Raw genomic sequence first — 60,948 nt, forward strand, 5'->3', positions numbered from 1 at the left:
TATTTATATCCGCAAATTTCGTGGGCAAACCACCAATACTCTACTATTATACGTGCGAACCTCAGTTCTTACTCCTTAGATTCTCGCTTCATATTGTAGCTGATGTAGTGACATTATATATCATAAATCAAAGCTTATTTGCAGACCAGAGGTTTCAGAACTGGAGACAAAACTCTCAGAACAGACCAAGATTCTCTTTAATCTTCAGCAAAAAGTTGATGACTTGGCAGCAAAGGTGTGTTTTACTTTTGGTTGCTCCCTATTACGTTTTGACTATAAAACTGCATGACTCACTAGATCAATACGCTGTTTCATCAGAATCGAAATTTTCATCTTTGATGTTTCCATTTTCTATTATTGCACCCAACCTATATCACTACCTGAAAATGTTATTAGTTAGCTTCTGATTTCAACATCATCAAGTTTTGACTTGTTAATAGGAGGCAACATGACTCTTTCTCTCTTATTTGGTTTTCCAATTGCGGCACATTGTTTAACTGTCGTCACAACGAATGTAATGTGAAGTATAGGAAAACTTTGTATTACTTTGTGAAGTATAGGAAAACTTTGTATTACTTAATCTCCAAAACTTGGTTACAAAGATTGTTCCTTTACAAGATATATAAGGCTAGGGTTTCTCTAAAGCCCTAGGTGACATCTCTTTATCTTCTTGTACGTGTCACGATTGTATCCTTTGGATTCAAGTAGCCAACGGTTCGAATTGGTTGTGAAGGACCACAACTCCAGCTGGCTCTTTCTGCTTTAGAGCCGTACTCTTACAGCTCTGTATTTGGAGTGTTGCAGCGGCTCTTCCGTTTGGCGCGTTCTTCATTTGACTTGGTTGAGATGGGGTTTGACTTTGTCGTAGGCCCAACATCCTCATCTGACTTTGTCGTAGGCCCAACATCCTCTTCCGTTTGGCGCGTTCTTCATTTGACTTGGTTGAGATGGGGTTTGACTTTGTCGTAGGCCCAACAATCCTCATCTGATTGTTCTTCATTTGACTTGGTTGAGATGGGGTTCTTCATTTGACTTGGTTGAGATGGGGTTTGACTTTGTGAGTCACATTGATCAGACCAAGTGCAACACGTTCTCAAATGTAATGATAGTCCACTTCGAAGTGTTTGGAGCTGCTATGGAACACCGGGTTGGAAGAGAGATGGACAGCTGATAAGTTGTCACATTGGAGAAGGGCGGGATTTGGCTGAGGGACCTTAACATTATGGAGAAGGAAGTTGATCCAAGTCAACTCTGTGGCGGTCTAGGCTAAGGCCATGTACTCCGCCTCCGTGGACGACCTGGAGACTGTAGATTGGCGCTTGGCACACCAGGACACCAGGCTCGATCCTAGTAACGCACAGAAACCGGTGGTGGAGCGGCGTGTGTCGCGACAACCCGCCCAGTCACTATCACTATATGCGATAAGTGAGAGTGGACTACATTTATATAAGTATATGTCATAAGCTTTGGTGCCTCTGATGTAGCAGAGAATCCTTTTGAGATGAGTGAAGTCAGTGACTGTCGGAGCGTGCATTCGTTGACAGACGAAGTTTACCGCGAACTGGATGTCAGGTCGCGTTAGAGTAAGATATTGTAGTCTTCCTGCGATGCTTCTGAAGTATTTTGGTGCAGAGAAGAGTTCAGTATCTTTGAACGCAGCATCCAGACGGCTTGGCAGTTGTGTTGGCATTGGATTAGTTGTATCCATGCCAGCTTCACGGAGTATTTCCTCAGCATATGCACTCTGATTAACGAACAGCCCATGGTCATGATATTGAGCTTGGATCCCAAGGAAGTAGTGGATGTCGCCCATATCTTTCATGGAAAATTGAAGGCTCAAAGCGTTAATGAGATCACCGACCAGTGATTGAGAGTTACCAGTAACGAAAACATCATCAACATATAGTAGTAAGGCCATGGTCTGGTCTCCATGATGATAGGTAAATGCCGGACTACATGTGAAGCCATATTCAAGAAGGAAGTTGGTGAATTTTTTGAACCAAGCCGTGGAGCTTGCTTGAGACCGTAGAGAGCTTTATGGAGTTTACAGACATGGTTAGGGTAGGCTGGATCAACGAAACCAGGAGGTTTTTCAACAAACACCTCTTCTTGTAACTCCCCATGTAGGAAGGCGTTTCTGACATCGAGTTGTCGGACTTTCCAACCCTTGGCTACTAATACTCCCAAAACAACTCTGATAGTGGATGTGCGCACCACTGGACTGTAAGTCTCCACAAAGTCGATTCCTTCCTCTTGTTCATAGCCTTTGGCAACCCACCTCGCTTTGAGTTTAAGAACCGTACCATCTGAATTCAGTTTGATAGTATAGATCCATCGGATTCCCAAGACATTCATTTCAGGTTTGCGTGGAACCAAAGACATGGTTCCATTGTCATGTTGAGCTGTCATCTCGTCAGTCATTGCATTGTTCCAGCCCTCATGCTTCAAAGCCGATGCTGTGGTCTTTGGTATGTCTGGAATAACCTTACTCGAGAGAAGAGCATAATGTGGGTTTGGCTTGCTGATCCCACTTTGTAGTCGTGTGGTCATTGGATGAGTACGCACAACAGTAGGAGCCTCAGGAGAAGGTGACAAGTCAGAGACTTCGTAGGGTTCCTCAGAGTGATTAGGGGAAGGACGTTCCTCAGCTTGTACCTCAGGGGAAGTAGGAGTATGGTCTTTGTGGAGGGAAGGGATCGGTGGTACATAAGCTGAAGGAAGATAGTGAGGAATAGAAGGAGCTGCTTGCCACGCCTTGAGAAGTGGAGTAGAGTGGGGCTCAACAAAGTCCTTGTAGCGATGCTTGAAGGGGAATATATCTTCATCAAATATGACATGGCGTGATCGATATATTCTCCGAGTTGGAGGGTATAAGCATCTGTACCCTTTGTACTGAGCGTGATAGCCAAGAAAGATGCACTGAAGAGACCGAGGATCGAACTTTTTGTGCATGTAAGGTAGGAGACAGGGATAACACGCAGAACCAAATACTCTCAGGAAGGAATAGTCGGGTTTTTGTTTGTGGAGTAACTCAAATGGTGTCTTGAAGCCCACAGCGGAAGAGGGAAGAAGGTTGCTAACGTAGTTAGCTGTATAAAAAGCCTCCACCCAGTACTCTGGAACATCATGGCCAGAGCCAGTTCAGTGATGTGGCGATGTTTTCGCTCAGCAATACCATTTTGCTGAGGCGTTGAGGGGATTGAAATCTGATGGTGAATTCCATGAGCCGCAAAGTGTTTTCGGAGGAGAAGACTGGTGAATTCACCACCACCATCACTCTGAAAGGCTTTGATCTTGTTACTGAACTGGTTTTCAACTTGTTTTTGAAAGGCAACAAAGACTTGGAAGAAATCAGAGACTTAGCTTTAAGAGGATACAACCAAGCAAACCGGGAGTAATCATCAACCAAAATAGCATAATATTTGAAACCTTGATTCGATACAATAGGTGATGGTCCCCAAAGATCACAGTGTATCGATCAAGGGGTGCCACAGTATTAGACAAAGAAGTAAAAGAGGGTAACTTGGAACTCTTTCCCATCTGCCAAGGCTCACAAATGGTTGATGTTCTGCTCTTATTCATAGTAATTTCCTTGCTGTTGTGGAGATGTTGAAGAATCTGCGAGTTTGCATGAGCTAATCGTCGGTGCCACACTGAGTCACTTGTAGTCACCTGCCTGTTTGAATAGAAAGCAACAAACTCGGAGTTCATCAAGACATACAGATTCTCATGTCGTGGTCCTTTGGTCACCACTCGCTGAGTTTGTAAGTCAATTACATACACCCATTTAGAATCAAAAAAACACACCGCAAGGATAGTCATCATAGAGTTTAGATATTGACAATAAAGACTTTTGAATGTCAGGACAAACCAAGACATCAAGTAATGGAATGCTACCTTGAGGAGTGTTGATGACCGTGGAACCAACATGAGTGATAGGAAGCTGATTGTCATTCCCAACTAGAACCGTTTCTGAGACGTGATAGAGTGCAACGTTCTGAAGAGTAGACGGAGTTGAGGTAATATGAGCTGTCGCACCTGAGTCAGGGAGCCATTCCTTGCCACTCTCATCAGACATTTGAAATGCTGCAAGGGCCTTGGGAATGTCATCACTCAGATAGGCATTGTCAAACCGATTCCAGCACTTGAGAGCTGAGTGACCAGTCCTTCCACAAATCTGACAGACTGGCCTATTGTCGGAGTGCGACTGAGACTGATTCCAACCACTGGAGTTGACTTGTTGAGAGAACCCACGACCTCTAGTTGAGTAGCCACACCCTCTTCCTCTGTTTCCAAAGCGAGAGTTGTAACCTCCACGACCTCTTGTGTAGTTGTTGTTGTTACCTACACGCTGAGTTTGAAACGCCGTGAAAGGGGTCACATCAGCTGGAGTTTCATAGGACTGGAGACAAGTGTGAAACCCTGTGACTTCTGAGACTACATCACTGAATGTCGGGGGTGGGAAGCGAGACATGGAGCTTTGGACCACGGTTGAGATAGGGTCATAGTCACGGGTAAGACCATTGAGGAAAGTAAAGATCTTCATGGATTCTTCCACTGGTTTACCGATGGAACTCAACTGGTCGCACAAGGCTCGAAACTCTCTACAGTACACTAAGAAGTCTTTACCACGAGTGTTGAGAAGTTGGAGACGACGTCTGAGATCGAACTCTCTCGCCACAGAGATTTTGTTGAAGTTGTCGGCCAGAGATAACCACACATCTTGAGATGTCTCTAGATTGTGGACATAACCAAAAACTTCTTCGGTAAGAGTCCCAAACAACCATGACTTCACGAGTTGATCCGTACACTTCCAGGCTTCAAGATCTGGATTCGGATTTACGACAGGAACTTCATCAACGACGACAGTAACGGTAGCAGCTGGTGCGGGTGTTTGACCGGTAACGAACCCCAAAAGCTTCTGACTGCTAAGAAGAGCTTCAAACTGGGTCTTCCAGAGGAGATAGTTGCTCTCGTTGAGCTTTAGAGTAACTGAACTTGAGACATGGATTTTCGCCGGAAACGGATAAGGATCTTGAGCTTCCGCCATGACAGCGCCGATGAAGGTTTCAAAGCTTTGATACCATGTGAAGTATAGGAAAACTTTGTATTACTTAATCTCCAAAACTTGGTTACAAAGATTGTTCCTTTACAAGATATATAAGGCTAGAGTTTCTCTAAAGCCCTAGGTGACATCTCTTTATCTTCTTGCACGTGTCACGATTGTATCCTTTGGATTCAAGTAGCCAACGGTTTGAATTGGTTGTGAAGGACCACAACTCCAGCGGGCTCTTTCTCCTTTAGAGCCGTACTCTTACAGCTCTGTATTTGGAGTGTTGCAGTGGCTCTTACGTTTGGTGCGTTCTTCATTGACTTGGTTGAGATGGGCTTTGACTTTGTGGTAGGCCCAACATTCTCATCTGATTGTTGTCCACTCCTGAGCCCATCTTGTTACTGACTTCCTTACGCTTCAACTCTGTTTTCTGAGACAGAGGTATTGTGCTACTTACATGTAACACTGAATTTAGTCGAATGTATTTTGACATAAGATCCAGATTGTTTGAGTTAAACATGTTTTTTTGCTCCTTGGTTTCTTCTTTTAAGCATGCCTACAACCCTGACGAAGAATGTGCAGAAGTGGAATCTGAACTAAGGGCTCGTTTAGAATCGTTTCTTGAAACTGCTAGAGCTTTCAACACCATCTACACAAAGGTACTGTGTTTTCGTGCTCTCTCCCTATCAACCCTAGATTAGCTTACAATAGATATGAAATATATGCTAATAAGTACAACTATTTTCCTCTATCAATCTGTCTTAAAATATATCTTTATGATTTGACTTGGCTTTTCCTTAAATTAGAACATGAACCGCTGTATCATTATCATCTGTATGCATTGATCTTGTAGGAAATCCGTCCGTGGATCACATGATGGAAGTGCCTCAGCTTCATGGGTTTGGTCCTGCTGCAAACCGTCTGCTGGAGGCATATAATATGCTTCTCAAGGTAACCAACCACAAATGTCTCCTTCTATCTTAATATCTTTTGATCATGTTATACAATGCTTCTGGTAAAACAATGTTTGTGTGCTGGTTGGTGACAGTTCCTAGGGAACTTGAAGAACTTAAGAGACTCGCATGCAGCACTATCGATTGGATCATCAGGAACAGTAGCTGGAGAGCCGTCTTCTGTAACTAGAATTGTGTCCGAGTGTGAAGCCGCGTTAACTGTTATACATCGAGACCTTGGAATCCTCTCGGCTTCTATTGCTCGTGAGCAAGGGGAGCGTCTGTAAACTGCCACGAATGATTCCTGTTTAATTCTTAGAGTTCATTCTTTTAGGGCTGTGTTGTGTGATCTCAGTAGTTTGAGCTCTCTTGTTCTTATGCGTCGCTCAGTTTGTTTAACCAAATCTAATCAATCTAAAAGCAAAGTTTCTCATAGTTTTGATTGGTAAGCTACACAACTGTGCTCTAGTTTCTACACAATTAAAGAGAGAGAGAGAGAGAGAGAGAGTTTTGTTTCTACACAATCAAAGAGTCTTGTTTGATTCCATCAAATAGCTGCCTCGAATACCATCTAGGCTTTCCCCTAGCGAAGACCTGCAGAAGAAAACAGATCAATATTTACATATGATTCATGCGGATTGAATGAGAAATAAAGGAACTTAAAACATTTAAAATAATCATGTTTGGTCCTCCGACTAACTGATTCATCAAGTTCCGAAGAACCAAAGAGAGAATATATGCATGAATGCCTCTTGTAAAACTTACTTGTACATACAATATTTGTATTCTTGGCTCCTAACCAAATCTTTTTCGCCTTCCTCAAGCTGCTCAACAACAAAAAGAACACAATGCATCAAAAAGGAAATAAAAGACAGAAGATTCATCATCATCATCATCGTTTTATACTCCTTACTGTTAGAAATTAAAGAACATAGTGAAGAACAAGAGAGAGAGAAAAAGAGAGAGAGTAAAGAAGGATAATCTTATTCACTTGATTGATTTGCTTATGAGAACATCTCATATATATAGTGGTTACAAGTATGGTAAATGGTAGATGAGATATGATAAACTAATAATTCATTGTTTTGAGACCTTAACCCACCATGCATGCTTGTCCCTTGTAGTGGCATCTCCATTGTCTTGAGACCTTAACCAACCATGCATGTTTGTCCCTTGTAGTGGTATCTCCATTGTCTTGAGACCTTAACCCACCATCTTGTTTCTTATTACTTCATTTTTACACTCCCCCTCAAGCTTGACCATAGGAACTGGTCAAGCTTGGAAACCATGAAGCATTCCCTCATTAAAACCTTTAGCTTGGAAAAACCTCATGGGATAAAAACCAAGCCAAGGAAAAAGAGTAGAACACTTCATGACTAAGAGGATCAGTGTGATGAAAAATCTACGAGTCCTAACTTGGAATGTATGAACTCGCAAACCTTGGTGCTTGCAGCCTTGGTGAAGATATCAGCTAGTTGATCCTCACTTCTTGTATAGCAGGGTAAGATGATCCTTTGTTCCACTGCTTGCCTAACTTTATGACAATCCACCTCAATGTGTTTAGTCCTCTCATGGAACACATTGTTGGAGGCTATGTGTATTGCCGCTTGATTATCACAATGCATGGTGATTGGAGTTGATGTCTCTATACCAAAGTCTTGAAGTAGGTTTCTGATCCAAATCAACTCACTAGTGAGCTTCCTCATTGCCCTATATTCAGCTTCAGCACTTGAGCATGACACTATCTTCTGTTTCTTGCTCTTCCAAGTGACAAGATTGCCTCCAATGAATGTACAATAACCGGTAGTGGATCTCCTATCCACTCTGTCTCCTGCCCAATCAGCATCACAATACCCAACTATCTCTGTATTTTTGTTGCATCCCATCCACACTCCTTGCCCTGGCGCCTCTCTTAGGTATCTTAGGATCCTTTCAACCATGTTCCAATGGTGTATCTTGGGAGCTTGCATATTCTGGCTTACTTGGTTAACTGCAAAGCATACATCAGGCCTGGTGATGGTGAGGTATATCAGCTTTCCTACCATTCTTCTATAGTGTTTAACGTCAGCATAAGGCTTATCTTCAATCTCCCCCTCACGCAACACCTTATACCCATCTTCTAGTGGAGTCTTGGCTACTCTCGCTCCAAGCTTTCCTGCCTCATTCAAAAGATCAAGTGTGTACTTCCTTTGAGATAAGAAAAGCCCCTCTTTAGAGCGGCATATTTCTATCCCTAGAAAGTACTTTAGCTCACCCAAATCTTTAATATCAAAAGTAGACTTAAGAAATACTTTGGTTGAGATAATACCTTCCTTGTCACTTCCTGTGATGATAATATCATCTACATAAATAAGAATCACCACAATTCCTTGCTTGCTTGTGAGTGTGAAGAGTGTATGATCAGCTTCTGATTTTACAAACCCTCTTCCATTGAGAGTTGTACTCAGTTTGTGGTACCAAGCCCTTGGTGACTGTTTTAATCCATAGATTGCTTTCTTCAACCTTAGGACATTCCCTGGCTTGACCATGTCTTCCATACCCGGAGGTGGCCTCATGTAAACCTCATCCTCCAGCTCTCCTTGAAGAAAAGCATTCTTGACATCCATCTGCCATAAATCCCATTCCAAGTTCACTGCCAATGAGAGTAGAATCCTTATGGTGTGGAGTTTAGCTACTGGTGCAAATGTATCGAGATAGTCTTCTCCATAGACTTGGGTGTATCCTCTTGCAACTAGCCTTGTTTTCTTTCTTTCTGGTTTCCCATTGGCAAGGTACTTGATGGTGAAGAGTAGACGGCTTGTAACAGCTTTCTTTCCTTTGGGGAGCTCAGTTTCATACCAAGTATCATTCTTGATCATGGCACCAACTTCATCCCCAACTGAATCTCTCCATTCTTCATGCTTCATGGCTTCTTCATAAGTCTTTGGTACATACTCTTGATCCAGGTTGCTGATGAAGACTACATGCTCTTCAGATAGTCTCGCAAAAGAACATGTTGCTTGGATAGGATGAGCTACTGCATTGTTGTTGAAGTATACTTTGGTGTCCATCCACTGAGATGGTTTCTTCACCCTTGTACTCCTCCTTAATGGTTGAACTTCTTGTTGCATTCCATCTTGATCATTAACAACTTCTTCTTGGATAGCTTTCTCGTGGATAGCTTCGTCATGGATAGCTTCTTCATGGATAGCTTCCTGATGGATGATAGCTTCTTCATGGATTTGCAAATTAGGTTGATTTCCCCCCTCATGATCAGGATGGACTGCTTCTTCAACTGATGCAACTTCATCCACAACTGGAGGTATAGGTGAAGTGCTCGGTATGCCACTTGTTTGAGGCTGGCTGATGCCTAGGTTTTCCAGAATGATTCTCAAGTTGTTTGCCCTATCTGAAGATCCTTGTGGGAGATCCTGAAGACTGTCCCAATTCTTCTCATCATAGTATCCCTTTGATTCCACAAACTTAACATCCCTTGAGACCATAACTCTTCTTGATTCAGGTATGTAGCACTTGTACCCCTTCTGCGCATGAGTATATCCTATGAACATGCCTTTGGCACTCTTGGCTTCAAGCTTGTTTCTCTGTTCCCCTGGTATCAAGACATAGCACACACACCCAAAAACACGCAAGTGATCAATTTGAGGTTTTATTTTGTTTAATACCTGAAAAGGAGAGATATCTTGGAGGACTTTGGTGGGGATCCTGTTGATCAAATAACATGCTGAGACCACAGCATCTCCCCAGAACCTCTTTGGAACATTGGTATGGAACATCATGCTCCTTGCAACCTCCATAAGGTGGCGATTCTTCCTTTCAGCAACTCCATTCTGTTGTGGTGTGTATGGGCAACTTGTTTGATGGATTATGCCATGTTTTGCTAAGTGATGTTTGAAAGCAGTGCTTGTGTATTCCCCGCCATTATCAGACCTAAAAATTTTGATCTTGGAATTGAAATGGTTAGATACATAGTTTTGGAAGTTAATAAAAGCTTCTAAAACTCTATCTTTAGTTTGAATCAAGGTGATCCATGTATATTTTGATTTTTCATCTATGAATGTAACAAAATATTTATGGTTCTCCCTAGACACACAAGGTGCTGTCCAAACATCAGAGTGCACAAGATCAAAGCAATTTTCATAAATAGTCTTAGAATTAAGGAAAACAGATCTCTGATGTTTACCAAGAATACAAGCCTCACAACTTCCATTCTTTAAAGATAGATTAGGTAACATCAATCCTAATGCACGAGAATGAGGATGACCTAATCTAGCATGCCATAAAACATCACTAGCTAACACAGAAGCAGAATTGAAAGCACAAGATAAATCTGAAAGCTTGGTGTTTTCAAGCAAGTAAAGCTCTCCCTTGCTCACACCCTTTCCCAGCATCTTCCTGGTCTTAATATCCTGAAAGCACACATCATTAGGACTGAAAATAACATTACAATTTAAATCATTGGTTGCTCTCTTGACAGATAATAAGTTGGATGTGAAAGTAGGCATATAAAAAGCTTGAGACTCCTTATCAAACAGTTTCAAGTTTCCTACTCCTTCAATTGGAATTCTATCACCATTAGCAATCACTACACTCCCTAGAGCAGGTTTAACATCACTAATCAGTCTAGCATCCCTAATCATATGATGAGAAGCTCCAGAATCAATGATCAAAGGTCTAGTAGTATGTGAAGCACTGTGAATAGAATTTAAAGCATTGACACTGATGTTACCAGAGTTTGCATTGATAGCCTTGATAAGCGCTTCAATGTCTGACTTGCGGATGAAGGCATCATCAGGGGATGGCTGAGACATGGCATGGGATGTGGATCCACCAGTGTGGGTGGTTGAGATCATAGCTCTTCCATCTTCTCCTATGTGCATGGAGCCTGATATTGTGGTTTCATGAGCTCTTGCTTCATGTGCTTTGGCCTGGTTGTATCTGTTGGTTGAAGCAGGTCTGAGGTGAGGATGGAGGATCCAACAATTGGTTTTGGAGTGGCCTAGATTCTTGCAGTGCTCACAAGTCACAGACTTGTCTCCTCCTCTTCTTGATTTGAAGTGTGCTTTGTTGCCTGAAGCACTCTCCATCTTCTCAGCTTTGTTTGCCATAGACAGCTCCTCTTTTCCACCAAAGAGACCATCTGAGCCTAGCTCCTTCCAAAGTTGAGCACACACATCATCATAGCTTGGAAGCTCTTTAGCTCTCAATATGTGTTTAAGTACATCATTGAAGCTTGGGTTGAGTGTGAGAAGCAATCCAAAGACCTTGTCTTGCTCACGCCTCTCTTCTAGTATACTAGGATCAGTGGTACTTGGTCTCAATATCTCAAGTTCAGACCACAACTGGCTGTACTTTCCAAGGTGTTTGGTGAAGTCCATCTCCTCTTGGTGCAAGTTGTTGATTGCCCTCTTAACCTCAAATATTCTGGTGAGGTTTGAAGTGTTGCCATATACCTTGTATAAGGTATCCCATAGCTTCTTTGCAGTCTCATAGTGTGAGTAAGACTCCATGATAGGAGTATCAAGTGAGCCTTGCAAGATAGACAGCACCATGAGATCCTCCTGACCCCATTTGCCTTCATCTACCAATACAACCTCCTTGCCATCTTCTCCTTGGGTGATTTGTCTTGGGGCCTCACTTGTGGTGATGTGCTCCCATAGACCTCTTCCTCCAAGAGCTGTCCTGGTCAATCTCGACCAAGTAATGTAGTTAGGACCCTTCAGGGTGACTGGAATCCTCTGGTGTTGCTCCATATTTGCTTGCTACTGGGTAAAAGAAAATGAAAGAGATTCTGAAGAAAGTAAACCAAACAAGTGAAAGAGTAAGGTGAATAGAATAGATTTGCGGAAGCAGTTTGGTGTTCAAGAGCTTTGATGCTCTGATACCATGTTAGAAATTAAAGAACATAGTGAAGAACAAGAGAGAGAGAAAAAGAGAGAGAGTAAAGAAGGATAATCTTATTCACTTGATTGATTTGCTTATGAGAACATCTCATATATATAGTGGTTACAAGTATGGTAAATGGTAGATGAGATATGATAAACTAATAATTCATTGTTTTGAGACCTTAACCCACCATGCATGCTTGTCCCTTGTAGTGGCATCTCCATTGTCTTGAGACCTTAACCAACCATGCATGTTTGTCCCTTGTAGTGGTATCTCCATTGTCTTGAGACCTTAACCCACCATCTTGTTTCTTATTACTTCATTTTTACACTTACCGGATCGGTGGTCTCGTAAATGAGTTGATAGCAAACAGGAGAAAGGCAACGCAGCGCACAATTCTCTTTTGCTATTGGAGAAGATTTGCATTGCCAACCCCATAACCCACTGTTTTGTTTTCCACATACACAACACAAGTGAGCCAAAGAACAGAAAACAAAAAAAAAAAAGAGCTAAGAATCAGCTAACTACTTGTAGAAACTTTGAACTTAATAAAGCAAACAAGTTTAACCAAATATCATCCTACAAATGATCCATTATATCTCAGAACTCACCAAAAGCGACTCACCTCTCTATATCAGCATAGCATTCTCTCTTCTTCTCCCTTATCTCCGCATCCTACAAATTGATTTCTCCCACAGAGTCAAGCTCCCATGTTCCCCAACGGAGCTTTATACTTACTGAGTCCTCTAACACAGAGATTTTAGGCGGGACTTACGGATAAGGGACGAGGAGACTTAGAGAAAGCACAGGGCGCGCGCGAAGCTCAGTGAGAGTAAAAGAAGAACGCAAACGATGCTTGAACGAGCTCGGGAAATCTCCATCTCGAGCTCTTTCTTCTTCTCCTCCGATCGCAGTCGCTAGTGCCAGCCTTTTGATTTGAACGAACCTGGTTTGCCTAATACCAGCTGCGGAACTCTCGAGATAACCGAATTGGTCTGTCTACTCCTGTTTATCAAATGGGCTTACAGTGGAAGAAGCAAGTACAATAGTACATGATAGATGAGTGTATATATATATGGTGATGATTGGTTGCATTATAGATTCAAAAGTTTTCTTGTAAGATTTAGAACTGAGAAACATATCGCGATCCTAAAAGAATAATTGGAAGTTCCTCTTAGTTTTGAACATTAACAAACATATGTGTCGATAAGATTACCCCCTTTGATACTAAACATAAGAATTTAACTAGATCAGTGCACAGGTGCATGTTTTAAAGTATATGTAAACTTTAGAAAAAGGAAAATTTAACGATTCCATCTAATTATTGTTTAAAGTATGTATTTCATCATTGTGCCATGTAACAGAGACGTCCGTAAAATGTTGTGAGCCATAAACATTGTAGTAAGAATTTTAAGGTGAGCGGTAAAATCGATGGCATTTCAAATTATTTGATCAGTTAAATAATCAATATAACAATGACCGGTTTGATAGTCCATAAAAAATTAAGGTTTGTATGTTGGGTAATTATGTTTCTAGTATTGTATATCTGTTTTTTTTGAAACATCAATATATGGTTTATACATAACTCCAGTGAATTTATATGGTTTTGGGTTTGTATGAAATTGTATTCTTATGATCAGTTATGGTTTTGGGTGTGTATGACTTGGTTTGATCTCTAATCTCACGTTTACATTTTATACGTATGTCATATTTCTTGTTTGATTAGCATAGGACCAACACAAAAACATGTCTAAAGATATTACAAAATTACAGGCCCATTCGTGTATGTTTGTTTTTTATATAGACTCATTCGTATAGTATATGTAGATTTAGGAAGTTAATTATAAAATATTAAACAAATACATTGCTATCAATGTTTCCAAACAACTTTTTTTTTTATTACTATCCATATTTCTAAACATATCTAAATGGTACTTTTACTTTGATAAGATGGATTTTATGAAACATATATATGTGGTTTATACATAACTCTAGTGAATTTATATGGTTTTGGGTTTGTATGAAATAGTATTCTTATGATCAGTTATGGTTTTGGGTGTGTATGACTTGGTTTGATCTCTAATCTCACGTTTACATTTTATATGTATATCATATTTCTTGTTTGATTAGCATTGGACCAACACAAAAACATGATATTACAAAATTACAGGCCCATTCGTGTATGTTTGTTTTTTATATAGACTCATTCGTATAGTATATGTAGATTTAGGAAGTTAATTATAAAATATTAAATTAATACATTGCTATCAATGTTTTCAAACAACATTTTATTCTTTTTTTTACTACTATCCATGTTTCCAAACATATCTAAATGGTACTTCTATTTTAATAAGATAGATTTTATATGTATGTCATATTTCTTGTTTGATTAGCATTGGACCAACACAAAAACATGTCTATAAAGATATTACAAAATTACAGGCTCATTCATGTATGCTTGTTTTTTTATATAGACCCATTCGTATAGTATATGTAGATTTAGGAAGTTAATTATAAAATATTAAATTAATACATTGCTATCAATGTTTCCAAACAAATTTTTATTCTTTTTTTTACTACTATTCATGTTTCCAAACATATCTAAATGGTACTTCTACTTTAATAAAATAGATATATTTTTGAAATTTTTTTATTTTTCGCCAGTCCAATCAAGAGTTGTAAGTAAGTAAGTAATTAACATATACATATTCAACATAGAGCACTAAGAGAATCTTTTGGTCAGAAATTTACTGCACAGAGAATGCAATACGATGATTAGGTATTTTAAAATTTCATAAACTATATTAAAAGAACAAATTCTTGTAATTGATTGTTAATGGAGCTAGTAATTCTACTGGAATAATAATGTCTTGATAAAATTTTCCATTGGCCAGAAACAATAAATATGGCAAATCTCTAATAATGTCTTCGTTCATTTGAAAGCTACCAAAACTCTAGCAGATTTTGATTTAGCTGTTGTCCATGAAAACTTTGAAGATGGTGGACAAGCTGAACACACTCCAAAATCCCGACACGTTATTGGAAAACTGAAAAGTGAGACTGAGAAAAACAATTTTCATCGCAGTGCTCCAATCATCATAGTTAGAACCATCGAGCTGAATGCAAATGAGTTGTAAACCTGGATTATCTGAGTTGTTCATGTACAGAGGAGACTGAGTCAATGAATCCTATCTTGTTGTTAGGAAGTGATGTATCGATTGGTGAATCAACAGAAACCGATGGAGATCGCGAAGGAGAGCGAGGCACAACATTCGATCGAGACGAGTTACGAGTCGTACGGCGAGGTATCTTCTTAATAGACACCATCGGAGCTCAAAATCGATAGATTAGAAACGAAATCGAGCGAAGAAGATGAATAACGAAGCGGAATCAAGTGATAAAAGAGCTTTGTGATGGCTTTGATACCATATTACATGTTGAAGTCGAGAGTAATGGAGATCGAGAGCAGTGGAGAAGAAAGAGTTTGTTAGGAAAAATGTATATTCATTTCTTAATCCTACCGTTTACAAGCTAACGTCTTTATATACAATACATATTTACTAAACCGGAATAGATAAACTGAACCAGCGAAAATAAACCAATTCAGCTAACCAAGTAACCTGGTTTATACTTCAATATTATCCATCTCAAGAATTTACTGAAGAGCGATGATAGAGAGCGACGAAGACAAGGCGCTGCCGGAGATAGAGAGCGACGAAGACAAGGCAGCAGATAAAGAGCGACAGCGTCAAGGCGCTGCCGGAGATAGAGAGCGACGAAAACAAGGCGCTGCCGGAGTCGGAACCGAATCCTAAGAAAGGATGGTTTGACTTTACCAACACTAAAGAGTCCAAGATTCAGAATGTAAACAACCCGAAGACGCTGCTGGAGGATGAGAACAGAGTCGCGATTTGAGGCATCATTCCTGCGTTTTGTGATTCTTTTAATTAGTTACCTAATGCAATCATATATCTTTTCGTAATAGGAGCTTAGAAAGTGTAAAAATGTTATTTTTTTATGATTAACATCACCATTTTGTCAATTTCTTGTAAGCAGAAAGAACAATCATTGAATTGCTTGTATATGCATGCTTCTTTGTGATCTTTGTTTAACATATTGAAAAAAATCAAAACTCTATCAGATTTTGATTTAGTTGTTGCCCATGAAAACTTTGAAGATGGTGGACAAGCTGAACACACTCCAAAATCCCTGACACTTTATTGGAAAACTGAAAAGTGAGACTGAAAAAATCAATTTAGACATTTCTAACATACTCACAAGTGTTATTTCAGAGGTGATTGGTTGCATTAGACGTTCAGCCATCTTATTCGAGAAAGTTAAATAAATAGGAATTGTTGATATTCAAATTTGAAAATTAATTTGGATATTTAGCAAAGATAAAAAAAAATTTACAATTGAGAAAGCTATCGTCATCCTAAAATAATAATTGTAAGCCCCTCTAAGTTTTAAAACATTCAAACTAATGTATGCATCAACAAGGTTATATCACTTTGGTACTAAACATAAGAGTATAAAATGAAATTTTGATTTTTTCCCCCATTTATTCAGTAGCTAGTTGTAAGTTAGCAATGTAATTCACATATATCTATTCAAACATAGACCACTAACATTATCTTTGGGTCAGAAATTTACTCCACAACGAAACCAATAAGATGATTATGTATTTAAAACCATCATAACCTATATTTTAATTGATTGTTATTGGAGCTAGTAATTCTAGTGGAGTAATGATCCTACAACTTAACAAATAGGAAATACAAAGAAAAAATCTTCTCTCCTTCGTAACATTCGAACTTTTTCCAGAGAGAAAGACATTGATATTTTTTTTGGGTTGAATTTTTTATTTAATGATCAATTTTACCTTCTGTTTTGTCGGATTTTAGTTCGTTTAGACGAATTTTGTTTTGGATGTGCTTCTTGTAAAGCATCAGAAAGCTTGCACGTGGACGAACACGAACCAACACATAGTTTTTCTCTATTTATGCTTTTATTTTATATTTTTTTTGTTTTTTTATATTTGTTTTGTTGAACTTCACTTTTTATATCTGATACCAATTCTCTTAGTCCGTTGGACTTACTAATAGAACCTTTTTTTTGAAAGACTTATTAATAGAACTTGGTCGACAAAAAAAAAACAACTTCAAAAATAGGTACTGCAAATGAAAGTTAATTATAAAGAATCAATCAAAACTATTATTTTAAGACGAAGATGTATCCAGACTGATCATGATCATAAATCAATGTGAGAGAAACGTAACATTCTCACGATCATAAATCAATATATCAATAGTGTTGCTGCATTCCAGTTATATTAATAACTACGATAAGAAATGCGTCTTTTGCGCAGAGTAAATTTATATAAAAATTATTTAAGAAATTTCATATGGAAAATAAAATTTATATTATTGATCGAGTTAATATTTTTGGTTCTTAAACAATTTTTTAAAAACTTTTTTGTTAATTACATAATTTGTTTACTAACGAACTGGTCCCATTTTTAAAAATATTTTAGGTCAAAAAATTATTTATCGCATAAAAACATGACGATTATGCCGAAAAATCTCATGCCTACTATTTGGTTACAATGAAACTATGTCAGCTCGGTTTTATATCATGATTTATCAATTTAAAAGTTAATTATGGTTATGAGAAGTTTATGTTCACGTGTCAATCCTATCTATCTTCGATATTTTTCTCATTTTTGTGTCATTTTAGTTATTGCTCTATATCAATATTTATTTTTGTGTTTATTCTCATTTCTTTCTCTTATTTTGGCCTGAGATTTAGAAAAAAATTTAAGTTTCAAAATTATTAAAGAGATACATACTTAGGTTAAGATCTGCGCCTTGTGCAGATAAATATTTTATATTTATTATCTATTTTATATTTTTCTGCATATTATGAAAAAATAAAATAATAATTATATATTAAATAACTAAGAAATCAGTTATTATTATGTAATAAATTGGCTTGCACATATAAATCAAATGACCACTCTTGTTTATTCGCAATCATTTTAGGATAAATAAATCAAAACAATTAATCTTATCTGTCGTTTATGATATATAATTAAATTTAAACGATATGAAGTATATATATATTAACATAAACACCTATTAAACTAAAATTATTTATTTATATGATTTTACTATCATTGTATCTTATTATAGAAAAAAAATTAAACATTGATCACAAAAGTTTATGTGAGACTTTTAACAGTTTTAGTAATTTATACTCGTTTTGAAAAATTGAAAATATAACATATACAAAAAAATCGAAATTTTTAATATATGATTAATGTAATTGTGTAATTTATTTCAATAATAAAGAATTAAACAAAAATGATAGAAAGTATACAGATTATTAGCAAATCTTCATTATTTAAAATCATTAATTACCATATATATCATAATTACATTAGGTAATTCCGTAAGTTTTATTTAAAGAAATAATATATAATAAATTTCAATTTGATAAATGAATGGTCCATAATTGACATACTATATAATATAACACTAGGATAAGACATGCGTCTTGCGCAGGGTAAATTTATATGAAAATTATTTAAGAAATATCGTATGAAAAAAAAAATTATATTATTGATCGAATTTATATATATTTAGCCCTTAAACAATTTCTTAAAAACTTTTTTGTTAATTACATAATTTGTTTACTAATGAACTGATCTCATTTTAAAAAATATTTTAGATCAAAAAATTATTTATCGCATAAAAACCTAACGTTTAGGTCGAAGAATCTCATGCCTACTATTTGATTACATGAAACTACGTCAGCTCAGTTTTATATCATGATTTAACAACTCAAAAGTTAATTATGGTTATGAGAAGTTTACGTTCACGTGCCAATGTTATCTATCTTCGATATTTTTCTCCTTTTTGTGCCATTTTGGTTATTGCTCGATATAAATATTGATTTTTGAGTTTATTCTCATTTCTTTCTTTTATTTTGGCCTTAGATTTAGAAAATGTTTAAGATTCAAAATTATTAAAGAGATACATACTTCGGTTAAGATATGCGCCTTGTACAGAATAAATATTTATTTTATATTTTTCTGCATATTATGAAATAATAAAATAATAATTATATATTTAAATAATTAAAAAATAAGTTATTATTATGTAATAAATTGGCTTACACATATAAATCAAATGACGGCTCTTATTTATTCGCAATCATTTTAGAATAAATAAATCAAAACAATCAATCTTATCTATCGTATGATATATAATTAAATTTAAACGATGTGAAGTATATATATTAACATAAACACCTATTAAAATAAAATTATTTATTTATATGATTTTATTATCATTGTATCTTATTATAAAAAAAAATTAAACATTGATCACAAAAGTTTATGTGAGACTTTTAACAGTTTTAGTAATTTATACTCGTTTTGAAAAGTTAAAAATACAACATATACAAAAAAAATCTAAAATTTTAATATACGATTAATGTAATTGTGTAATTTATTTTAATAGTATAGAATTAAACAAAAATGATAGAAAGTATACAAATTATTAGCAAATCTTCATTATTTAAAATCATTAATTATTATATATATCATAATCACATTAGATAATTTCGTAGGTTTTATTTAAGGAAATAATATATAATAAATAGTCACCTTGCTTAAGTTAATATCATATGATATCATATAGTTGGTATTAAATGTTTCTAGTGAGATATAAAAATCGAATTGGACCAACATGTTTTTCAATTTCAATGTGAGACTGACACGTATGACTAATTAACTACCTAATTGATTGACACATAAACAATGAGTCTTTTTTAATTATTACAAAATTGAGGTTACATCTTTTCAAATGTTCCTCAATTAATACATAGGGGATTCCCTAATAATTTAATTTTGGACTAACAAAATTGTCAATTGATTTCAAGCTGCCACGTAAACAAATTAACATTCCAATTACGTGACAACTCATCGTGACACTTTTTAATTAGTACAAACTACATGTTCTAAACTTTTTAAATGCTTCTCTATTAATATATAGGGGATGTTAAACTATTGTTCATTAATTTTTAACATAATAATTTTAACAGTTTTAGTAATTTTGTTGTTTTTTTAAATTCAAAATATAACATATACGAAAAATCTATATTTTAATTTTATAGCTAATTTGATTGTTTAATTTATTTTAATAATATAAAATTAAACAAAAACAATGGATGAAATATAAATTGTTATCAAATATTTATTATTTGAATCATTAATTATCATATATATATTAGTCATATTTGGTAATTCTGTAGCTTTTATTTAAGGAAAGAAAAGAACATAGTAATTGTACACTTTAATTAATTTTATGATTAGTTTAATGAAAAGTATAATATATACTTAATTGGACCAACATATTTTCTAAGGATTCTGAATTTCATTCTGGTGATGACACGTGCCTACACTTAAAAATTGTAATGTTTCTCAATTAATATATAAGGGATATTTATTTGTTTTTTTTTAATTTACGTTCTTTTACATTCTAAGCTTTGTATATCCATTAGCCATTAATCATTAATCAGGGGCGTCCATGTTGGAGGCCATAAACATTTTAGTAAAGCTTTAATAAATAAAAAATTTAAACAAATTTAGGGGATTTTTTAGTGTAATTTTTTAAAGAAAATCGGAGGCCCTAGTCTAATGTTTCACTTCGTTATACGCAGGACCGCCCCTGCCATTAACTAATGATAGTTCTAAAAAATATTAAAACACATGTTTTTGGACTCATTTTCAAGGGAGAGGAACCATTGTGACTAACTGGCTCTAGTCAACAGATGTTAAAAAAATTGTCAGGGTTACACATTAGTTTCTTTTATTAGATATATTTTTATAGAAAAGTGGAGATCATGTATTAGACATCGTGAACTTACGTCGCATCTTGGTTGGTAGCACGATAACCATATGTATATACCATGTAGTCTTATTATATAAGATAATATAATACTTTCTTACGTGGAATATGACATATTTCCACAATCCCTCGTACTCCCTCCGTTCTTTAATTAGATTTTATTTCAGAAAAATATATTTTTTGTGTTTTCTATGAATAAATTGTAAATTTCAAAAAAATTAATTGATTTTATTGAATTACTATTGGTTAAAATTTATTGAAAATTAATAATTACAGAAAACGATATATTTATTATGGTAGTTTAATGTGTGTTTTTTAATATGTGTGAAAATAATAAAAAGTCTATCTTTGTGGAACTGAAGAAGTATTAAAAAACTGGAAAAAACTATATTCCCCGAATTAATCCGTCTGTATATCACCTTTAATATAAGCCAATGTCTCTTAACAACTTCACAATGACACTACCATATTTAAATGTTATATTTGTCCCTTCGGGGACATCCGATAAAATTGGAACGATACAGAGAAGATTAGCATGGCCCCTGCGCAAGGATGACACGCACAAATCGAGAAATGGTCCAAATTTTTCTTTCTCAAAAAAAATGACACTACCATATTAAAAAAAATTCATAGTCATTTAGCGAATGAAGGAAAATAAATAGATATATAAAATTAAGTCCTCATTTAGCGGTCTTTCCTGTTTCTGTTACATCCAATTGTCCGGATAAAGAAATTAAGAAAAAACGAAAAAACCATAGTCTAATTCAAGAAACACACACAATACACAAAAGAGGAAGAAAGAAAAAAAACACGATCTCTAGGTCTTGTTCATCCGTGTTTCAGATCTAGTGGTCGGGAATTCGAATGGATCAAAGAACAGGTGATCCAAGAATATACATCGTCACTCTTCTCTTTCTTTCATGCATCCTCACAGGAGGAGTCCTTCTCGGGCTTTACCTCGTCCAACATGATCCAAATCCTCTGTTTCTACAAGCGGGTATGTTCTTCGTTGGTATCCCATGGTTCTTCTGGTTCTTGGCTTACATCTACTCTTGTCTCCTCAAGCCTTGCATCCTCTCCATAAGCCAAAGAGTTTCCAGATTCGATCCTGAGAAAGGCGGGGAGGAGGAGGAGAAAAACAATAAAAGCATCACGGAAATCGTCATGTCGGATTCACATCCCGTGGCTGCGGTGGAGCCGAGGAATTCGCCGAGGGACGGAGAGAAGCACGTGCAGTTCGGGAATGTGGTGGTTCTTGGAGATGAAGGAGGAGTAAAAGCAGCAGAAGAGGAGGAGGAGGAGGATCTAAATGAAAGAAGTACTAATAAACTGATTCCGGATCATATGAGAATGGGAGACGAAGATCATCAAGAACATCATGATGAGAGTGGCGTTGATAAGGATTGCGATAGAACTCCTTTGAGATTATCCGTGGGGAACAGATGATTTGATGATACTGAATGATCAGGAACTGATCGTCTTTTTGGGTTGTTAACTATGGTTTGAACAGAGAGGAAAGGCTTTGAAAAAGCTGAACCCTAATAGACGTGTGAGACAAGGAACATTGTTTTTGAGTATGAACTTAAGTAACATGTGAAAGTCCATAGAAGATTTTGTTTTGTTTTAGCTTTCTTTCTATTGTTCTTCTGGTTTTGGATGAATTCAGAAAATAATCAATAACAAAAAAAAAAACATCTTCTCCAATGTCAAAACCCTAATAGACGTGTGAGACAAGGAACATCGTAGTTTTGAGTATGAACTAAAATACCATGTCAAAGTCTATAGAATAATTTGTTTTGTTGTAGATTTATTTGCACTGTTCTCATGGTTTTGGATGAATTGAGAAAATAATCATTAACAAAAAAAAAACAGCCAATGTCAGAAAGAGAGCAACAACAAGAACAGAACAAAGTGTCTTATCTGAAGTTATTTGTTTATTTATTTGTAGAGATGATGAATCTTCTTCTTCTTGTTGTTGTTCTTGGCATCACAGGTGCAAGCATCATCTGAAGAAGAAGTAGTCAAGCAACCAAACTTCCTCTTCACTTGACTCCACACACTTACCTTCTTCGCCTTCTTCCATCGATGAATAACACATTCATGATCCTGAATCTCCATCCCTAACAGCTTCTCACTCATCTTCTCCATCTCATCCTCATCGCTCCAAACCGTAACCTCTTCTTCCTCTACCTTCTCTTCTCCTCCCTTAATCTCTTTCGCCACTGTATCCCTTATCTGAAGCTGAGGAACAAACAAAATCTGAACAACAACCCTAAGAGGAAGCCTCTGGTTCTTCGCAGCTTCCTCGCATCCTTGCCTAGAAAGTTTCTTACAGTCAAGAACCTTACAAGCTTCCATCTTCTCAGACTCGGTCAAGTATCCACGCCTCTCCAAGAAAACATCAACCGCTCTGTAAATCCCATCTGAGTACCTCAAAACACCGAGCGAAATCGCCGCCGTGATCTCCCCTAACGCCACAAACGCCTCCAGCTTCAGAGAAGTATCCTCACTCGCAGCTAATAACAGAAACTCCTCCAAGAGCTTCGCCACTTTGACGAAAACAGAAACGTCTTCGGAGTCTTCTTCTTCGTTGGTGTAGTTAGAGTAAAAGCTAGTGACCACAGTTCTAACGAGCTGGATGTCTTTCTCTCCGTATCCTTGCGTTAGAATCTTGAGATCCGTTGGTGTAGCCATGTCGAGCTGTTTGCTGACTCTGATCCCAAACCCATTTCGACATTCAGAGCTAGCTTCTAACGAGATAGAATGTTTTAGCGTCTTGAACAAGAACTCGCAAGAGATGAGCCCTCTCTTGTGAGGCAAAAGCCTCTCAACCGCTTCGACAACTTCTCTTTTCTTGCCTGACACGCTATCTTCCTCGTCCAAAACCCATTTCTTCGTATAGTTACATACCGATGAAACGATGTATTCAACAGGAATGCTGCGTGATTCCGTAGCTCGGATCATCAAAGGCTCGTAAAACCGAAGCGGGAGAGTGATCAAATCTTCAGACTTCCAGTCGTTATCAAACAGTCTTCTCCTAGGGTTAGGTCTATACTCACTTGTTGTTTCCTCTCTGTTCTTGATCGGTTCGCCGAGGAGTCTTGGATCGTAGGAAGCTTTTTCGATAAGGGAATCGAAGAAGAGATCCACGAGTTCGAAATCCGCTAGCTTGTCGAGACTCTTGTCCCCTGAACGAAGAGCGTTTACGGTCTCGTTCCAGCTGGGTAGAACTCGTGTTTCTAAGAAACTAGATGCCTTTCCCAGCAAGTTATCAGTGCTGTGTTCTTCTTTCATCCCTAAGTAGTAGGCTATGCAGAGAACGGATACGATGTTATCAGACGAAAGGTTCACTTTGTAGCCGTAGCAGAACTTAGCAACGAGCTTGAAGGTTTCTGGATCAGTTTCTATATCGCGTAGGATACAGGGAAGCTCATCGATCTTGTTTCTCTCGAGTAATGAGCTCACTGTCGCTGATCTCTTTGCTATAGTTTCCTACACAAACAAAAAAAAACTGAAAAATTAGGAAACAATCTCTCTTTTTGATAAATCTAATGGAGAATAGAAAGAAACATACTTTGGAGAGATGAAACGCAACATCCTTAACGTTGATATGAAGCTCTGACTTCGAGTTTCTTCAAACAAAATGAATATTTATGTGTTTAAATCAGGAATGATGATACTAATCTGAAATAGAACAGATGACGAAACCTTACCTGGTTTCAAAATCTGACATCTTTTCTTGAAGGAATGTGTGTTTATGAGTTGGTCTGTGTTTTAGGCTTCAACAACACAAAGTACTTAGTTTCATCATGTGTTCTGCAACAACGGAAGGTAAAAGCAGAGAAGCATAGGGCCAAACACACAAATAATTCAAAAACAAAATCAAGAGACCTGCGGAGATATAGGAATCAAGTTAAGTTGTTTGTTACCAATTTAATTTTTTTTTAAAAAGCAAAAAATAATGACTCAAATCTTATCATCAAATGAATTTACACAGGTGCAATAACAAAATACATATTATGTAAATCTATAATCTTTATTATCATCATCATATCATATATGAACATGTCAAATATAGTTAAAAAAAAGTCTTATACAAAGTGAAGTGTGAGTCTACAACACTATTGCAACTTCAAAGACTTGTAAATGTCTTAAGAACTTGATGGTACATGTGTTGTTGAATGGTTCTGAGTGTGACCAGAGACATCAGCGGCACCTAAAGACAAAGATCCTTATCAAAAACTTGTTCCGAGGCCAAACAAAGATGCGAAGAGACAAACTAGAAGAAATGATTTACTTCTCTCAAGAAGCAGCTTAGAACCAGAATAAGAGAACAACCGAACAGCATTTGTATAGCTTAGTTCCGCGAGTTCTTCGTTGTTCATGTCCAACAACCTTGCTACATACCCGAGTACCTGTAACCGTAATTGATTAGGGTCTTATATGAGAAAGAAGATTGGTTTAAGCATTCATTAAGCAACAACAACACATACGGTATGAATGTTAGCAGGGTGATTAAGTGTTTCCTTCGGCAATTTCATCGAGCCGCCACTGGAGGAAGCATTAGACTCAAGATCCTGAGATGAGTTTCCTTTTTCTGGCAGCAGAGAAGGATCTCCTTGTACAAAGTAGAGAGTCCCTGACTCTGACTTTGGTAATGCATCCGGTGAATCAGTCTCTAATAAGATCCTATCAGAAGGAACCTACCAAGAAGAACTGAAATCAAGATTCTATTCCACCTAAAAACTGTAATCTACGAGTAGAGAAATATGGGAATCTTACTGCTTTCAACATCTTCTTGGCTTTCTTCTCGCTCATGGACATGAGAAAACCAGAGAAGGAGAAGTATGCACCGAGCTTTGCAAACTCAGGAACCATCTCAGCTGCGCCCAAGTACGAGTGAAGGATGACCCCAGCAGGAAAAGGCCCTACAGATCTGCGCATTACGGTACAACATCACACTTTTTGCTTTGCTACACACAACAGGAAGCAAAGGATCATACTTTGTTATCTCAAGTAGATCCCCAAATGCACGGACACAGTGAATGGACGCAGGTTTATTCAGTTCCTTTGCAAGTTCAAGCTGTCGACGAAACACTCCAACCTGAACATTTTTAAAAAATGCAGATTTTAGCATCAAACTATGTAAGCACAAAAGTTTCTTCTTTATCAATCATGAAACCTGATCTGAGAAATCAATCTCCCTTCCCTTAGACCCTTTGTCCAAACCAATCTGTTACAATGAATAAGAAAAGCAGCTTCAACCAACAACGAATAGGTTTTCTTCAATTCAAAAGAGACAAGAGACATTTACTTCTCCAACAGCAGCACTAGGAGTGGTCTCAAACAAGCTCTTCAACGTCTCAAACCATTGAGGACTCCTCTCTGCTACATACCTATACTCAAAACACTCAAAAGGACCTTTAAAGTCTGAAACTTGACCAGTAACTGAATGTATATATTACATACACAGAGTTCGTACCATGGATGAATACCAAAGCAGGGAACAACAGAAGGGTATTTCACTCCCATCTCTTTGACCAAGTTCCAATCTTTCTATCCAAAATTAAACGAAGCCCAAATTCAATTCAGTAAAATGTAAAAGCTATCATTTTGGAAATCTCTGACAGAGCCTAACCTCGGAGACTCCATTGACGGCGAAGGCAGAGACGCCAGAAGCTACAGCGGAGGAGATGAGCTGAGGAGCTTTGCTGATAATCCTGGGGTCTTGAAGGTGACAGTGCGCGTCGAACAGTTTCATCTTCTCAGAACCGCTTCGTAATTCTCCTCCCAAACTACAGTTTCTGTTTTTTTTTTCCTTTTTTTTTTCTTCCGCCCGGTATTTTGTATAAATTCTACATTGACCCCAATACTATTATTTGACAAAACAACTCTGTTATTATAGTTACTTTTCTGGTTTAGTTTCTGAAAAGCAAAAAGAAAACTCCTGCAAAGTATATATGCCTAATTAACCCTAATTTCACTTAGGCAACATATTGTTAAAGATAAAAATTATTCAATACCTGTATTTGATATAAACTTTCTAAAGAAAAACATATTGATAAAGAAGATGAATGTCTTCTCAGTTTCATAAAAAAAAGAATGTCTTCTCAGTTCTCTCTGTCGAGAGTATGAAGCTGGTCAATCCACGTGGTGCAGCAGTGTGCTAAACTTTAGACATGAGGCAACATATGGAAATGCCTAGTCATGTTTGGAAATGGATAGAGACTTATCGTGTTGTCACGCTATAAAATAAAACAAAAGTAGTCAAAGAAGGTTCGATTAGACAAGGAAAAAGTGAAGCTAGCCATAAGTCATTCCTTTAACACTTGTAGCCCCAAGAAAACACCGCAACTCTTCCCATATCACTAATGAGCGTTACAACAAGATTTAAAATAAATTTTCGCAAAAAAAGATATCGTTATGATATATAGTTACTGTTCCAATGCAACAAGAGACAAGTATTCTTTACCAAAGTATCTCTGATGTCCCCTTCAACATTACTGCTTCTTCTCCTTCTCATTTTGCCGGCGATAATCGCCGTAGCAACATTCCGGCCACACACTACCGGCGAGAAATCTGATCAGGGTTGTCAAGTATTTATTGTTCCTCCTTCAGCTCCATCAACAAGACATAATAACTTGCCACAGAGATCTCAACTTTCCTATGGAAACCTGCCCTGACATTATCACCGACTAGGTCGCCGGAGTTAATTAGAGATGAAGCAGTGATGTGTATTCCTTGTAGTGATCTTTTTCTTTTTGAAGGCTTCCTTGTAGTGATCTCTCTCCGAATATATACATGTTCGGGGAGAAAATGAAGTCATGAACATCGTTTGCCACTTTATTTTTTTTAAGAGTTTTTTTTTTGTGCCACACACACCGTTCAAGTGTTCATTCTTTCATTTTCTCCTTTCACTTTAATTATTATGAAATTGCATTTTTTTTTTCGTTTACAAGTCTAATGCAAAGTGTGATATTACCTTTGTGGTATCTTCACAACATTAGGTTTTCTTTGTTGAAGCATAAAATGTTATTTTTAGCAAGAAATATATTGATTTAATCTTTGATATTATATTATTTATAATCGTATTAGATCAAGTCTCTAATGATACGCTAAAACAAAATTGTTCCAAATTACCCCAAGCATATTGTGAAACTTGTTGACTAGTGTAATTATCCAGGTTCAAGAAGCTACGTAAAATGTACCTATGTGAGTGGCTGACGACAAAAAAATTGAAACACAGTAAAGGATGTCTGATATATTGTGTTTTTGGCACATTATATGTATGTCTTACTAATAGTTTTCAAGGTTTTATCGAGTCTTTCTGTCTATTTTCGAGTCATAACAGGTCTAGAGTTGCATTAGATAAGAAATGGAGCAGTTAGAGGAACAGAAAAGAGAAAAGTATGATTTGGAGATTTTCGCGCAGAACAGTCAACCGGAGCAGCCTTATTGCATGCTCCAGCGATAAAAATAAAAAAGGAAGTTTTCAAATATTTCGGGATTTGCCCTAGATTTCCTATTTCTTTCTTATAGCCGTCTGTGGCTCCTATATATATAGTCTCATATTTATTACTTTAGACTTACCTTATTTTTTACGCAAGAAAAGATCCGAGAGAGCTTTGATTTTAGCGATTGCTATTTGTAAGGGAAAAAGCATCATCTATCTCATAGAGAAGATTATTCTGAACGCTCTGATTTCTTCAATCTATTATATGCAGTATTATTCATAAATGATGCTTCTCTGTTCTTGTGTTATGTCTGAGTAGTCACCGAGTTAGTTTAGGGTTCTAGGGTTTGGATTCGTTAGCTGAAGCATAAATAAGTCATCTTAAGATTGTCTACATTCATATCTGTTCTTTTTGCTTGCATTGAACTGATCACTTAGTACATGAATTAGGGTTAATCAATTTAGCTAGTCGTTAATTGATAACTTCACACGATTTGAATGAGCCTTGCATCCCTAGTCAGCGAGAGTAGATATTAGGGTGTAAAGTGAACATATCAGACTTGATCTCTAAGGCTTGCCATCGTATCTTGATCCAAACGAGAGTTTAGGTATCAAGACCGACTCGCAAAGGAATCAACACCACGAAAGTGGGTTCATTCAATCAGAGTGATCCGAGTTTAGACTTGTTATAAACTGGACTTGAATAATTGATTGGCTTGCGATTTCATTACCTGAAGAAGAAACCCTAGACTAGCGCCTTTTAATCAATTCAAAACAACCTAATCTTGTTACTTGTTATTTAAGTTATTACTTCATTAAAAAGCTCCACTTCGTTTTAGCTAAATTTGATCCCATAAAGATAAAGTGTGAACTGGTCATCTGGAATTGAATCTAAAGTAACTTCGCAGTAGCAAAGATCCAATTTTAGTGTATCAAGTTTTGGGGTCGTTGCGACGAGACCAGCTTTTTACCTTTATTTTTCGGTTATTTATTTAGTCTAAAACTTCTAACTTGTTTAATCCTTTTTGCAGTTAATGACCCATGTGCATGACCAGTAGACATACTCGGAGCAATACACAAGGGGACTTAATTTCGCTTACAAATCAGAAACTCGCAAGCTTAGAAAGAACCAACCGTCAACAAAAATCAATTACTGCAACAATGGCCGATTTCGGCACTCCATAACAAATGGCCGCTTCTATGCAACATATGCAACAACAGATGCAACATATGCAAGAGTTGCAGCAAACAATCGCAGTACAGCAACTGGCTGCACAGCGGGAACCACCTGTCCCAATTGGTGAGAGAAACCTACCGCGTAACATCCCTGCTACGCGCTCTGCTATCCCTCCACCACCGTGTCAAAGGGCAGACTTTGAGATAAAACCCGGCATGATCAATCTTTTCCAGAGAAAGATGTTCCATGGACTGTCAGCTGAGATACCGATGGAACACATTGAAGCTTTTGAAGAGATATGCAGTTTCACCCGTGCAAACGGCGTCCCACCCGACTACATCAAATGCATGATGTTTCCATTCTCTCTAGCGGACAAGGCTTCACGATGGCTTAAGTCATTACCTACAGGGTCCCTAACTTCTTGGGAACAGGTTAGAGCAGCTTTCTTGGGACACTTCTACACGAAAGCCAAAACAGCTGCTCTATGGAACAAGATCTCCTCCTTCAAGCAACTCGCTAATGAACCTTTCAACGAAGCATGGGAACGGTTCAATGATACCCTCAGAGAGTGTCCTCATCACGGGTTTGGCGATGACCATGTCCTAGGAATCTTCTATGATGGTATGGAATGGGAGTTCCGCAATGCTCTAAACGCAGCGAGCAATGGAGATTTCATGACTCAAACCACAGAAGGAGCTCATGCGCTAATAGAGAATATGGCAGCTAGTTCGTCCAACAAAAACGAGGAGACTGACCGTTCCAAGAAGGTAAACAACATCGACACTAGGAAGATTGATGACCTCGCCGCTAAGGTCGATCTGCTACTCAAGAACAATCAGAATCAGATCTATCTCATGGAAGAGACCAATCTGAACCAGGTACTACAGATGCTGCAGCAGAAACCGAGACATCGGAAGAACATCAACAAGAGGTCAGCTACGTCAATGGGCAGGGTTGGCAGTTCAAAAACTACCACCCAAACCCTAATGTGAGGAACAACCCGCACATGTTCTCATACAAGACCAATCCAGACAACCCCAATGACATATCTCAGGGAAATAAGTTCCAAAACACTGGATATCGGAAGCCATACCTTCAGAATCAGAATCAGAATCAAAATCAGAATGGGAAGATGTTCATCCTCAGCCAGGCTCAGAATCAATTTCAGAACAGGCATAATAATATGCAGGCTGCTTTCTACAATCGCGAGCGGTCCGCCAGATGAGCTGAAGAGAATGATGCAACAACTTCTGCAGGGGCAACAGATTCAAGGAAAAACACTGAACCAGGTTACAACCGAGATAAACACTCGGATGGACAACATGTTCACGAAATTGAATTCCAAATACGACGTTGTAGCAAGCCACATAAGGCAGATGGACGTTCAGATTGCTCAAACAGCTGAGACAATAAAAAGGCAACAGAGAACACTCCCAGGGAAAACAAACAAGAATCCCAAGGACTGTAACGCAATCGAACTGAGAAGTGGAAGACATCTATCAGATCTTGTCCCCAAGAAGCTCACTGCTCAAGAGAAGGGAAAACAGAAAGAGGGAGAACAACCTCCGCTTGAGGATGTCCACGACGACGATCATGAACCAGAACAGCCAACAGCCGCAGAACCAGTAGCTCCCACGATGCAAGATCAACCTGTTCCTACTCGTGTCTACATTCCAAAAGTTCCCTACCCAGTCCCTGCTAAGAAATCACTCAATGATTGCGAAGAGATGAAGTGCAAGAAGATGCTAGATGAGTTGAATGTTAAGTTCTCTCTCATGGATGCTATTCAGATGATTCCTTCAATGCGCAGTCTTATGAAAGGGCTGATCTCTGGGAAGACCTCTACAGACAGCGACATCATGATGGTCTCGAAAGAATGCAGTGTAGTCCTTCAAAACAGAACAGTCAGGAAATTGGAAGATCCTGGAAAATTTATCCTATATGTTCAGATTGGAAAAACAGTCTTCGCTTGTTCTTTATGCGATATGGGTTCCAGTGTGAATCTCATGTCCTATTCAGTTGTAAAACGCATGGGACTAACCAATTTCAAGCCAACCAGGATTTCTTTGGTGTTCGCAGACAGATCAGTCAAGTTGCCAGTAGGTGTTCTCGAAGATCTGCAAGTTCAAATTGGTGACACCACTGTTCCGGCAGACTTCGTGGTTCTAGAGCTCGAAGATGAACCAAAAGACCCCCTCATTCTGGGCCGACCTTTCCTATGCACAGCTGGTGCAATCATTGATGTCCGCAACGGGAGAATTGATCTCCAAATGGGAGATATTGTGATGAAGTTCAAGATGGATGAGCTGCTCAAACGACCTATGCTAGATGGGCAGAACTTCACAATTAGCGACGAGAACGCCGCCTTGACCCCTCAACAAGGGATGATCGAAGAAATCCTCGTAGATGATCCTTTGGTAGTAGCCCTGATACGAGTAGAGTCTGAGCAGAACACATGCAACGTTGATGCTGACGGGTACGAAAAGATGCTAGATTCGTGTGGAAGCATTGAGAAGACAGTCGCTTTTCTAAGTCTGGGGGAGACGAGCAATCAGATTTCACCCGAAGAAGCAACTGCTCCTAAAAAGCCGACCAAACCAACCAGCCTGCTCGATGATTCCTGGAGCGAACTCAAGGCTCCAAAGATCGAATTAAAGTCCCTTCCAGCGGGACTCAGGTATGCGTTTCTTGGACCTAATTCCACATATCTTGTCATTGTGAACTGTAAACTAAATAATGTGGAAACTGCTAAACTATTGTGTGAATTGAGAAAATACCGCAAGGCAATAGGATATTCGTTAGACGATATTCCCGGTATTTCACCTGATTTATGCATGCATAGAATACACCTAGAAGATGAATCGATGACTTCTGTAGAACATCAGAGGCGGTTAAACCCAAATCTAAAAGAAATTGTCAAGAAAGAGATAATGAAACTTCTAGAAGCTGGTGTAATTTATGTGATTTCTGATAGTAAGTGGGTTAGTCATGTTCATGTAGTTCCTAAGAAAGGTAGGATTACTGTGGTTGCTAATGAAAAGAATGAATTGATACCTACTAGGACAGTAACTGGCCACCGTATGTGTATTGATTTTCGAAAACTAAATACAGCCACACGAAAGAATCACTTCCCGCTTCCATTCATTGATCAAATGCTTGAGAGATTGGCTAACCACCCATATTACTGCTTTTTAGATGGTTATTCAGGTTTATTCAGATTCTCATTCACCCAGACGATCAGGAGAAGGCGACCTTCACGTGTCTTTACGACACTTTTGCCTACAGGAGAACGCCGTTTGGTTTGTGCAACGCTTCTGCGACATTCCAGTGTTGCATGATGTCTATTTTCATTGACCTAATTGAGAACATAATGGAAGTTTTCATGGACGATTTTAGCGTCTATGGGAACTCCTTTTCTGTGTGTTTGTCAAACTTATGCAGGGTCCTTCAGCGTTGTGAGGAAAAGCATCTCGTTTTGAATTGGGAGAAGTGTCACTTCATGGTGAGAGATGGGATTGTTCTCGGTCACAAAGTCTCAGAAAAAGGGATCGAAGTTGACAAAGCAAAGATAGAAGTCATGATGAGCTTACAACCTCCAAACTCAGTCAAAGGAATCAGGAGTTTCCTCGGACACGCTGGCTTTTACAGAAGATTCATCAAGGACTTCTCCAAAATCGCAAGACCACTCACTCGCCTGCTCTTCAAGGAGACAAGATTTGGGTTCGATAGTGATTGTTTGTCAGCCTTCCACACGATCAAAGAAGCTCTAGTCATCACACCCATCGTGCAACCACCATACTGGGAGCTCCCCTTCGAGATCATGACAGACGCAAGCGATTTTGCGGTTGGAGCTGTGCTAGGCCAACGAAAGGATAAGAAGCTTCACGTGATCTATTACGCGAGCAGGACACTAGACGAAGCTCAATGTCGCTATGCAACTACAAAAAAGGAACTTTTAGCAATCGTTTACGCCTTTGAAAAGTTCAGATCCTACCTAGTTGGCTCCAAGGTGATAGTGCACACGGATCATGCAGCATTGAGGTATTTGCTGACGAAGAAGGATACAAAACCAAGGCTACTCTGATGGATCTTACTGCTCCAAGAATTTGACCTAGAAATCAAGGACAAAAAAGGCATTGAGAAAAGCGTTGCAGATCACCTCTCCAGAATGAAGATAGATGAAGACACAGCACTTGATGACAGCCTTCCAGTCGAGCACGTCTACTCGATCAGTCTGGGAAGCGTCGCAGAACAACCGCTCCATCCATTTTCCTCCAGCGTTCTGGAACACCTTGTCTGTGCAATCAAAAAGCAATATCCCAGTCCTCCATGGTTTGCTGAGATCGCCAACTATTTGGCTGCTGAAAAAGAACCTGTCAAATTCACTCGCAATGATAAACATAAATTTCTAAGAGAAGCAAGACACTACTATTGGGATGAACCCTACCTGTACCGAAGTTGCAAGGATGGAATATTTCGACGATGTGTATCTAAGTCTGAGATTCCAGGAATCCTCTATCACTGTCATGGTTCCAATTATGCAGGGCACTTTGCAACATTTAAAACCGTGTCTAAGATCCTTCAACCTGGTTTTTGGTGGCCAGCAATGTTCCAAAACGCCTATTCCTACATCTCTAGATGTGACTCATGTCAGCGACGGAATGAGATGCCTCAGAAATTCATCTTGGAAGTTGAAGTATTCGATTGTTGGGGAATCGAGTTCATGGGACCGTTCCCACCATATTTCAAGAACGAGTACATATTGGTAGCAGTTGACTACGTTTCTAAGTGGGTGGAAGCAATATTCAGTCCCACAAACGACGCAAAGGTGGTGACTAAGATGTTCAAATCCATAATCTTTCCAAGATTTGGGGTACCACGCGTAGTCATCAGTGATGGGGGTAGTCACTTCTTCAACAAGATCTTTGCAGGTCTATTAAAGAAGAACGGCGTGCAAAACAAGGTAGCCATGTCATATCACCCTCAAACTAGTGGACAAGTGGAAGTTTCAAACAGAGAAATCAAGAGCATCCTGCAGAAAACAGTTAACACAAGTCGCAAGGACTGGTCACTCAAGCTAGACAACGCTCTCTGGGCTTGCAGAACAGCCTACAAAACACCTATCGGGACCACTCCCTACAATCTGGTGTACGGTAAAGCTTGTCACCTGCCGGTTGAGTTGGAGTATAAGGCAGCTTGGGCTGTGAAGCTACTCAACTTCGACATCAAACCAGCAGTAGAGAGACGATCCATGCAGATTCACGAGCTGGAGGAAATTAGGCATCTCGCCTATGAAAGCTCTAAGATCTACAAGGAGCGAACTAAGGCCTACCATGACAAGAGGATCATCAGCCGCAACTTTCAACCTAAGGATCAGGTACTCCTTTTCAACTCAAGGTTATGATTGTTCCCTGGAAAGTTGCGATCTAGATGGTCCGGACCATTCACCATAAAAGAGGTCCGCCCCCACGGAGTTGTTGTGTTGCTGAACATCAAAGGGGAATAATTTGTTGTCAACGGTCAACGCATAAAGCCATACCTTGCTGAGACAAAAATCACAGAGGGTGAAGAAATTCCCCTAAGCGATATTTCCTTAGCCTAATAGGCCAACCAAGTCAAGCTAGTGACTTAAACCAAGCGCTTGGTGGAAGGCAACCCACTGGTGAGTGTAAATAATTCTTTTAGATTTCGTTTTTGTGTTTCTTTTTACCTATTTGCAGGATAGAAAAAAAAATCAAAAACCCCGAGTTACTCAACCGGAACAGTCTCCGATTTTTTGGAGCAGCTGCTCCGCTAAGGTAAGTTCCTCGGGACCAAAAAAAAAAGGGAAAGTTTTCAAATTTTAGTTATTTTTGTAACAATTTTTAAAAGAAAAAAAACCCTAGCAAGTGGGAAGTGGGCCACGGTGTGGGGGCCTATAAAAGAGAACTTACCCCATCTCTTCCCTACTTCCCCCAAAACCGCCTCCTCCCTCTCCACTTCGATTTCCCCTCTTTAAAACCTAAACTCTTCAAACTTCTCCAACTTGTTTTGCGATTTTCGGTTTCTACTTGCTTGGATTTCGAATTGTTTGATTGCAGGACTCTCACACCACCTTTCAAATGGTAAGAGGCGAAATCACTTTGTGATTCTCGGCCTAAAAACCTCTTTCTCTTCTCTTATTTGCGCTTGAATAGATCGATTTTAGGGTAGATCTAAATCAAAATCGACCTCTCCTTTTGCTGCTAGGATGGTTAATAGAAGTTGAGATAAGAATGGTTGAATCGATTAGGATAGATGGAAGGTTATAAACTTTGCGCCAATGTTCTTCAATTGCACATGCATCGATTGTTTGGATATAGATTTTAGGATCTATTAAATCGATTTATGTTGATTGGCAAGATGATCTAAGTACCTAGTCTTCTACGAGATTCTATCTGGTTTACCATTATCAATTGCTTCCTCTTTATACATTGGGTTATGGAAAAGTCCGGAAAGAGCACTCGCAATCATAAAAGCTTCCAACTTTTTCCATTAAAACCCAATCGAACGGTAATAAGAACTTCTCCTTTGATTTTGTTTTGTAGATGGCTCCCAGACGAACCAAGGCGGCATCTAGGATCAAGCCATCATACGCTCGGGGTGAACCGGAGGATTATACTGTTCCCCCAACTTGCCCATGGCCACGAGAAGAGGGAACCGAGATCTCCCTCACAGATCCGAACATCCCTAAGTCTTCAGAGACAAGATGGGATAAGGAAGCATCGCGCCGCTACAACACCCTTCTCAACACCGACATTTTCCCGACACGATTTGTCGACGTCGGGGCTTTAAGCGACCTAGGCCTCCATGAGGATTTACATGCGGTTCTCCAAGTGTTGGGAATATCTGATCTCTGTCACAGAACTCACCCGCTGTACCCTGATTTGGTGAGGCAAGTCCTCGCCACCGCAGAGCTAACTTTCAAGAGGTCCAGTTTCCCAATCTTTTAGGAGGCCTCCTTCGCTTTCTTTGCGAGTGGTGTTAAGCACTCCATCAGCTTGGAGACGCTGACTGAGATTTATGAGATCTCCGAGGAGTACACTCAGACGTCCTTCCCCAGGAATTTTATCCCAGAGCAAGCATTCTGGAAATTCATCGCTTCAGGGGATTTCAAATCCCGATCAGCCAGTCAGTCTCACATCTGCAACCCTGTTCTACGAATTACTGCAAAGGTCCTGAGCAATCTGCTTTTCTCAAAGGACCAGATGTCAAAGGTGACCCAGGGGGAGTTGCAGAAGCTATGTGCCGGTGTTGAGGACGAACTCAAATCCTCCGACATTGGGATTCCGACTTCGCCGATGACAACCAGTCCGGGTTGTGTGCTTATTCTGATGTTTATGGACGAGAAAGCCAGAGTGGTTAAGGGTTCTTTGAAGAAAGACTGTTCTAGGAGTTTGCTAACTCTTCTCTTCCGCCACTTAGAGCTTGATCTCAGTATCTATCAGTGCAACGAGACAGCGGAGTTCATTGATATTCCTTACCTGATCAACTGCCAGATTCTCCGCGACGAGACCACCTACAGTTTCCTCAGTCAGGACGGGAGAAACCTCTTCTGCAAGCTGCCTCAACCGAACATCACCTCGCTAAGTGATGTGACCAACATCTGTTTCGTCCCTGATGCTTAGTTTCTCTCCGCCGACCCAAAATCATCCTACCGTGACGATACTATGGACGACGTTGAGTTTGTCCGCACAGATGGAGGCGACAATGCATATGACCTGGGCCCCCTTGATGACAACGCAGATGACGCCGCCTACCGTCGCTGGATGGTAGATTCTCAGCGGAAGAACAACAGCCTCATGAAGAGGATACTGAAGGCGATCACTGGAGGATGCGTGCGAGCTCCGAGCACAGATGAACCTCGTCACGACCAGCCTACACCGAGCAGTCATCGTCCAGGGAAGGAGCCAGCAGGAACTGCAAGGGGTGACGAAGAGACTCCATGGGCCACTCCATGCAGAAGGAACAAGCGTTCCGCGGGCCAGTCTGAGAGCGATGATACTGACTAGGCAGTCTCCTAGTTCTTTCTCCATTGTTATATCCGTTTGAACTATTTCTATTTTTGTTTATGTTTCCTGCACTTGTTTATTATTTTAGCTTTTCCTTGAATTATTTTCTCACCAAGGATGGTGAGAAGTAAGTCTGGGGGAGGCGCTTATCTGCTACTAATCGTTTACCTTTGGTTTTATGTTTAGAGTCAGTCCGCTTTGAGTCGTTTTGATGTCTTTATCGAGTCAGTCCAAACTTTGAGGGAATCAGGACCTTATTCTATGATGTGTATTAACCACCCTCGTGCTCTAATTCATCTTATTCAGTGACCTTAGCAGAAGCGACAGACGCACATGTGGATCCAGAACACTCTGACATTACATCATCTTGTTCTCCAAAAGCTTTCAGCTTGTCCAGGTTACTCTGGAAAGACTTAACTCCATCTAACTTAAACTTAATCTTGACTGCAATTCTTCTTGTTATGGGCGTTAGAATAGGGTTTAACGTGATCCACACATGACTTTTTATTCTTTTTACCCATCTTACTGATCCTGAGTGGCTAGCTCATCTTTAGCTAGTACCCACCTTAAAACCCTAAAGCCTTTGTTCCGCCCTCATGCATTTGTTATTCAGTATCTTATGTGCAGATATGTACAAAAGGGTCAGAGAGGAAAGGATTGACACAGTCTCTCACTCGTTGATGCAACATAATTTTCTGCTGAAGAATAGGCGGAAGCACATGGAGCAGCCGCCGATGATCTAACTAAGAAAAGAAGAGAAACAAGAATGAATGTGAAGTCAAGAACTCCAGTGGTATGTCACCATCACAATTGTTACCTCCTGCGTTGTCACCATCACTTATGTATTCAAAAAAAAAAGAGAAAAAAATATAAAAAAAAATTAACTTTATGTACTTCAGAATAAGGAATAAGGTGACGAAGAAGGAGAAGATTCTTAAGAAAAGACAGACGTCACTGGTAAATTAGAAGGAGTATAAAGAGAAGAGAGGAGAACCATGCAGATCAGAGCGACTGTTCCTAAAGAAGAACACGCAAAAACAAGTAGAGGTTGTGGACATCAATGGATCTATCCTCTCTTGCAATTTTGCGTGATATCCTGCATCCTCTACGAAATTTGGTAACCCCTAAACACTGATTAGCTCCACTTAAACAAAAAAAATGCATGTTTCATACCTAGACCGTTACCCTATCTAATGCCTATGATGAGAAGCTCAGGCTACTCTTAATTGAATATAAGGAGTTTTGTCTGGAAGGTTTTAACTTTGGCAGGTCTGAGTTACAGAGTATGGAGCCATTTTGAACAGCAGTCAGTGGGGTTCTTGGTAAGGATGTGTTGTTTTAGCTAGACTGCTTATATGGTTCAGAGATTCGTGGTTATTGTATGGTTGCTGAGAATAGGCGAGTTCCCACACTTTCATACCTTTCTCTCGGTTCTTGGTACTTGATTTTGTTTGAGGACAAACAAAGATCTAAGTATGGGGGAGTTGATATATTGTGTTTTTGGCACATTATATGTATGTCTTACTAATAGTTTTCAAGATTTTATCGACTCTTTCTAGTCCCTTTTCGAGTCATAACAGGTCTAGAGTTGCATTGGATGGGAAATGGACCAGCTAGAGGAAAATAAGAGAGAAAAGTATGATTTGGAGTTTTTCCCGCAGAACAGTCAACCGGAGCAGTCTTAGTGCCTGCTCTAGTGATAGAGATAAAAAAGGAAGTTTCCAAATATTTCGGGATTTTCCCTAGATTTCCTATTTCTTTCCTATAGCCGCATGTGGCTCCTATATATATAGTCTCATATTTATTACTTTAGACCTACCTTAGTTTTACGCGAGAAAACACCTGAGAGAGCTTTGATTTTAGCGATTGCTACTTGTAAGGGAGAAGGCCTCATCTATCTCATAGAGAAGATTATCCTGAACCCTCTGATTTCTTCTATCTATTATATGCAGTATTATTCAGAAATCATGTTTCTCTGTTCTTATGTTATGTTTGAGTAGTCACCGAGTTAGTTTAGGGTTCTAGGGTTTGGATTCGTTAGCTGAAGCATAAATAAGTCATCTTAAGATTGTCTACATTCATATCTGTTCTTATTGCTTGCATTGAACTGATCACTTAGTGCATGAATTAGGGTTAATCAATTTAGCTAGCCGTTAATTGATAATTTGACACGATTTGAATGAGCCTTGCATCCCTAGTCAGCGAGAGTAGATATTAGGGTGTAATGTGAACATATAGGACTTGATCTCTAAGGCTTGCCATCGTATCTTGATCCAAACGAGAGTTTAGACATCAAGACCGACTCGCAAAGGAATCAACACCACGAGAGTGGGTTGATTCAATCAGAGTGATCCGAGTTTAGACTTGTTATAAACCGGACTTGAATAATTGCTTGGCTTGCGATTTTATTACCTGAAGAAGAAACCCTAAACTAGCGCCTTTTAATCAATTCAAAACAAACTAATCTTGTTACTTGTTATTTAAGTTATTACTTCGTTAAAACCTCCACTTCGTTTTAGCTAAATTTTTATCCTATAAAGATAAAATGTGAACCGGTCTTCTGGAATTGAATCTAAAGATATTACAACTATACTGTTAACTTGACAGTAGCAAAGATCCAATTTTAGTGTATCAATGTCACGTAGTCGGATAACACACCAACATCAACAACAAAAATAAACATCCAAATTTGTTTTTGATAAAACAAAACAGCTTTGTCCGCTGTTCAAATAATAGATTTGGCTTCGTGTCATTAAAAACTTGAAGCTTCAAACTTCGGAAGGAGTCTTTGTTGTCATTTGATCAACGGCATGAACTACGTTCTGAAGCTCCTCCCAAATGGCTTTGTAGACCATCCTTTGTCTGTTCACTGCAGATTGTCCCTCAAAAGCCGATGATACCACATTGATGCTACAAAAAAAAAAAACATTAAGCAATACTGATGTTAATTAACAGAATCATCTAATATGACAAGTAAAAGGTAAGAACAGAAAATCGAATAAGTTCTAACTTATACGTCAACGTTGAAGATTCTACAAAGATGAATGCTGCTGGCAGAATTGAAAGTTCTTTGGATTCTGTTATTCCACACGAGACAGAGCAACTTAATCATCGATGTTCGTACTATAGCTCGGTTTTTCATTTATTGTTCGATGAAACAAGACCAAAAAAAAAGATGCTCAAAACGTGAATCTGGTCTGAATATAACATATTCTTCAATAAACATATATATCTACAACATTAATTAAGTGTAATAACGAATGATCCGGAAGATATAATGAGTTAAGCGAGACTACTTACCAAACGTGGCGACCATCTCCAGACATATCCTTGACAGAAACAGACTCTGCATTCAATTGTTCTTTGATCTGTACAGCAAAAACGTGTTAATAAACCGAGAAAAGTGGAACTTTAGCCACAAATACAAGAAGTAAAAACAGATGCCTTGTGAGATATGATTCGTCTTTAATGATCTTAACTTAGTGATAAAACCTAATCTTGATTATTCTATCTACTGGGTGAGTGAGTGTAATCACGAACGGGATATTACACTAATCTAACCTATAAACCTCGGCACTAGCTTATGAGTAAGAAGAAAAAGTTTCAACCTTTTGCTCCATGGATTGCATAAGGGTTTGATCAATCGACCCAGCATCGTTGATTTGAGAGGATCTAGTACTCAGATTCCGGCTGCGAATGTTAACAGCACCAAACCCAGAAGCCCTGAAAACTCCGTTGCCGTAAATCAACGACGGCGTGGTAGACTCTCCACGAGACAAAACGGCGCTTACGCATCTCGTACTGGAGCTTCTCACGGCGGGAGATGATAAAAACGAAGTGAAGGATCTCTTTGGAGATTGGAGAAGGAGATGAAGGGTCGCTCTTGTGGTGGAGACAAGAACGAGTGGACGAGTTGCCATTGCTGAGACTTGTTTTGAGAGGAAAGTGTTTTAAGGGAGCTTTGTTGTAGTGAGCAAAAATGATTTGGGCCACTCAAAGTTATGGGCTTTGTTGTGTGTATGTGTCTGGAAGCTACGAGGTTGTTTTTTAAAGTCTAATGATGACTTTAAATTATTTTATTTCTCTCTCACATTTTCATTTCTTGGTTGATAAAAGAGAAAACATGAAGCGGGATTAGATGTATTGAGAAAGTAAAAACGTTTGAATAAGTTAGTTCTTGACAAATTTATATAGAAAATATAATAAAAAGTGTACTATACGGCAGTGCATAAATAAATTTGTCTGAATTATATTATCATATCCATATGTGGTCATCTGATTAAGTCGTGTGTTGACATTTTGCTAGCAATGACAACTTTATAGTTAGAAATTAAATATTAAAATAATTATGTGTGTATTTTAGGGTATATACAGTTTGGTAATGCATCACCCTTTTGATTTTCAATAAGATCATATGACATATGGCATTCTGAATATATTTACATGATATATCTTAGTCTGGATGCATATTGTGAAACTAGAGAATAGAATATATGTTTCTGTATTATTCATAAACATAAGAAGCATTTTATATATAGGGAATTACACCATTATATAATAATGTAAAGACTAAAGAAAAAAATACAAATATGGAAAGAGTACAAATCATAATCTAACACTCCCTCTTGGATGTTATAACCATACATGGATTATAATACGTTTTAGATGTTGTCTCATTAAAACCTTACCAGGAAAACACAGTGGGACAAAACCATAGTGAAGGAAAAAGAGTACAACACGTATTACTCCCCCTGTTCTAAACAACTCGCGGCTGGCCTCATGAACGGCCAAGATCTCTGAATGGTTTGAAGATGTGGCCGCCATCGTCTGCTTCATGGAACGCCATGATATGACCGTTCCACCATGTGTGAAAACATAGTCTGTCTGTGATCGAGCATTGTGTGGATCCGAAAAATAACATGCATCAGCAAAATCAACTAAACCTTCTTTGTTTTGGTTAGTATAAAATAAACCCAAGTTTTTCATTCCTTGCAGGTAACGAAGAACATGTTTAATCCCGTTCCAGTGCCTTTGGGTTGGACAAGAGCTTAATCTAGACAATAGATTCACGGCAAAACATATATCTGGTCGTGTGACTAGCCAGATACATCAAAGCTCATATGGCACTGAGATATGGCACTTCGGGACCAAGGACATCTTTATCGTCCATCTTAGGACGGAACAGATCAGTGTCTAGGCCGAGGGACCTCACGACCATGGGGCTAGATAATGGGTGAGACTCGTCCATGTTGAATCTCTTGAGTACTTTTCTGTATATGTCATTTGATGCACAAGGATTTCATCTCTTATATACTCAAGCTGTAATCCCAAACAAAAGTTTGTTTTTTTTAAGATCTTTCATCTCGAATTCTTTCTTAAGATATTTAATTGTTTGGGAAATCTCTCCAGAGGTTCCTAGGATATTTAAATCATCAACATACACTGCTATAATCACAAAGCTCTGGCCAAATTTCTTTATAAAGATACAAGGGCTGATCGGATCATTCTTGTATCCTTCTCTCTCTAGGTACTCACTTAACCTATTGTACCACATTTCGGCCTGATTGTTTCAATCCATAAAGTGACTTATTCAACTTTATACAGTGTTATTCTTGAGTACTCGATTTGTTTTTCAACTCTATACCCTCTGGTACTTTCATATAAATCTCATTATCCAGTGGCCCATATAAGTATGCAGTTACAACATCCATTAACCGCAAGTCTAATTTTTTTTTTCTTATAGCCAGACTTATCAGGAATCTAAAAGTAGTAGCATCCACCACAGGGGAGTATGTCTCCTCATAATCTATTTCTGGTCTCTGTGAGAATCATTGTGCAACGAGCCGTGCTTTATATCTAACGACATTACCATGTTCGTTTCTCTTTCTCACAAAGACCCACTTATGGTCGACTGGTTTAACATCATAAGGTGTCCGGACTATTGGTCCAAAGACATCTCTCTTCTTTAAAGAGTTTAACTCCACGTTTATAACTTCTTTCCATTTGATCCAATCTGATCGTTGAGTGCACTCATAAATAGATGTGGGTTCATGATCCTCATTCAAATCCATAAGTTCAAGTGCTACCTTGTATGCAAATATATCATCAATGTCGACATTCTTTCTGTTCCATTGTATCACATACAAGACATAGTTTATTGAGATCTCATTATTATCAGGACCTTCAGTACCTTGAATCTTGGCGTCCCAAGAATCAGTATTAGATACATCAGGGCCGGCCGCATCTAAGCATTCATGATCAGCCGCGATCGCTATTAGGGTTTTGGGATCGGCTGCGGCTAAGTCCTGAGATTTAGGAACGGCCGCGGTCGTGTCTAGGGTTTCAACAACCTCGGTTTCATTCTCTGCACATTTCTTAGTTTTCTAAGGGTTCTTATCTTTGGAACCTATTGGTCTACCACGTTTCAAATGTTGTCTAGACTCTGTAGCAACTTGAGTGTGTCCCTCTTGAACATCAATTCTGATTGGTGCATTAGCAGCTGGTATATATGACTTAGTCACTCTTTTCGGGTCAGTAAAGGAATTTGGCAATTGATTAGCTAGCTTTTGTAAATGTATAATCTTTTGGACTTCTAAATCACATTCCTGAGTCTGAGGATCTTGCCAAGATAAGGATGTTTGATTCCATGTAATTTCTTTTACCAGTTTACTGCTATCTCCCCCTAATGTTGGATGTTCGGATTCATCAAAGTGACAATCCGCATACATGGCCTTAAATAAATCACCTGTAGTTGGTTCAAAGTATTTTATAATCGTGGGGGAATCATATCCAACGTATATCCCCATCTTCCTTTGAGGTCCCATCTTTGTTCTCTGTGGTGGAGCAATTGGTACATAGACGGCACAACCAAATGTCTTAAGATGGGATATGTCTGGCTCATGACCAGTAAGCAATTGTGATGGTGAATATTTATGTTCACTAGACGGTCTGATACGAATCAGTTCAGCCGTGTGCAAGACCGCGTGTCCCCAAGCTGTGGCCGGAAGCTTAAACCTCATAAGCAATGGTCTAGCTATTAGCTGAATTCGTTTTATGAATGATTCGGCCAAGCCGTTATGTGTATGTACATGTGCCACGGAGTGTTCCACACTTACCCCCATGGACATACATTAATTATTAAACGCTTGGGACGTGAACTCACCAGCATTGGTCTCTATCATTCCGACCTTAGCATAGTAAAAGGCCAGTAGAGAGCACACGTATAGACTCTAGGACTTTCTTATAGGCTTGGCCGATCTCTATGATCTGAAGGAACTCTTTCTTTCCTTCGCCCTTAGTCTCAATATGAAAGTCATTCATTCGAATGTCTTTAAAGCTCAATAGGCTTCTCTTAGAGCTGGGTGAATACAATGCATCAGATATCTCTAGATGTGTACCCTTAGGCAACAAGATGTTAGCTTGGCCCTAGCCCTCTATGAGACTGGCTATATCCGGAATGATACTTTAGAGACTTCATATAAAACTTTTCATTCATTAATAAATTAAGTTCAAAGCAATCAAAACATAGAAAACATAAAGCAAAGAACACGAAAACATAGATGTCGAATTCAACTTCATTCTTTTAAACAATCTGAAGTTTCATACTCTATGAGATCGTCTTATTCATGATTGAAATAATCTTCACCATCTTGATAAGTCATATGAGCTTCATGATTCTTCCCTTTCAAACTCTTTTGTTAGAGGTCAACGAGATGTTTGGGAGTCCTACATGTCTTAGTCTAATGATTATCCATACCACATCTATGGCACACGGATTTGGTCGAGTTTTGTGGCTTGAAAGATGTACCACGGCCTCGGCCATGTCCACGGCCTCCATAGGAGCCACAACCATATGAGTTGCCTTGGCCTAGACCAAACGAGTTTCAGTCTCGACCACCACGTCCATGCCATTTTCCACGACCACGGCCGTGTTGGCTATCACTCTGTACATGGTTCAACTTTTTCTTATCCTCTACGGCCGCATGTGCCTCAGGTAATGGGTTTGTTCCAGGAGTTCTCAATTCATTGTTTCTCATCAACAGTTCATTGTTCTGCTCAGCGAGCAAGAGACAAGAGATCAGATTAGCATAATTTATGAAGCCTTTCTCTCGGTACTGTTGTTGTAACAACACATTGCTTGTGTGGAAGGTGGAAAAAGTTTTCTCAAGCATATCCTTATCCTTTATATCCTCACCACACAGTTTCAATTTCGAAACTATCTTAAACAGGGCCGAGTTATACTCGTCCACGAACTTAAAATCCTGGATTTTGAGATTCCTCCAATCATACATAGCCTTTGGTAAGATCACCGTTCTCTGGTGATCATATCTCGCTTTCAATTATGTCCAAAGGTCTAATGGATTCTCAATGGTCAGATACTGATCTTTGAGACTCTCAGTTAGATGATGGTGAATGATCAAGATGGCTCTGTATCTATCTTTCTCACTAGCATCATCATCCTCGGTGATACATTCACCGAGTCCCTTGGATTTCAGGATAATCTTAGTATCCAATGCCCATTGCAAGTAATTATCTCCCGAGAGATTTAGGGCAGCAAAATCCAAGTTGTTGATTTTCGACATCTGAAATCATATGTTTCATTCTTAGGATTTATAATGTTCTTATGATGCATACAAGACAACCAGATATGCAAGTTGGTCACACGACCAAACGGATATGACGTATTCAGTTCATACGATTATGCATGCATGATATGCTAACAAGCCGCAGCCAAACAATCCGAACATGCATGATACAAGACAAGCCGCACGGCCAAGGGTATGAACAATCTTATCAAACGGTTTCTATATGATCTTAATGCAATAGGTTATTCATCCTAGCAAGAACGGTTTCTAAGTGATCATGGAAACATGAAACCTCAATCAAACAATCAATCAATGCATCAAGGGATTTAGTTACTATCAACCTAACGATCATATTCAATCAATTAGGGTTTCAATATAAGCAGGCTGGTCGGATTAAATTTTAAACAAGATGAGAACAACTTAAACCTAGGCGATTTCCTAAACTTTAATTCATTCAATTAGATCATCAAATCAAACAACCAAATTCAAGAATGAGATTAATCAATCCTAGCAATCGGTTCTATGTGATCATAATCAGATTTAAAACATTCAATCACATAAACAATCAAATCAATTTCGATTTCAAATTAGGGTTTGCATGGTATGCATTGTGCATACGTGCAGCTAGGCTTTAGGGTTTTAGGGTTTCAGTTTAGATCAAGCAATGAGATTCAAATTCAGGTTTTAGGGTTTGGATCTATTGCCTTAGGGTTTGGTTCTTTTTAGTTTTACCTTAACCTCAAGACGGGTTGAATGGACCTCCAACTAGAGAAGAGCCGCGAACGGATTGCTTTCTGATCGCGTCGATTATCGAGCTGAGATCGTCGGGTCGCGAACGGTATCGAGCTGCTATCGGGTCGCGATCGTGCTGAATGTTGAGATCGTGTCTCGCGAACAGGCTGAGGTCGCGAGCTGGGGAACGGATCGCGAATGGGAATCGGCTGAGTATCGTGCTTAAGGTTCGTGATCGTCGGTAGGGTTTATCGCCGGGGAATTAGGGTTTTAGGTCTCGGGATTTTTAGCTTAGGGTTCTTAGAGTAATCGTGCTGATAACGTGTTGTGAAACTAGAGAATATAATCTATGTTTCTGTATTATTCATAAACATAAAGAGCTCTTTATATATAGGAAATTACACCGTCATATAATAATGGAAAGACTAAAGAAAGTAAATACAAATACGGAAAAAGTACAAATCATAATTTAATAAGGAAAATGCAAGATGCCGATTCTCTCTGTCTCCTCACGATCGACTTTCTCTCGCTCTAGCATTGGGCCGGTTATGGACATCCACAATATAATTTATAACATATATATTATATATATATATATATATATTTTTATTTTTTTTTTGAACCGGATCGGAATGCATATTAATATGAATGGAACGTATACTGATATGTGATACAATTAATGGATGAGAGACCCGTTAATGTGAAGTTTATTTTTGACATATATTTTAGTTTTGTTCCTGTTTCTACATAGTTTTATAAGTTCATCTACATCTATAGTCTATAGAGGTTATGTTTTGATTTAAAAAATATGATTATAATCCCTAATGTTTATAAATAAAATTAAATAATCCGAAGGTTTTATCAGTTCATATTTTATGGATCCAAAAAATGACGACATTATGTTGACACATAGAACTAATCAATGTAAATAAAATATTCATGAAAAAAGTAATAAACTTCTTATATATTAACATAATTACAGACAAAAAAAAAGAAGAAGAAAAAGTCAATTGATTTTGCCCTATATATTGACTCCAAGCTTTCTCATAGTATGCAACAAAAGCAAACTCAGAATTGGTCCAAAAAAAAACGCAAAGCAAAATGGCAAAAATATTCATCAAGACTCTCTGCTTATCAGCTCTCATGATGTTCCTCTTGTTTGTTTCTAGTGGTACGTTACATCTAATCTTTTCTTTTATATTATGCCTTCTAGAGTACGTAATGAAAATCATTATCACTAAACGACTAACAACTGCATACGGTTCAAACAGGATTACCGAAGGTGAATGGCCAGACGTCATGTCCTGAGTTAGTGGGTGAAGGAGCTGAGAATACATGCTCTGAAGGTAGCAGTGATATACCTTGCGATGTTAGTTGCAAGCTACTCTTCACTATAACACATGTTGGCTTATGTAAACCCGAAGATAATGGACTTCACTGCCACTGCTACATACCTTGTTAAAATGGTTTACGAATGCTCCAAATCAAACCTTAAAATTTGAATAATTTCACATCGATTGGTTTCCTTTGGTTTACATTTATCATTCATGTGTGCATGTCTGTGTGTATGATGGGTTTTAATATATTTCCATCAGCATTATTGTAGCTGATGATGATTATTCAATGAAAGATTTAAATATAAATCGGGGAAAACCCCTAATCTTTTTACTCTCTCTTGCGGCCGCCGCCGCCTCGTGCGCGCGGTTGCCGGAAATCTACAGTCGCTGGAAATCAACCATTTTTCTTCTCCATTTTTTCTCATGTCTTCTGCTCTTCTCTACTATTTTTTCGTATTATTTGTCTGCGTTTTGTGGTCGTAGTGCTCTATTTTGGTCATTCTTGGGTCAGATCTTGTAGCTGACGAGTATATCCGAAGATTTTCGATGAGTATTACGTCGGTGTGGCATAGTGTGTTTGTCTACTCGGGTTTCTATATGGATTCTGACCAAAGTTTTAAAGAGTTTCTAGCTCCTGGTGGAGCGACGGTCTTTTCGTTTTCTGAATCTTTGTGGAGTGACGGTTTTGGTGTTTTGTTGATTTTCTTAGCCTCTCGACGTTTCGGTGGCATGTTATTTTCTCTCTTTGTTAATAAGTAATTAGCCACTATTAGGTTATCATAGGTCAGACTTGGTGGAAATTATCTTATAGAAACAAATCCCTAAAATATGAGTTCTTCTCAAGCTGCTATTGTAGATAAAAAAGCTAATTTCAAGGATCTGAGCTTATGTTTTTTACAATTTGGCCTCAATTTTTTGATCTTCCATATTGATAGCAAACATGCAACATAACCGTATCATCTTTATAGACCCCTTCGTTCATGCTCATGATTCTATCTTGTATCCATAGCATTACTCTTACTTACAAAATATAGTGGAAGCGGTAGATCATAGTCCTCTGGCTTGTCATGTTCCCCTTGTCTGCAACAACTACTCAGTGATGAGGCTGGTTAGTAAAGATTATGCCTTGAGAATTAGTACAAAAACCAGTATGTTAATTGATATTATCTCAATATTTGGCGGGTTCTATCTATATGTTCTTTTGAGCTCTATGTCATATACTGGCACTACAAGAAAACATATTTTTTACGAGGGCGGTATTCGTTGTAAATTCGTCGTAATAGGGGCTTTACGACGAATTAACATCGATACGCGTTTCGTTGTTAAACGCTCGTCGTAACGGAGGTTTCGTCGTAAAGTCCTAGTTACGTTTACGAGGAAGTCAATTCCTCGTAAAGCGGAAGGAAACTATTCGTCGTAATGCCCTCGTAAACGACGATGTAAATACCTCGTAATAGTTCGTTGTAAAAGCCACGTAAGGCTTCCACGTAAAGTCGATGTAAATTTTACGAGGACTTTACAACGACTTCATGTAAATTCCTCGTAAACGTTACGAAGACTTAACGTGGAATTTTACAACGAATTTACATCTCCATATTTAAAATATTAATTAATTATAATAATTATATAAATTTTATAAAACAATAATTTTAAAATTTAAAATATTTGAAATAAAATTAAATATGAAACCAAATAATTTTTTTTAAAACTATAAATTCATTAATTAAATAGAATTTAAATTTTTTATACAAAACAAAAGAAATTAAAAAAGGAAACTAAAGGCCAACATCATGGTCATCGAAGTAGTTGGCTGAGGGGTTCGGGTCTGTAGACGTTCCTGCTTCGGGATCCGGCTGGCTCATCCCGAGAGCTGCTCGTCTCTCCGCCAAAGCTCTCTGCAAAGTTGGATTTCCCACCGCCATCACATCCAGCAAACCCTCGAGAGAGTCCAAACGCTGCTGCTGGGTATCCATGCGAGCCTGCATCCGGTCGTTGTCCTGGTCCCGTCTCGAATAGTATGACGAAGTCGCCCTTGCAACTTCGTTAACGGAACCTATTCCAACCGTCCTTCCCTTCTTTCTAGGAGCCACCTATATGTATATATATAAAACCGTATTTAGAGTTAATAATAAAATAAAGAAAAAAAATTAAAATTATTAAATTTTACCTCCTCGAAGATCCGGTCGACCTCTACGGTTGACAACTTGACGGGTAATCCATCTGCAGACTGTTGGGTAAGTTGCGTCTCTTGCTCTTCAACCCGAGACGCCACAGCGTTGAAGAGTTTCTCGGATGCAGGATCCACAAAAACCCCATCTGGTGAGGCGTGAGTCATCTTGAATAAGTCCGAGAGAGATGGCAAAACTCCCGTCTTCTCCAACTAATAAACAACAATAATAAATAAATTAAATATAATTAATAAATACAAGTTTAAAATAATGAAAATTATAAATTTAAATAAAACTTACAGCTTCGAGACGAATTCCGGCATGGGGTTTTTGGCCGGATCTATGAACCATGGGCAAATGGCCATCTTTATCCCTCGTTCTTCGGGAAGCGGAGCAGGAGTTGGCTTTGCGGATGGAGCTGGGTTCGTTCCAATAGGTGATGAGGCCATCCCATGCTTCCTTTGTGACCCCGCTCGGCTTCCCCTCATAGCCGTAAATCTCCCACTTGTCCTTCCAATCGGAGACGGTGTTGCAAAGACGAGTTTTCGCCTTTGCAATAAATTCGCTCTTCACCCTCTCGGTGATTCCTACGGACCAGTTCCACCTTTGCTGAAAAAACAAACATTTTAAAAGATTAGAAAAAAAAATAATAATTATTTAATTAACAATATAAATATTAATAATATGTAAATATAATTACCGCAAAACATTTAAACCACGTCGTCTTGACGTGATCGGGAGTCATGGTCCAGTTGGGATAAGGGCCGTCATAATATCCCTTCATCGTCTCTGAAACGCTCCGGCTAACACGGTTGTTAGCCCCAAACCTGCAAATATAACAAATTTGTTAAAAAAATTGATCAAAGATTTTAAATTTAAAATTAATAATTTTATGTACTTACCAATAAGTACCCGGGGGTCTATCGGGGTCCAGAACGTGTAAACCCTCTCGTCCGGGCTGGGCAAGCAAATCCTCGACGGTGTATCTTGCGAATGGTGCATGAGCTGGCACCCGCAAATCGGGATGAACTGCAGCCGGTGGGGCAGGCTGATCCGGGGCGACAGGTGGAGCTCGTGGGGGAGGCATCTGAGATGGAAGAGGAGGAGGGGTCGAAGGAACTCTCCGAGATGTGTGAGAGTCTGGAACTGTCCCGGAAGAAGACGATGGACCGCTAGAGGAAGATCCATCGCCAAACAAATCCGCATACGTAGGTGCAGGAGCTGCTGGTCTCGGTCTAGGAGCCATCTAGAAAATTTAAAAAAATTAAATTAATATATATCCTAAACGAATTGTTTAAAATAATTTTCTAAACTAATCATCTAAACTAATTCCGTTAACTAATCACCTAAACTAATTCCCTAAACTAATCACCTAAACTAACAACCTAAACTATAAAAAAAAAAAAAAAGATAGAGAGAGAAAGTTACCTTAGAGGGGGAGAGGAGTTAGGGAGGAAGATACGAGCAGTGCTCGTATCTTCGACTTCTCCCATATATATAAAAACGGTTTCCTCGTAACTTCCTCGTAACATTACGACGAAGTTACCAGGCCCGTGTTTTTCCATTTACGACGAAGTTACCAGGCCCGTGTTTTTCGATTTACGACGAAATTACGTCGAAACATTGGTTTACGACGAATTTACAAGGCCCACGTTTACGACGAAGTTACCAGGCCCGCGTTTTTCCATTTACGACGAAATTACGTCGAAAAATCGGTTTACGACGATTTTACAACGCTTAACCCTAAACACCGAGAATGAAATCCCTAAACCCCAAAGTCACATATCATCTAACATCATATCTCTTCTTCTCTACTACTTTGTGCTCTTTCTCCAACTTAAACTCTAAAACCCTAAAACTCCAAATAATTTTTTTAAAATTAACACAAATACATATTATATAAAACAACATTTGTTACACATACATTAGGATGGTAAAAAAACAATATTTCTTTAAACATACGTTACAATAGAGAAATACAACATCAGAGACATATATTACATCACTCTAAATCGTTTTCGTTCTCATCAATATTACATCACTCTAAATCGTTTTCGTTCTCATCACTATCATTACAATCATCATCGTCGCTTCTCTCGAACTCGTCTTCACGTGCTTCATCTGTCGCATCTTCGGGAATATCTTCATATTGAAAGTTTTGCGGGTCGATCAAAAGGATTTCATCAGTTGGTTGTTCTGGTACCTCAACTTCATTGATAGCGTCTTCTTCTTGCAAGGGCGGTTCTTCTCCAGCGACAATGCGTCCACGAGGTGTAATTTTGATAGCAGCTAACCAGTTTATCCCGGAAGTTCGAAGCCGAGGATAAGGAAGGAAGCTTACTTGCTCGGCTTGTGAAGCTAAAATGAAAGGCTCAAATTTGTTGTATCTTCTCCCAAAATTGACATCCACAACACCAAATTTGTTATACCGAATCCCTCGGTTCACAACAGGATCGAACCATTCACATTTGAAGAGGACGCATTTTAGCTTCAATAACCCCGGAAATTCCACTTCAATAATCTCCTGCAAGATCCCGTAAAAGTCCGTTTCACCTTTCACACATATTCCGTAGTTACTCGTTGCCCGATGTCTCCCATACTCGTATGTGTGAAAGGTAAATCCTCGTGTGAAATACATAGGTGATGTGGTGACCTTTGCAACTGGACCTTGAACCAATTCGTGAAACCATACGGGATAATAAGGATCGTCGTAATCAACCTGCAAAAAGCAGTTATTCTTAATTAATATTGAAGTATCAAAACACTTACTTAATTAATCAATGTATGAGATATATTACGTACCTGTGATTTTAACCACTTGACAAAGTGCTTATCTTTACGTGTCTCCACATCAGTTGCAGATATTCCTGGTATTGCTTCTTCAACTTGAGATACAAACATGCTGCAAATTAAACAAATAATCAAGTCATACATAATTAACTGCAATTCATATAATTAACATTCACAAAAATATTTACCTTTCAAAGTAACGGGTCATTGCATCCTCGCAGTTGAGCAGAATATAAGTGTGGGCACTATGTTTATCCTCTTCACATGACCACCATACTTCTTTCGTTTTACCACCAAACCTTGCAATTTCGCAGAAAATGTCAGGAACACCATCAATTGGATATGATGTCGGTACTCCACCATCATCATATCTTCTAGGAACTCTTTTCCTCGTACGAACAGTTGGAGCAAAGTAGTATGATGTGAAGTTAGATGTTTCGGCTGTCAAACTTCCCGCAACTATTGAACCTTCCACCTTTGCAAGATTTCTTGCTTTCCCCTTCAAATGTTTCATCTGTCGCTCATACGGATACATCCATCCGTTGTGAACAGGTCCACGAAGCAATGCTTCATATGGTAGGTGGACAACTAGATGCTCCATGACGTCAAAAAATGAAGGAGGAAATATCTTCTCCAGGTTGCACAATATGATCGGAATGTTATGATGAAGTTGTTCGATGACTTCTTCCTTGAACGTACGTGTGCTGAGATCTCTGAAAAAAGCGCCGATGGCTGTATATTGCAAAAGTAATCAAATTAATAACATTTCATAACATATGTATATATATTAACGTTTTATAATTACCTGCAAGTGCTTCATGGACATTTGCTGGAAGGAGCTCGGCAAAAGCAAATGGAAGAAGTCGTTGCATAAACACATGACAATCATGACTCTTCATTCCGGAGAACTTTTGACCTCGTTCAACACATTTTGACAGATTTGAAACATAACCATCAGGAAACTTAACTTCTGATGCAACCCAGTCAAACAAGGTTGTTTTGGCTTCTGATGACAACCGGAAGATGGGAACAGGAACGTTTCCATTGCTCTTGATATGTAACTCACTTCTTGAGCAAATATCAGGTAAGTCCATCCTTGACTTTTTGTTATCTTTTGTCTTCCCAGGGACGTTAAGTAATGTATTCATGATGTTCTCAAAAAAGTTCTTCTCAATATGCATGACATCCAGATTGTGGCGTAAGAGAAGATCCTTCCAATAGGGTAGCTCCCAAAATATACTCTTCTTATGCCAATTGTGAGACACACCATATCCATCAGGCATATTTCCAGGAACATGCCAATTTCCTCCAACTTTAACTGTTTCCTGAGCTCCGTAATAATCAATGTCTGCTTCGATCTGCTGGCCGGTGAGATATGGAGGAGGACCGTCTCTGACAATTTTTTTGTGCCGAAACAATGTCTTATTTCTTCTGTACGGATGGGCAAGTGGAAGAAAGCGACGATGACAGTCAAACCAACAACTCTTCCTACCATTCTTCAGTTGAAAAGCATCCGTCGATCCAAGACAATATGGACAAGATAATCTTCCATGTGTTGTCCAGCCAGACAACATCCCATAAGCAGGGAAATCACTTATCGTCCACAGCAGAACTGCTCGCATCGTAAAATTGTTTTTCAAGGAACAATCGTACGTCCACACCCCTTCTGACCACAATTGCTTTAGCTCTTCTATCAACGGTTGAAGAAAAACATCAAGAGACCGTTTTGGATGCTTCGGCCCAGGGATTAATATGGTCAAAAATAGAAATTCTTGTTCCATGCACATATCCGGCGGTAAATTGTACGGCGTAAGAATGACTGGCCACAAAGAATATTGTCTACCAGACATTCCAAATGGAGAAAATCCATCGGTGCATAACCCAAGATAGACATTCCGAATATTTGTAGCAAAATCTGCGTGTACCTTGTTGAAATGTTTCCACGCTCTTGCGTCTGATGGATGTGCAACCTCACCATCTCTCTGGACATGTTCCGCATGCCACCTCATCGATGCAGCAGTCCTCTCAGATTGATATAATCTTTTCAATCTGTCTGTAATTGGTAGGTACCACATCCTTTGGTACGGTACCCTATTCCTCCCACGGCCTTGCGGTTTGAATCGTGGTTTTTTGCAGAATCGACACTCTTCTAACTTGTCATCTTCTTTCCAGTAGATCATGCAGTTGTCGATGCAAACATCAATCATCTCCGAAGGCAACCCAAGACTATAAACCAATTTCTGAATCTCATAATAAGATTCAGCAGACACGTTGTCTTCTGGCAAATACTCTTTAAACAACTCCGCCCATGCATCCATGCAATTCTCAGGTAAATTATGATCCGTTTTAATATTCATCATCCTAGCTGCTAGAGACAATTTAGAGAGACCTTCTCTACAACCAGTGTAGATTGGTTGATTTGCAGCATCTAGCATTTCATAAAACCTTTTTGCATCCAAATTAGGTTCTTCTACATTTCCAGTTCCATCAGCTATTGTTGTAGTTGTTTCTAAAAATGCATCACTAATCATATCTTGAACCCTATCATGATCTACCATCTGCTCATGATCTTGATGATAATTATATCCATTATGCAAATGATTCGGTTCTTCACTATGATGACCATCCTCAAAATTATTATTACTACTACTAGCTTCATTTCCCCCATAACCCTCTCCATGTTGATACCAAATGTAGTACTGTGGTGTAAATCCTCTGTTTACTAAATGCTTCCATACAGTTTCACTACGTGCAAATTTTGAATTCTTGCATTTCCGACAGGGGCAGAACATCTTACCGCTTTCCTGTGTGATCGGTGTACAGCCCGCCTGGTGCATGAATGTCTCTAGCCCGCTCAGAAATGCGTTTGTCACCCTCCCGTCGGAATCTTTGTGCAAATACATCCAACTCCGTAACTCGTAAATACTACCGCCACCGGCCATTTTTTCTTAGATTTTTTTTTCAAATCTTTTTTTTTCTGATTTTTTTCGGATTTTTTTTCTCCCGTTTGTGTGTTGTGAGGAAGAGAGTTGTGGGAAATGACATATATATAGAGAAATTTTCGAGTTAGGTAGTTGAAAAATAACAACGATTTTACAAGGAATATTTTACATGGATTTTACATGGTTTTAACATATTATTTACAACGAATTTACGACGAAATTAGGTAAGTTAAAGCACATTGAATACACGTTTTCACCTAAATATAACGGTAACATGATTCGTTGTAATGTCGATGTAAAGTTTACTTTTCGACGTACTTGCGTCGTAATATTACATGGCGTTTACGACGAAATTTGGTTTCGTTGGTTTCGTCGTAATTGCGTTGTTAAGCCACCAGTTACTATTTCTAAGACGACGATAAGGAACCTGTGTCGTTCGTCTGTCTGCCAATTCAGTGGAATGACAAGGAGAAAGTGGACGGAAGTGCAGCTGGTTTGTACTTGAGAGGAACCTTTGACGATGGTTGGAGGTTCCTTTCAAGTATAAACCAACTGCACTTCCGTCCACTTCTCCTTGTCGCTCCACTGAATTGGCAGACAGACGAATGACTCATGTTCCTTATCGTCATCTTCGAAATAGTAATTGGTGGCTGAATGAGGAACATAGTCTAAACGCCATCAGGTTCGAGAGGAAGAGAGTTGTGTGTTGTGAAGAAGAGAGTTGTGAGAAATGACATATATATATAGAGAAATATAACAATGATTTTACAAGAAAAGTTTTACATGGATTTTACATGGAACATTTACAACGACTTTACAACCAATTTAGGTAAGTTAAAGCACATTGAATGCACGTTTTCACCTTTATATAACGGTAACATGATTCGTTGTAATGTCGATGTAACGTTTACAACTATTTCGAAATCCTTTCGTCGTAAATTACCATGGAGTTTACGACGAAATAATGTCTCGTCGTAATTGCGTTGTAAAGCCCATGTAAAGTTACGAGGAAATAATTTCGTCGTAAACCGCCGTTGTTACTGCTACGTTTTCTTGTAGTGTGGTAATTTTTTTAGTTTTTTTAGTTTTTTTTTTTAAACTGGTTGTTTGAACTTTGTTTTCTTATAGATTGAAACTAAACAGTGTTAAAAAATTTAAATATGAATTAATACGTTGTCATTTATTTTTCCTGTTTTAAAACATTTTATTTATTTGTTCATTGTTCCTTTCTTCTTGTCATTGCATATATGTTTATGATATATTTTAGCATTTATTTTACGAATCTTAGCCCATTAGCCTTTTATAGTTTCATTTTATTCGCAATCTCATGATCTTCTGGATTTTTGATTTTATTTCTGATCCACATTTGTATGGTATTAATCTAAGGCTGTGTACTGGTGTCTTTTCCTTTGAGTTTTTGTTGCTGGCCGGTTTGGTTCTAAGTTGTAAGTATAGTTTTGATTGATTGATTAAAAGAAAAGCATCAACATTGGTTAAGAAACCCACAGAATCTTTCATCCTAATTTGTAGACTAGAAAGTGAGTTATCATCTATTGCTCACTTATATGGTGGGAAGATTATTGGAAAATTCTCTAGGATAACCTTTTAAAAGTATTTATTATAAATATAATATTTATGGGTTAAAGTAACCAAAAGAATTTTCATTAAAGAAATAAACATACTCTAATATCCACATGGTTAACTAATTTAAATTTATAGGGGTGTGTTTAGGATTTTTTAAAATAGATATTAAAATATTAAAATCTAAAATATTTTTTTATATAGTTTCCAAAAGAATTTCTGAATTTCAACTTTTCTAAATATATATATATATATATAATTTGGAAAAAATAAAATAACGTTTGAATACAAAACATGTTATTCGAAAATAATAAAATTATTTACTTTTTATTATTATTTTATTTTATATAAATAATTATGTCTATTAAAATATTAATAAAATAAAGGTAAAAATATCTTATACCTCTATAATGAAACTTCTTTTGGTATTTTTTTTTCATTGTGATCTCTTTTCCTAAAATAGGATTATTTGGGAAAACTACCCATGATTCTTCTACTTTACTAGATTTCAGCTTAAACACTTATCTTGCTTTAACTTTCTCAGGTGAAATTAATACATAGTTTGAATTCTGCTTCTTTCCTGCCATGTTACAAGTTTTGTAGATTTTATTTTTAGGCATTGCAATGTTATTTTGTTGTTATCCCAAATCTTTATGCCATCGACAATCTTCTTTTTTTCGATGAAGTGCAATATCGCAATTTTTATATCATTGTTTTATATCGTTGTACTTATGAGTTTGTGAGATAAATCATAAAATATTTGGCCTCATTCAATGTTTTTGGATTTCGTCTTAATCTATACTAAATCTTGTTGTGCGGGTTTTTGGTTATTTCTATACTAAAATATTTTAGTTTATATAACAAAATTTACCAATAACTTAATGTAATTTAGTGATATATATAATTCTATAATAGCTATGTTTACGTGGCTTATATATTGTTATTATAAATTTTATATTTTTGTAACAAAATTATTTTGAAAACATTATTATGTAACAATATTACTTTACATAATTTTTTTAAAAAAATTTAAATTTATATGCAAGAAAATTAAATTAGACCGATATAGTAGAGAGTAATTTTTTGAGATACTTTAAAAAACATATTTTTTTTTAAAGAGAAGCTATAATACATTGTACTTCAAAATAATTTTGTAGTAAATATCATATTTAAGAAATACACTTATTGAATTGGGTAATTGGAATAAGTATTGGAATTTAAGTATGCAAGTACTTTGATGGAAAAGATATCCAAGTCTCGTTTCCTTCAAAATATTGATAAAAAGGTAGGATTTGTTTTAGTTAAAAAGATACATTGAGTTCCATTAAAATTCACCATAAGTGAATTCTAACAAGATCTAAAAAATATTGAATAACAGGGGTTTTCAATGGATTTAAATTCTATTTACCAAATACTCAATCCAATAACACTGGATTTAGGTCTGAATTTAAATTCCACTCAATTCTATTAAATTACCCAATTCAATAACACCACCTACAGTTTCTGACAAAAACAATACACTAAGTTGGATAAAATATTTTCTTTTGATTTGAATAGAAATGAACCTTTCTAACAAAATTTTTGTATTTTTGAAAAAATTAATCATTTTAAATTGTTATTATCATTAAATATATAATCAAAATAATTTATATAATTTTAAATTTTCGTATATAAATAAAACTAAAATAAATTTTAATTTCTAATTATATTTTATGATAACTAAAATTAAAATTAATTATATTGGAAATAAAATTTAAATTGATTCTGAAAAGATTTTTATAAGATTTTAATTTGTTAGAATTTTCTTAAAAATATTTATTTTTCTTCAAATAAAAAGGCAAAATATTATAATATAATAATTAATTCATGTAAAATTTGATAAAATTTTATAGAATGGTCCAAATTAAAAAATCCTGTATAAAAAATTCATCGCTACAGTATATATATATATATTAAAAGCAATTTATTATAAAACTGGTTGAATCTGTAGTATCTTATTTTAAAATATTATATATTTATCAATACGTGTATGTTAACACAATATCTGGATAAATATTGATACATGTATAATATAATTAATATTAATAACATTTATTATGAGAATACAACAGTGTTAGGATTTTTAATATTTGATTCGATTTTATTATTTGCATGGTAAAATTCTAACATTATTGTATTTGCATGATAAATTTTATTATTATTATTAATTAGATCATACAATGGTATTAACTCTAGAATAATTAAATGTTATTATTATTATTATTAAGTAGATTATAAATGGTTATATGCAAATATATATATTGATGGAATAATATACTTTCAAAATTATGCATATTTAATAATATTATGATGGAATAAAAAAGAGAAGTAAATATGTTGTTAGGATTTTATTATGAAAATACAAAAAAATGTAAGCAATTTTCTAAGGGATGGTCCATTTAAAATATTACACATGAAAGAAGTAATGACTTCTATTTTGATAGTATATATTTCATTTGATTTGATGGAGATTCTGGTCTGTGTTAAAGAACTTTTCATTATATCTTGTCGTTAGGCTTATAAACCGGTTTCCCTAAAAAGTGGTTGTTTCACTAAAGTTATACACTTGTTTAAATTTTATGGTGGAGACTATTTATATTGTTTGAGTTCCCGGCAAAAAAAGTTTAAAACACTTTTCTTTTACCAAAAAAAACTTTATGGTAAAGACTGAGGTGTGAGGAGAGTGAGTTATTAAGGAAGAATGAACTGGTGTGTTCCAATAATATATTATTTTGTGTTATATGCAGTTTTTTGTTAATTGAAACAAAAGAACTTTCAATTCAGAAATCATCTATGTACCACAAATGAAGAATCTAAGGACGGACAGTCTAGCACGTAGTGCCAGGAAACAACTGTCTTTCGTCGTTCACATGGGGAGCTACCAGTGTAGTTTACCGAGTCAATTTGAATCTGTTTAAGTTGATGACAAAAAAAAAACAAAATAACTTTCAAAATACTTAATGAACTTGAAATACTTTGGTATAGAGGTTTTATGAAGAAAATTTTTTCAAATCAACAACCAATAATAAAATTTAAAATATAAATAGAGTTAATTTTTATTTCTTTTGAACAACACAAGATTTTTCCTAACTTTATAAAATAATAAATTCAATAACTCTAGATTCTTAGGGGGTGGTAGTGGGAAATGAATTTATAATGAGTCTTAGAATTTTGAAGTCTAGTGTTAATGGTTTATAGATTCTCACATAATTAAATCTAGTATTATTGGTTTGATGATTCTATAATTCTATACAAAATCATTTGTTATTCAAAAAGTTTATATTTTAATGATTCTACAAATCTATTAAAGTAA

General features: G+C 37.6%; 7 protein-coding genes, 1 long non-coding RNA gene, 2 other non-coding genes and 1 pseudogene across 11 annotated transcripts; 4 read left to right on the forward strand and 7 right to left on the reverse strand.

The window, feature by feature from the left end:
• Positions 1-1,261: 1,261 nt before the first annotated feature.
• Positions 1,262-1,813, reverse strand: LOC125592759 (uncharacterized mitochondrial protein AtMg00810-like). Its single transcript, XM_048768151.1, has one exon. The coding sequence runs from the start codon at positions 1,811-1,813 to the stop codon at positions 1,262-1,264; it is 552 nt and encodes a 183-aa protein (XP_048624108.1).
• A 4,097-nt stretch (positions 1,814-5,910) lies between these two features.
• LOC125593091 (AUGMIN subunit 7-like) lies at positions 5,911-6,293 on the forward strand. Its single transcript, XM_048769082.1, has 2 exons — positions 5,911-6,004; positions 6,102-6,293. Exons 1-2 carry the CDS (start codon positions 5,927-5,929, stop codon positions 6,291-6,293), a joined length of 270 nt encoding a protein of 89 aa, XP_048625039.1. The 5' UTR covers positions 5,911-5,926.
• A 125-nt stretch (positions 6,294-6,418) lies between these two features.
• On the reverse strand, positions 6,419-12,923 carry LOC106426178 (annotated as a pseudogene).
• An 8,343-nt stretch (positions 12,924-21,266) lies between these two features.
• On the forward strand, positions 21,267-22,493 carry LOC106426179. The gene has a single exon (XM_013866887.3). The coding sequence runs from the start codon at positions 21,666-21,668 to the stop codon at positions 22,245-22,247; it is 582 nt and encodes a 193-aa protein (XP_013722341.2). The 5' UTR covers positions 21,267-21,665; the 3' UTR covers positions 22,248-22,493.
• LOC125593777 lies at positions 21,287-21,389 on the forward strand. The gene has a single exon (XR_007329669.1). It is a non-coding gene; the product is annotated as a U6 spliceosomal RNA (small nuclear RNA).
• Positions 22,494-22,598: 105 nt separating the features above from the next.
• LOC106426177 (BTB/POZ domain-containing protein At5g17580-like) lies at positions 22,599-24,612 on the reverse strand. Its single transcript, XM_048769083.1, has one exon. It carries the CDS (start codon positions 24,093-24,095, stop codon positions 22,740-22,742), a length of 1,356 nt encoding a protein of 451 aa, XP_048625040.1. The 5' UTR covers positions 24,096-24,612; the 3' UTR covers positions 22,599-22,739.
• A 206-nt stretch (positions 24,613-24,818) lies between these two features.
• Positions 24,819-26,702, reverse strand: LOC106426162 (uncharacterized metal-dependent hydrolase YabD-like). Of its 2 annotated transcripts, none has more exons than XM_013866874.3 (9): positions 26,440-26,702; positions 26,284-26,357; positions 26,116-26,197; positions 25,984-26,034; positions 25,805-25,905; positions 25,584-25,737; positions 25,295-25,504; positions 25,099-25,216; positions 24,819-25,017 (listed from the first exon to the last, which is right to left on the reverse strand). In XM_013866874.3, exons 1-9 carry the CDS (start codon positions 26,560-26,562, stop codon positions 24,953-24,955), a joined length of 978 nt encoding a protein of 325 aa, XP_013722328.2. In that variant the 5' UTR covers positions 26,563-26,702; the 3' UTR covers positions 24,819-24,952. The 2 variants fall into 2 exon arrangements, with proteins under 2 accessions (XP_013722328.2, XP_013722329.2); XM_013866875.3 differs by having other exon boundaries at positions 26,284-26,353; positions 26,440-26,589.
• A 3,208-nt stretch (positions 26,703-29,910) lies between these two features.
• On the reverse strand, positions 29,911-30,017 carry LOC125593690. The gene has a single exon (XR_007329589.1). It is a non-coding gene; the product is annotated as a small nucleolar RNA R71 (small nucleolar RNA).
• Positions 30,018-40,002: 9,985 nt separating this feature from the next.
• Positions 40,003-41,613, reverse strand: LOC106426203 (protein BOLA4, chloroplastic/mitochondrial-like). Its single transcript, XM_013866919.3, has 3 exons — positions 41,070-41,613; positions 40,762-40,829; positions 40,003-40,371 (listed from the first exon to the last, which is right to left on the reverse strand). Exons 1-3 carry the CDS (start codon positions 41,379-41,381, stop codon positions 40,230-40,232), a joined length of 522 nt encoding a protein of 173 aa, XP_013722373.2. The 5' UTR covers positions 41,382-41,613; the 3' UTR covers positions 40,003-40,229.
• A 4,998-nt stretch (positions 41,614-46,611) lies between these two features.
• Positions 46,612-48,303, forward strand: LOC111209844. Its single transcript, XR_002661242.2, has 2 exons — positions 46,612-47,949; positions 48,050-48,303. It is a non-coding gene; the product is annotated as an uncharacterized LOC111209844 (long non-coding RNA).
• Positions 48,304-50,470: 2,167 nt separating this feature from the next.
• On the reverse strand, positions 50,471-51,972 carry LOC125593092 (inverted formin-2-like). The gene is made up of 2 exons (XM_048769084.1): positions 51,186-51,972; positions 50,471-51,110 (listed from the first exon to the last, which is right to left on the reverse strand). The coding sequence occupies exons 1-2, from the start codon at positions 51,527-51,529 to the stop codon at positions 50,960-50,962; spliced, it is 495 nt and encodes a 164-aa protein (XP_048625041.1). The 5' UTR covers positions 51,530-51,972; the 3' UTR covers positions 50,471-50,959.
• Positions 51,973-60,948: the final 8,976 nt, after the last annotated feature.

The sequence above is a fragment of the Brassica napus genome, chromosome C9 (genome assembly GCF_020379485.1).
Source record: "Brassica napus cultivar Da-Ae chromosome C9, Da-Ae, whole genome shotgun sequence".
NCBI lineage: Eukaryota > Viridiplantae > Streptophyta > Magnoliopsida > Brassicales > Brassicaceae > Brassica > Brassica napus.

What these genes read in the sequence shown, in the direction of transcription:
- LOC125592759 (XM_048768151.1), bottom strand. Translation starts at nt 1,813, where the DNA reads ATGGGCGACATCCACTACTTCCTTGGGATCCAAGCTCAATATCATGAC.
- LOC125593091 (XM_048769082.1), top strand. Translation starts at nt 5,927, where the DNA reads ATGATGGAAGTGCCTCAGCTTCATGGGTTTGGTCCTGCTGCAAACCGT. An exon ending in CATATAATATGCTTCTCAAG is followed by an intron (nt 6,005 to 6,101) that starts GTAACCAACCAC and finishes GGTTGGTGACAG; the next exon opens with TTCCTAGGGAACTTGAAGAA.
- LOC106426179 (XM_013866887.3), top strand. Translation starts at nt 21,666, where the DNA reads ATGGATCAAAGAACAGGTGATCCAAGAATATACATCGTCACTCTTCTC.
- LOC106426177 (XM_048769083.1), bottom strand. Translation starts at nt 24,095, where the DNA reads ATGAAAGAAGAACACAGCACTGATAACTTGCTGGGAAAGGCATCTAGT.
- LOC106426162 (XM_013866874.3), bottom strand. Translation starts at nt 26,562, where the DNA reads ATGAAACTGTTCGACGCGCACTGTCACCTTCAAGACCCCAGGATTATC. An exon ending in CTAGTGCTGCTGTTGGAGAA is followed by an intron (nt 26,035 to 26,115) that starts GTAAATGTCTCT and finishes TCATTGTAACAG; the next exon opens with ATTGGTTTGGACAAAGGGTC. An exon ending in ACCCTGCTAACATTCATACC is followed by an intron (nt 25,217 to 25,294) that starts GTATGTGTTGTT and finishes TTACGGTTACAG; the next exon opens with GTACTCGGGTATGTAGCAAG.
- LOC106426203 (XM_013866919.3), bottom strand. Translation starts at nt 41,381, where the DNA reads ATGGCAACTCGTCCACTCGTTCTTGTCTCCACCACAAGAGCGACCCTT. An exon ending in TGCAATCCATGGAGCAAAAG is followed by an intron (nt 40,830 to 41,069) that starts GTTGAAACTTTT and finishes TTTGCTGTACAG; the next exon opens with ATCAAAGAACAATTGAATGC. An exon ending in GGAGATGGTCGCCACGTTTG is followed by an intron (nt 40,372 to 40,761) that starts GTAAGTAGTCTC and finishes TTTTTTTTGTAG; the next exon opens with CATCAATGTGGTATCATCGG.
- LOC125593092 (XM_048769084.1), bottom strand. Translation starts at nt 51,529, where the DNA reads ATGGCTCCTAGACCGAGACCAGCAGCTCCTGCACCTACGTATGCGGAT. An exon ending in AGACCCCCGGGTACTTATTG is followed by an intron (nt 51,111 to 51,185) that starts GTAAGTACATAA and finishes TTATATTTGCAG; the next exon opens with GTTTGGGGCTAACAACCGTG.